The sequence below is a fragment of the Gossypium arboreum genome, chromosome 11, assembly GCF_025698485.1.
Source record: "Gossypium arboreum isolate Shixiya-1 chromosome 11, ASM2569848v2, whole genome shotgun sequence".
Classification (NCBI taxonomy): Eukaryota; Viridiplantae; Streptophyta; class Magnoliopsida; order Malvales; family Malvaceae; genus Gossypium; species Gossypium arboreum.
Genome location: NC_069080.1, coordinates 126,990,605 through 127,062,693, shown reverse-complemented (window position 1 = coordinate 127,062,693; position 72,089 = coordinate 126,990,605). Strand labels below are relative to the sequence as shown.

Here is a 72,089-nt window from a genome sequence, read left to right as displayed (position 1 = left end):
ATAACAGTGTTAAGGTGAAGAAGTGTGGTGTTAGAATAGTGTATGAGAGAGATCTGGAAGAGATGAACAAATAAAAGAGTTGCATAGTAGTCAGTGTTGTGCAAATTTTGAAGATATCCAGCAACACTCTGTTGATGATGGATCAATAGGTAACGGTTCCCTATAAAGCAGAAACGTAAATATATGAGGAGAAGGATGAAGGGCCGCAATCAAAACAAATGCAAAAAAAAAAAAATCAATTCTACAATGAGTAGATTGAGGAAGAAGCACTAGTTGTGGTAAACTACTTCATTAGCCTTGTCCTATTAATTTTTTTTATGACTTTTTTTTATCTATAATATTATTTATAGTTTTTATTTTATTTTAAGTATTTAGTTTTGATATCTTACTCTACAATAAATGAGATATAATCTTTCAAATATATATAATATTTAACCTAAAAATTTTAGCATATACATGTTGAATGAAACTCGTATTCTATGCCTATCCCAAATTTAAATAATAACATTCAAAATATTATTCATTTTTATATAATTAGATTTCATGATCGCAGATTGAAAAAATATAAACGACTAGAGATAAAATGTGGAGGAAGTTTTGATTGCTCCATGAAGAAGCAACTAATAAGTAAGTTGCGAATTCTTTATTAATGTTATAATCATCCTTTTATTTTTGTTATTAGACTATTTTCGTAAAATAAAATTGTCCTTTCATTTTTGTTCGAAATTGTTAGACACCAAGTTATGTATTAAATATGATATGTGTCTAGTTAAACTTTTAAAATTGTTTTAATATATTTAAAATATCAAATAAAAATAATATAGACAAAATATTAATTTAGTTCTTAATGTTTACATTTTTTATCACTTTGCATTTTATTCTTTGTTTGGGTTAAATTTGACACACAACTTTTAAGAAAAAGTTAAATTTGACCATTAACTTTTAATAAAGAAACAAAATGATATTTTTTAAATTGAAAATATTAACTAAAATATTAAAATTTTAAACACAACAACCTACATGACTGACATGTACTCCATGCTAAAATTTTTAATTCTTATGAAAAATTTATATTTTTAAATTTAAATTTAAATTGTGATTTATTTTTATTTTTTATTTTTATAGTTTTTGACTTATTTGTTAATGTGACGTATAAGAATAATATATAACAAATATTAAATACCATCTCATAGAATAAGAATAATATATAAAATTCATTGCCTATTTATGAAGGTTTTCAATTTTGTTTATTGTCTTTAGTTTTTTTAGTAGTTACACATCTTCATATGAATAAATATTCTCATTGCGTGATACAAATTATCATCTCTTTTCTTTCAATTTAGTTGTTTTGTTTATTCATATGTTTTCATTAAGCTTTATTCATTTCATTTTCAACTTCCATTCTCATTTTTTTTCCTTTTCAATTTTATTGAATTGATTACAATGTGATATTTTTGTTAGATGATGATTATATACTCTTTACAATTCTATAATTTAAAGTGTAATTTGACAATTTTTTTTCTTTTAGCAAGTCGGTGGTGTATCACTCAACAATAAACAACGATTGTCTTTAACTTTGATGCCATTCTTTTAAAAATTATTTATGGCTAAGAAGTAATATCTTTTAAAAGCTTTAATATCAATTTTAGTTTCTAAGTTAATATCAATTATTAAACTACTAATGTGCATGAAAATTTTAATGAAATTTTTTAGAGATACGTTAAGTATTACTTTGTTCTGTTCTTTTCTTATGCAGTTATAGTTGTTAGACTCGTAAAAATAAGCTAAACATATATTTTTTTGTTTTAATTCAAAATTAAAAAAAATTGAATTTGAGTGGTATTTTATTTAAGATGATTTTAGAATTATTATAGATAATTTTCTTTTATTAATTTAAATACTACATTATTATTTGAATAGTATATATTGGAGATTACATTTGATTTTAAAACTATTATTGCTATATATTATATATTAGAGTATACCATCAATAAAACTTATCATCATTTTCTTTTCTTGTAATTGACTTGTTAGACTTCCACCACTACTCGCTTTCATAGATTATTGTGGAGATTCGTTCTCATACTTCCTCATGTCGTTTACCATTTTCAAAAACATAGATGAGATTGTGGCTGCTGCAAATGGGTTGGGAGCAGTAGGAGGAGTATTTCGGGATGCTCAAAGCGAATGGATTGCCGAGTACTTTAGAGGGACTCTGCAAGTCGAGTTATGGGCAGTCGTGGATGGACTTGGTGCTGCATGGGAAAAGGGATTTCGGCAACTTCTTGTTGAGTTAGATAGTGATGATGCTATTCATCTCATTAATTCAACTCAAGCAAAGGAAAGTAACCTAAGGTTGGTGCATGTTATAAGCAGACTTAGGGAACGACTGTGGTAAGTTGAGTTCATCATAGATTGCGTGAGTCAACAGTGTAGTTGATAGTTTAGCAAAGAAAGAACTCAACTTCATCGATAATTCGTATACTAGAAAATTTACTAGACGAGCTAAGAGACAGTCTTGAATGAGATCACATTGGACCTACCTTTCATCGATTTAGATTTTGTTTGTTGTTTTTCTCTCTATTCAAAAAAAAAAAAAAAGACTGTTGGCTGGGGTTCAAAGCAGAGGGATGTTTTATTTTTCTTTTACTTTGGGCTGAATACTGTAAAAAGGAAAGGGTTTTTGTATTGTTGGGCCGATGTTTCCAGCTTAACCCGGCTGCAATGAGCCCAAAATTTCCATATGTAATTACTCTGTCATCTTTATGCTGGTTTGATGATTGAGTTTGAAAATTGTTTGGATCCAATTTTCTTTACTTGACACTTTCTACACCGAAAAGCAAAATGCGTTTGAACCAAAAAAATTAAGGAAAAGAAAAAGGTGATTAAGGGGCGTGCTTCTTCACTTTGCTTTTCTAATTAAAGTAGCCTCCACTCTGTGGACGAAGCAACCAATTCTGCCCTCACCGTCAACGATTCTTCCTGGAAAGCACCATCATTTTCATTTGTCACCAAACTTCCACCACTACACCTTTTCATAGCTATTATGATGGAGATTCGTTTTGAAGAAAAAAAAAGGTAGGACATGTATAGAGAAATTGCTTAGAAACCTGTGTCCGCTTTCCCTTTCTTGATGCTCCTATACTTGGTCTGTTTCTAGTTTCTTTCTTCATATTGAGCCACCGTATTTTCTTGTTTTCCCAAACTAGATTGTCATATCTTTTTCCTTCTCAGACTTCCTCATGTCCTCGTTACTGTCAACTTCCTCGTCTATTCCTAGACAAAAAGAATATGACGTATTCTTGAGTTTTAGAGGTGAAGATACTCGTCATAACTTCACAGACCATCTCTATGATGCTTTGAGAAGGACCGGAATCGTCACTTTCAGGGATGATCCAAAGCTGGAGGCCGGCGAAGAGATCGCGCCTGAGCTCTTCAAAGCAATTCAACAATCATGGTGCTCACTAATCGTTTTCTCGGAAAACTATGTCTTTTCAGGTTGGTGCTTGGAGGAACTTGCTGAGATTGTTAAACAAAAAAAGGAGAATGGACATAAAGTATTTCCAATTTTCTATGGTGTGGATCCATCTGATTTAAGAAAACAAAAAGAGAAAGTTGAAGCAGCTTTTGCCAAACATGAAGAAAGATACAAGGAAGATGAAGCAAAGATCCAAAGGTGGAGAAGTGCTTTAACTGAAGTGGCTAATATCAAGGGATGGCACTCAAATAATAGGTTTTTTTTTTCTTCAAATTTGTTTTGAAATAGCTGTTTTTTATATATATTGACAAAATTGGAAAATTGTTATTTTCTAGTGTTATAAGGCAAATAAGGCAATAACACCAGAAAAACTATAAACTCAAGTCCTCCAAGTGTATCCTAAATTTGTTCGATAGAGTACTATGCGTTTCATATCTTAATTTTTTTCCTAGATCATTTAACTTCATTTCCATATCAATAATTTTCTTAATTAAAAATTACATCTTTGTATCTTTGTAGGCATGAATCAGAATTTATTGGAGACATTGTTAAAAAAATATCAGCAAAGTTATGTCAAACATATCCAGTTGTCCATGATGATGAGTTAGTTGGAATTAGTCCAAGCTTGGACAATTTGCATTCGGAAATAGAAATTGGGGAAGATGATATCCGTATCATAGGAATTTGTGGTATGGGTGGCATTGGCAAAACGACCCTCGCAAGAGTTGTTTATAGTCAAATGTCCCCTCATTTTGAAGGTAAAAGCTTTCTTGCAAATGTTCGAGAAGTTTCAGAGAAATATGGACTTGTTTCTTTACAAAAACAACTACTTTCTCAGATCTTGCTTGATAAAAGCTTCAATTTTTTTAATGCTCATGAAGGGAAAGCCATAATTAACCACAGGTTGTCTCACAAAAAAGTTCTTGTTGTTCTTGATGATGTTGATAACCTACAACACTTGAAATGCTTGGTTGGAAGGCGTGATTGGTTCGGTTTAGGGAGTAGAATCATTGTAACAACAAGAGATGAGCATTTGCTTCGATCTTATCGAGTTGATGGTGTTTATAAGCCTACAACATTGAAAAGAAATGATGCACTTCATCTTTTCAATTTGAAAGCTTTCGGTTGTGAGAAAGTGCCAAAAGAGGATTTCATTGAGCTAGCTAAACATGTCGTAGGTTATGCTGGTGGACTCCCCTTAGCTCTTGAAGTTTTGGGTTCTTTTCTATGTGATAGAGATGCAAGGCAATGGAAAAGTGCAATAGAAAGACTTGAAAGAGATTCTAACAAAGAAATTTTTGACAGACTTCAAATAAGTTTTGATGGACTGGAAGAAAGGGAGAAGAATATATTTCTAGATATAGCATGTTTCTTCAATGGGGAGGAGAAAGATTTTGTAATGAAAGTATTGGATGGTTGTGAATTTTTTCCGGATATTGGAATTGATGTTCTTATTAAAAAATCTCTACTAACTATTAACAGACACAACCAGTTGTTGATGCATGACTTGCTACAAGAAATGGGGAGAAAAATTGTTAGGGAAAAATCTATTGATGAACCTGGAAAACGTTGCAGATTGTGGGAGGAAAGAGATGTATATCATGTGCTAACAAAAGCAACTGTAAGTAATTCTACAAAAATTATATATATATATATATACATATTTATATATGTAGCTTAATTGATTCAAACAATTAATTTTAAGATGTGGCATTAATTAGATTTGAGGTTGAATTTGAAACGACGACATCTTTTGTACAAAAACATATTAATCAGAAATGCAGGATATGTATAAACAAAAATGTAATTTCATTGAATTACTTTAGTTGAAAATGTTTTATTTAGCTTGTGTTTTACTATACATACAATGATAATCTTAAATGTAAACTTTATGAGCTTTTGTAATATTTTACTTTTATTTTTTAGGCTACAGAAATGATTGAAGGCTTAATCATCGACAATAAAAGGTAAGATGACATACAAACATATATATCTATGTATACTTTTGATTTTTTTAAAATAATTAAAAGGGAGTGGCAACCCTTTAATGCTTAATATTTAAAATAAAAGAAAAGAAGTGGTATGAATTATTGAAAAAAGAATGTTGCATTTAATTGTATCTATTTTCTTGAATTTTCTCTTTAGTCAAACACCTTTCTTGCGTTTATATCATGGTTTCTAGCCTTATATGTTATTTCAAGATATGTGAGTTGTATTTGACATGTGTATATTCATTTTTCTTAACTTTTTCATATATTCTAAAAGCCCTTGAAGGATTATATCTATATATCCATATCTGAACATGCTTTAGATATAAGTGTTAGATACGAGTATTTCAAAAAAGAAGCAATGAAGTGATTAAAGTTTTAGAGATTATGTTTTATATAGCTTTATTCTTATACTTGTTCGCCCAGGGAATTGGACAAGACTCTCACTTTGAATGGGGATACTTTCTTGAAGATGAAAAGATTAAGATTGCTCAAAGTCCATTGTCTTTCAAATTGTTGTGATCTCACCTACCTTTCTAATGAGCTACGACTTTTAGAATGGTCAGGATGTTCTTTAAGATTTCTGCCTTTAGGCTTCCAACCGGAAAATCTTGTTGTACTTCTCTTGCCTTATAGCAATATTGAACAATTGTGGAAGGAAAATACGGTAAGAATTAACTCATTTTGTCTTTGTTTTCGAATTCGAGAGGAACATATTAACATAGAAGAATAAAAATGAAAATACGCTTCACCATATTTTTTCTCCTTTTATCTCAAATTTATTATTGTTTTCAACAGGCCCTGTATAAGTTGAAAGTGCTCAACCTCAAAGGGTCGGAAAACCTGATCAAGGCACCAGACGTCACAACTGCCCCAAATCTTGAAATTTTGGTTTTGGAAGGTTGTACTAGATTAGTATATGTTCATCCATCTGTTGGAGTTCTTACGAGGCTTAAGCTTTTGAATTTAAGAGGCTGCAAAAGTCTGAGGAGTTTTCCAACCAAAATTGGAATGGAATCTCTTGAAATGTTAATTCTTTCAGGTTGCTCAAAATTTCAAAGCTTTCCAGAGATTGATGGGAAAATGGAATGTTTGCTGGAGCTTTGTTTTGATGGGACAAAAATTAAAGAGCTACCTTCTTCAATCGGAAATCTCAGAAGGCTTGAAGTTTTGAATTTAAAAGACTGTAAAAGTTTTAAGAGTCTTCCAACCAAAATTGGAATGGAATCTCTTGAAAAGTTAATTCTTTCAGGTTGCTCAAATCTTCAAAGCCTGCCAGAGATTGATGGGAAAATGGAATGTTTATTGGAGCTTTATTTAGATGGGACAAACATTAAAGATCTACCTTCTTCAATCGAAAATCTCAGAAGACTTAAAGTTTTGAATCTAAAAGACTGCAAAAGTCTTAGGAGTCTTCCAATCAAAATTGGAATGGAATCTCTTAAAAAGTTAATTCTTTCAGGTTGCTCCAATCTTAAAAGGTTTCCAGAGATTGATGGCAAAATGGAATGCCTGCTAGAGCTTTATTTAGATGGGACGGGCATTAAAGAGCTACCTATTTCAATTGGAAACCTGAGCAGTCTTGTTTTGTTAAATTTGAAAGATTGCAGGAACCTTGTGGATCTCCCAGAGAGCATAGGTGGGTGTAAAAGTTTAAAATCTCTTAATCTTTCTGGTTGTCATAAAGTTGAATATTTGCCAGAGAATTTGCAGCAAATAGAATTCTTGGAGGAGCTTGACTTAAGTGAAACATCCATGACAAAACCACCACCCTTCATTTTTCAATTTAAAAATCTTAAAGTTCTGTCTTTTAATGGGAGCAAGGGATCTTCTTCCAAGTTACAAAAAAAACTTCCTTCTCTGTTAAAGGTAATCCAAAGAGGAAGGACAAATTCTATGGCTCTGATGTTGCCTTCGTTGTCAGGTTTGAGTTCATTAAAAGAGCTGAATCTAAGGGACCGCAATCTTTGTGAAGGAGATATTCCTAGTGATATTTCTCGCCTATCCTGTTTGGAAGTACTTGATCTTGGTGGTAACAACTTCATCAGCATACCTTCATGTGTAACTCGAATTTCCAAGCTTGGATTTCTTGTATTGTCAGATTGCAGAGCGCTTAAATTGTTGCCTGAGCTTCCAACAAGTATTCTTGGTGTAATAATAAATGGTTGTACTTCTCTCGAAATAGTTGCAAATCCATCAAAAGTTTGCAATTCAAGTTTTTGGTCGTATATGATAGGTGTTAATTGCTTCAGATTGGCTGAGAACATCGATGCCTTAACATTGCTGAAAAAACATCTAAAGGTTCGTTAATATCTCTGTTTCTCTGTGTCTTATAATTATTCATGATGTTAGTTACCAAACAAGCGAAGTTTTATTTTGCAGGTATTTGGAAATTCAAAAAAGATTTTTACTATTATTATACCTGAAAGTGAAATGCCAGAATGGTTTAGTCAACAAAGAGGTGAGTCTTCGATTAAGATAGATTTGCCACTCGAAGTTCGGAATGATAGTCAATGGATGGGAGTTGCTTTGTGCTGCATTTTTGTCAGTGATGATGCTTCAAGGGATGAGAGACTCATCTGTAGAGCTGTTATCCACGGTAGATATTCTAGACAAGCCAATTGCACTCAATCTAATTTCCAGGGTAGAGTTCCTCGACAAGTCGATTGGAGTGGCTATGCTGTAAATGATCATTTTGAACAGCACGTAATGAAGGACCACATTTTAATTCGTTATTTCTCGCGTGACAAGTTGTATCCAATTTCCTTGGAAGACAAATGTGGTGTACATGAAACCAATAATTTATGGACAACAGGTTGCTTAGATCAGGAATGCCATCAACTTGAGTTGTCGTTCACAGATTTCATCTGTAACAGTGTTAAGGTGAAGAAGTGTGGTGTTAGAATAGTGTATGAGAGAGACTTGGAAGAAACACAAGTGCTGCATAGTAGTCAGTGTTGTGCAAAATTTGAAGATATCCAGCAACACTCTGCTGATGATGGATCAATAGGTAAGGGTTCCCTAATAAAGCGAAAACGTAATATGTATGAGGAGATGGATGAAGGGCCGCAACCAAAACGAATGCAAAAAATTTTCAGTTCTATAATGGGCAGACTTGGGAAGAAGCACAAATTGTGGTAAACTACTTCATTGGCCTTCTCCTATTAATTGTTTTTATTTTTTGACTTTTTTAATCTAACATGTTATTTACAGTTTTTTTATTATTTCATTTAAAGTATTCACTTTCGTTATATTTACTCTACAATAAATTAGATATAATCTTTCAAATATATATATAATTAACTTAAAAATCTAAGCATATACATGTTAAACACAAACTCGTATTCTATGCCTATTCCAAATTTGGATAACATTGTTTCTTTTTATAACATTCAAAGTATTATTCATTTTATATAATTAGATTTTGTGATAACAGATTGTAAAAATGTAATCAGGTGGAGATAAAATGTGGAGGAAGTTTTGATTGCTCCATGAAGAAGCAACTAATACGTAATTGACAATGTTTAGGTTATAATCATCCTTTTATTTTTGTTATTAAACTATTTTCGTAAAGTAATATTGTTGTTTTTTTTGTTCGAAATTGTTAGGCACCAAGTTATGTGTTAAATATCATGTGTCTAATTTAATCTTTTAAAATTGTTTTATATATTTGAAATATTAAATAAAATGATGTAGGTACAATATCAATTTAGTCCTTAACGTTTACATTTTTATCATTTTACCTCATATTCTTTATTTGAGCTAAATTTGACTCTCAACGTTTAAAAAAGTCAAATTTGAACATCAAATTTTAATAAAGAGGGAAATGATATTTTTTAAGGAGAATACTAACTAAAACATTAAAATTTAAACACAACAACTTGCATGTAATTAATGTGTACTCCATGCTAAAATTTTTAATTCTTATGAAAATTTTATATTCTTTTAATTTTAATTTTAATTTATTTTAATTTTTATTTTTATAATTTTTGACTTATTTGTTAGCGCAACATATAAGATAAAGCAAGTTATGTTAGCATGATATGTACATGCATTTTCATGTGAATTGTCACGCAAACAATATTAGAAAATATAATATTTTAGTCATTATTTCATTAAAATAATAATTTTATTTTTTAAAGTTTAAAGATTAATTTTAACTTAGGAAAAGAATAAAGACTAAATTACCGAAAATGTACGTTATACATAGAATAAGAATAATATATAACAAATATTAAATACCATCCCATTGCGAATTCATCCCGGTTGGGTTGCCCATTTCTAAATGGGAAATTATTTGGGTTTGTTCCTTCCCCAAAGTGTGGGGTAGGTTTATCCTATCCTCCATGTAAAATAAAAATACAATAGCATGTATTACATATTCTCTTTCTCTCATTTAGAGTTTTCCTCCATGCTGTCCCTTAAAACAAATTTTTTCTTCCTTTTTTTTTTGAAAAATTATTTAAAGCTTAATTAAATTAATGAATGTGTAAATTGTTTAGTCATTTCTCAAATAAGTTAATACTTATGATACTAATTTAGTCACATTTTTTTAATACAAATGTTTAGAATTACTTATAGTCTCTCTTCAACCTTTAAATAGGAGGGTAAATAGGTTTCAACGCACTAGAAACCACAACCTCCTACATAAGCAACAATGTTGATACCAATCGAGTTAGAACTCAATCATAATTTTTTTTTAATACAAATGTCTAGAATTATCTGCAGTCTCTTCCCAACCGTTAAATAGGAGGATAAATTTGTTTCAACGCACTCGAACTCACATCCTCCTGTATAGGCAACAATGTCAATACCAACCAAACTAAGACTCAGTCACAAATTTAAATACTAATATAGATGATAACTAAAATATAATTTAAAGTATGTTCGGTTATGATAAAATTATGTGGAAATAATATATATTTATATATGAATATGTCAAATTTTTATAATGTAAACTGTTAATATAGTAAAATTGGAAATTGGTTAAAGATAATTATTATCTTAGAAAATATAGGAAAGGATACATGGTATGCTCAAAATTTAAGTTGCATTTGAAGAAGAATTCTACTAACGGGTTCCTTAATATCACTGCGCATGATTAGCGCTGTTGGAACCGTTAGCTCCCTGCTTTAACTTCACCCCCCATCATTTCCATAGTTCCCACAATGCCACTGTTGAAAACAAAGGCATTTCTATTTTTCCAAAGTTTCTAGTAGGCCATAGCAGAAAGTGTACCTCCAATCAGTTCCTTCCACACAAAAAAGTTCTTTGAGTTCCAGAAAAACTCACTGTTCTTCCAATTCCTAGTGCCCAATTGGCACTATTTGGTACATCTTCCCAGAGATTGGACAAAGCCCTCCAGAGAAACGAGCAATTAGAAGGATGTATAGAAGATGACCATTTACTTATTACCCCATACTTGTTTCGAAGGACTTTTAACCCGTAGCACATCCATGTTAGAAATAATATTAATAGTTACTTTAAGCATGAAGGCTTTATTGTGGTCTCATACGTTCCTCAACCCAAGTCCACCATTCATTAAAGGCATTCAACATTTATCACAACTCACTAAAGTTGGTTTTTGGTAACTAGATGTTGAACCCCAAATGAATCCTTGAACCAGCTTCTCAATTTTGTTGCAATTGCCTTGGTGATCACCTTAAAAAAGACCATCTATACCGATCCTCGAGTTGCTTTGGCAGTTCCCTCTTTGCTTTTTCCATTTCATCCAGATCAAGAACCACAGGATTAGTTGGATTGCCTCCCGGATTGGAGCCTAAGCCTATCGAGTAATCCACTAGTGCCAAGGTACCAGTTTGATATTGTTGGGTTCTGATAAGAGGCTCCTCATTGTCCTTTTCAGCATTGATCATGGAGCTTTTTCCTTTTTCTAGCCCCTTAGTCAGCAATTGGGACAATAGATTCATCATATCCCTTTTAGACTCTAGCACTTGGTCCCTCATATCTTGCTGGATCTTCACCAGTTGCTCTTGCATTTGCAGTTGTAACTGGCCTTGCATCTCTCTTTGAAGTTGTTCAAGTCTTTCCAATCTTTGATCCATATCTTTTATCTTTTTTTGTGTACCGTAAAGATGCCTAGTCGTTTGACTTTTGTCGGTTCCCAAGTTAACTGAAATAATTTTATCTAATTAGAGCACTTTAGGGAAAGTCTAATGCAAATAAAGCAATGCAATGCAAATGCATAGAATGAATGCAAAAGAAAGAGAGGCGTTGATTTTGAATTCAATTTCATTAGAACAACTTTTCTAGAAAACAAATTTCTTTACATAAAATGAATTACATATGCCTTGTCCTAATGCTCAAAGTGAATACATCGATCCCTTTCTTCGTATCCATATGTCAAGATCAAATCTCACGAACTTTTTAAAGGGGTGCTTCCTCTATCTCCTTTTTTCTTGATCCGGGCTGCGACTCATTGCTCACTTATCCCCGCGGTGCTCGTTAGCTTCTTTGAGACATGACGGCTCTCGAATAATCTTTGTTGGCTTGAATCCTTGGGCAATGAAGACAAGTCATGTATTTCCCCACGGACTATCAACCTTCTCTTGTTGTTTGCTCGGACCATATTTAGACAGCCATATTATAATCCACTTTATTAAGAAATCCATTTTCCCATGACAAGCTTTTCTATTTAGCAATCGAATATGAATCAACACCTCATTTCTATGATGATGTAATGCAATGCAATCAAAATAAAAGAAAACATGTTAGCACAAGAGAAATAAACAAAAGAAAGTACCTAGCCGGGTGACCACTAGGGGTTCGGAGTGGCTCTACCTAGGGTGGGCTCTTAAGGCTCACTATATGGGGTTCCGTTCTAGAGTAAAGGTACCTGAACCAGCAGATTCCTCGATCTTCACCCATTATAGGCTTATACAGATCGAGTTCAGTTCAGGGGAATATATTTCCCTATGGCTGCACAAAGATGAAAATCTCACGAAGACATAGGTATAGATGTATCCCGAAAGTGATCTACTATCCTGCATGGAGGTGAAGACCTCATGAAGGAATAGTTTCTCACTCCCACTTAAAAGGGTGTGATCGCGCGGTCATGCAATGCAATGTGCAGGGATATACAAAAAGGCTCGAAGCAATAAAGAAAACAGGATTAAAATAATGAAAAACATAAGAAAAACAGATGAAATGCAATAAAGGGATCATAAGTAGAAGTGATCATGGTAGGTAGGGCAGTTTGGGCCGGCCCATATAATTTTTAGGCCGTCTATTAGGCCGGGCCTGGCCCGCCAAATATGGGCCTAAAATTTTGCCCAAGCCCGCCCAAAATAAAATTACTAAGCCTGAGCCCGCCCGCCCGGCTCATATTAAATTTTTTATTTCATTAAATAAAAAAATTTAAAAATATAATAAATCAAATATATTTAAAACATAAAATAATACTAAAACAATTCTTAAAACAATACACAAATTAATAATATAATAAAAATGGTTATATTAAAATTTAAAATAATTAAAAATAAAATAAAAAATATATATTAATATATAATTGGTAAGTAGGCCAAGAACCCGACCAAAAAACTCTTACTGAGACTGGCCCGTTTTCTAAACAGGCCTCATTTTTTGCCCAAGCCCATTTTTCGGCCTATATTTTTACCCAAACCCTCCCATTTTTGGGCGGGCCTTGGTTGGGCCCACCCAACCCATGATCGGCTCTAATCATAAGTTTAAAACGAATTTTTAATTTTCGACAAAGGACAAAAATCAATCAATTTATGGCTCGACTCTCAAGGTCCCCAGTGGAGTTGCCAAGCTGTCGAAACCATTTTTTTTGAAAAACGGGGTCGACTTGATTTGGACATGAAAACGAGAAAACAGGAGTAGCCACCAATCCTTTTTTAATGAGGTGTGATCGGGTCACCTCGTAAAAGCGGTTGTTTTTAATAAATAATTTGATTTATTTAAACAACAATTTTGGTCCGCGAGATTCAGAAAAATGGGTTCGGGAGTCGGTTACATACGAGGAAGGATTAGCACCCTCGTAACGCCCAAAAATTGGTACCTAGTTGATTAATTGGTGTCTTAGTGTCGAAAGTTAAAAACTTGAAAGACTTCAAAATACGATCCCTTTTTTTGTAGAAGACTCGAACGTTAAAGGCCTTCTCATCTCTAAGTAATAGAACGTCACATCCAGTAAGTTTGGACACAACATCTCGAACTTCTAAGAATGAGTCTGTCTTTTACTTAATATTCTTGTATATTTGTCCCCTCCCCCCCTTTTTTTTAAAGGATATTCAATTATTTAGGGTAAACGAGAAAAATCAAAACCTAGTAAGTTAGGGCACGATCTCTCGAACTTCTAAATATCGAACATTGCCTTTATTTACCAAAATCTTATCTCGAGGTAATAGGATGTCATACCCGGTAAGTTGGGGCACAACACTTCGTATCTCCGAGAGTAAGCATTTTTATTCAAAAACCCGTATTGCAGTTTAAAGGAATATTCTGTATTTAGATTAAATGAGAAAAATCGAAACCCAGTAAATTAGGGCACGATTTTCTCGAATTTTCAAGTACGAAATATTGCCTTTATGAAAGAATTAATATTGGGTTGGATGACGTAAATTCGTAATGAAACGAGATAATAAAGAATGCATAACTAATAAAAATTTCGGTATTGACGGGCATAACGGAATAAACATAAATACGAATGTGAACGATAATGATGATAAGAGCAAAAATAAAATAAATGATCAAAACGAATAAAAAGAAATAATTAATAAGCTAAGAAATATTCAAATTAAAAGGAACTAGTAGTAAATAAACATTATGTAAAACTAAAAAATGATAGTATAGTAATGATAATAATAATATTAATAGTAATAATACAAGTAATAAGTATTTTAAAGTTTGGAATGATATATGAAAATGTATATATGCATGTGTATATATAAATAAATAACGTGTAATGTGAGTGGGGAATAAAATGAATGAGAGTATCTAAAGAATAGTAGGTAAAAATATAATAATGATAATATGTTAGTAATAATATAATATAGTAATAGTAGTAGTAACAGTAATAAAAATAATAGTAATAAAAGTAGTACTAATAATAATAACAATAATAATAATAATAATAATAATAATAATGATAACACAAGAAGTTAAAGTAGAAAATAATAAGGGTAGTAATCATATATATTAATGGTAAAATGAAGATATGTTAATAAGGATAATAATAAATAATAAATAATAATAATACTAAATTAATAATAAAGTAATAAGCAAATAGACACAAAAGGAAAATGCATAATAATAATACGAAATTAGTTTAAGACTAAGATAATAATGATAGTAATAGAGAATAACAATACATTAATAATAATAATATTTGTTAATTACAATAATAATAATATGTAAAAAGGGAATAATGATGGTATAGTAAAAATAGTAATAATGTATTAATAAGAATGATAATAATAAAATGAGATTATAATAATAATATTAATAAAATAGACATAAAAGAAATAGTAATAATAGTAATAATAAGACCGTAATAAAAGAAGAAAGAAATAATAACATGTAAATAGTAGTAATAATAGTATATGTTAATAATGACAATAATAGAAAATAATAAAATAAAACTATGTCAATAAGGATAATAGAAATAACAGTAATAAAAACAATAATAATAAATATAATAATAGAAATAATAATGAAAATAATTAATTTGAGAATAAAACAGCAAAATAATGAAAATGGGACTAAATTGGGCTTTAAAACGAAAGTTTGGGGCAAATTCAAAATAAAAAAGAAAGGGATGGACCTATCCGAACACGCAAATAACATGGAGGGACCAAAAGGGAAATAATCCCTTCCCTCAAAAACGCACAGCTCAAAGGGGGCTAAATTAAAAACGAAATAACTTAAAGTGCCAAAATTAAAATTTTAAAAAAACCTGGTTGCATAGTGATGAAAAAGCGGAAGGGCCAAAAGGGCAAATAGTCCTTCCGCTTAAAAACACGTGGATCCTAGGCCGGACGGGTCATGTCGAATCTGGTCAGGGCAAAACGACGTCGTTTTGAGGGCCTATAAAAGTCAATTTTTTTAACAAAATTTTCATTTTTCCCTTTTTTTAAAACAAAAACTAAAAAAGCTCTCCCCCAACTCTCTCAACACATCCCCCTCCGGCGAGAGTCCCGGTCACCGGACCGGTCATCGTCCGCCATGGGCCACCGTCATCGGCCACCACGCACGGTTGTTGAAAATTAAAAAAGGTAATTTTTTTATTTTTTTTACTATATTTATATATAAATATATATATACTGTTTTTTTGAAAAAAATAGGGAAAAATTGATGCGGTCGTTGAGAGCACCAAAAATATCATTGTTTCTAATTGTTTGAGCTAAATTTGATTTTTAATTTTTTTTTTAAAAAAAATCAAATTTGAACATCAAGTTTTTTTAAAAATAAAAGTCGACATGATATTTTTTTTAACAAGAATACTTATGATAAATGCCAAAAGTAACATGTTCTAATCTCATTCTTAATGCGTTTTTGGATAATTAATCGATACAAAATGGTGAATTTTATACCACTAATCATTCAAGTTCATGTTTTTATATTTAGGAGAGCATTTGAGAGCAAAACGAGCGAAAATCAAACAATTGGAGTAGATTTTAGGAGCCATACGGGCATATGCCAGACTGTGTCGATTTTACGAACTACACCTTGAAAATGCTACAAAACGTAATTTTTAGATTTTTTGAGCATTCTAAGACTTATAAATATCAAATATAAGAAGATGAGAGAAGACTATCATAGAAGATTGAAGAAAGCAACTCGGATTGAAGCCGACTCTGAAGTAGATTTCCATCAAGATTGAAGATCTCCTTTTGATTTCTTTGAAGTTTATTATGAGTTTATTTATTTCTTGTGGTTATACTGTCTTTGAAATGTTTTTATTTGCGATTATGAACTAATTTTCTAAATACATAGGGGACATGAATCCTATGATGAATTTTATTTTTTATTTCTATTTTATGCAATTAATAAATACTTGAAATCTTTTTCTTAATTATGTGTCATTAATTTTTGTTTAATATTTTTAGATTATTTATCCATCTGTGATGTTCTTAAATCAAAGGAGGAATATACTCTATTTAAGAATAAATCTAGCATAATTTAGTGGAGTTGCACGCAATCCTAGAAATAAGATGACATAAATTTATCGGATTAGAGTCAAATCTAATAGGAGATCCATAGATCAAGTTAATGCGATAATAAGAGTTTTAATTAGAAAGAAATTTCAATTAATCAATCTAGAGTCAATTTCTATTATTCTCAAAAGAGATATTAGTATAATTTAGGGATTTCTGTAGATCAAGATACTAAGTGAATAAATTGTTTAATTCAAATTGATAATGACAGATGAAATCTAGGTGGACTCTTTCCTAGGTATTGTTTCACTTCTTGGTGGTTAATCGTTTGTTTTCTTAATTCATTCTTTGTCGTGTTATTTAGTTAATTAATTTAGTTATTTTTAGCTTCAATTAATCACTCCAATTTTTCAATTAAATAATAGAAATACAGTAATTATTAGTACTTTTAGTTCTCGTGAAAATGATATATTTGCTCACCGTAACTATACTATTAATTGATAGCTGCACTTACCTTTATATTTTTAGTTGGTTTTGAGGACATCAACTAACTAAAATATTAAATTTTTCAACATGATAAGATGCATGTAATTCACATATACCCTTGCTAAAAATTTTAATTCTTATGAAATTTTTATATTTTTTAATTTTAATTTTAATTTTGATTTCTTATTTTTATAATTTCTAATTTATTTATTGATGTGACATATAAGACAAATCATGTTATGTTAGCATGATATGCTCATGAATTGACATGCAAATTGTTTAAAAATAATATTTTAATCATTATTCCATTAAAAAACAATTTCCTTTTTTTCAAAAGTTAGAAGGTTAAATTTAGAGGAAAATACTAAAATCAAATTACCAGAAAATATAAATGTAAAAGTTACGTTTATCATTATGCTAAGGCGTTGTAGATAGAATAAGAATAATATATAACAAATATTCAATACCATCCCATTGCTCAAAAACTTAAAACTTCCCAGAGATTGATGGCAAAATGGAATGCCTGCTAGAGCTTTATTTAGATGGGACGGGCATTCAACAACTTCCCTCTTCAATTGAAAATCTGAGCAGTCTTGTTTTGTTAAATTTGAAAGATTGCAGGAACCTTGTGAGTCTCCCAGGAAGTGTAGGTGGGTGTAAAAGTTTAAAATCTCTTAATCTTTCTGATTTTTATAAAGTTGGATATTTGCAGCAACTAGAGTTTTTGGAAGAGCTTGACTTAAGTGAAACAGTCATACGAAAACTACCATCCTTCATTTCTCTGTTAAAAAATCTTGAAGTTTTGTCATTCAATGGGCGCAAGGGATCTTCATCTAAGTTACTACAAAATTTGCCTTCCCTTTCCAAGGTAATTCAAAGAGGAAGGATAAATTCCAAGGCTCTAATGTTGCCTTCGTTGTTTGGTTTGAGTTAATTAACGATGCTGAAACTAAGGTGTCGAAACCATCTGTTTTTTTTTTTAAATTTTAATTAATTTAATGAAAAACGGGGGAATCGACTTTTTGAAAAATGAAAATGTGGAGTCGCCATCAATCTTTTTGTTTAGGTGTGATTGGATCACCGAGAATTTTGGTCAGTTTAGTAAAACATTTTGGTTTACTAAAACAATAATTTTGGTCTACGAAATTTTGAAAAAAAGGGTTCGGAAGTCGGTTACATATGAGGAAGGATTAGCACCCTCATTACGCCCAAAATTGGTACCAAATCGATTAAATACTGTCCTTATATCTAAGATTTAAAAATGTTTTTTTGAAATGTAATTCCTTTTATAAACGTTTGAATAACCCGAGTTGGTCGTCAAAATTCTCTTGTTTCAGAGGAATATAGCATTACATCCAGCATGATAGGACACGATCTTTTATACCCTTGAAAACACGATAAATTTCGAGTTCCAAAGTTTTATATGTTGAAAACCAGAGAAGGATGCCCGATTGTTTTGTCCAACGAGAAAACCGAAACCCAGCACAGTAGGGCATGGTTCCTCGAATTTCTAAACATCGAGCATTGCCTCATTTTTAGAATTTTAAAAACATGAGTGAAATTCTAAAGGGATATTTGATTATTTTGAATAAACGAGAAATTGCAACCCAGCACGGTAGGGCACTATTCCCCGAGTTGCCAAACATCTAACATTACCTTTGTTTTGAGGAGTTTTTAGAAAACATGACCGAAATTTCAAAGGAATATTCGATTGTTTTGAACAAATGAGAAATCGCAACCCAGCACGATAGGGCACGATTCCCAAATTGCCAAACATCGAGTATTGCCTTCATTTTAAAGAATTTTTAAAGACATGAGTGAAATTTCAAAGGAATATTCGATTGTTTTGAACGAACGAGAAATCGCAACCCAGCACGGTAGGGCACGATTCCTCGAATTGTTAAACATTGAACATTGCTTTCGTTTTAAAAAAAAATTAAATGACTAATTATAAAACTAGCTTAAAACGCCTTAATTTTACTTGAAATAAGATGGAATAATTAATTAAAAGGTTGGGCCTTATGAAACAACATTTTGTGAACCAAAAAGAACATGGGAATGAAGATAATATAACTCGATGTTCAAGCATGCATGGAGAATAATTGACATAATACACATGAAATAATATATAAAAAAAAACAAATTACCCATGAGATATCAAACAACATAAAATTAATATGATACAAAAAAAACTTCTAAGGAATGTTGCATTGATGAGCAAACAACAAATGTTAGAATTCAAGATAATTTGTAAAAACTAAGAATATATAAATAATTTTAAAATAGATGCTACAAAATGAAGGCACTTGAATCAAATAATGTGCAAAATGATTTGGGAAAAATACATTTATTTACAATCGACAATATGTACGAATAAAGATAAGTTCATATAACGAATGGAATATATAAAAGGCATGCAAAGGTATACGACAACGTATAATTTTAGAAGATAAGTTATATACACAATAGGTTTAAAACCATATATGTAAGTAATAAAAAAACAACTAAATGAAAAAGAAATTGATATGCATATGGGATCAAGCTAATTTCACTATGAATAATATATATATTCATATAGATGTAAAACATTTGAATGAAATATCATATAGAATGTTGAATTGATATGCTAAAGAATTTAAAGATGATTTTACAAAACAAAATAGACTTATTATAATAGCTTAACACGTATACACATATATAAAAATGTTAGAAACCTTAAAATAATAAACATTACTAGTCCAAAAACTCACTTAAAATAAGACATGTACAAAAAAAATATTTTAACAAAATATTATATTAGTTGTTAAAATAACATAATATAGAACTTTAAAATAAATAAAAAGGGGGTAAAATTATTAAAGTAATTTCAACAACAAAAAAAATATTTAATGAATTCTTTTAAAAACAATGCGTTATAAGAATAGAGGACTCAATTAAAAATAAATCTAAAATAATGGGGTCAATTTATGAATAAAATAAATTATTGAAATTGAAGCAAGGACCGATGCGCAACACGTGTGAACGCTCAGGGTCCAAAACTGGAAATACCCTAGGTCTCAAAACGCAACACTTGAGCGTGGACCAAAATGCAAATATATCCAAACTTTAGGAAGAATCTAAAAACAAATAAAACGAAATCAGAAGCCAATCAAGAGTGGGGGCAAAGGGGAGGGACTTATGTTGAAAATATCCCCTCACCGCGAAAACGTGCGGATCCCAGGGGCAACAAACCGGATCAGGTCGGGGCTCTTACCAAACGACATCGTTTTTGAGCCACTGAAACAGGCTCAAAATGGTGTCGTATTTGGCCCTTTATAAGGGCAAAAACCGAATCACCCAGCCAAACCTTAGCCCCTATTTTGCTTCCCTCAATCGAACCCTAGCCCCTCCTCTACAATGTCAATCCGCCGTAATGAACGGACATCGACCTATTCGAGTCTCAAGGCGGTTTTCTTTCTGCCTTCAGCTCCCCTCGGACCCCGATTTCAACGAAGCAGAGGCGATCTCACGACATACTTACCAAGTAAGGTTTCGTTTTCTTTTCCTTTTATACACTCAAAACGCGAAAGAACAAGAGAGAATCCAGGAAGAAAGAAACTGAGCAAAGAAGAAAAAGAAAAATCTCAGAAATTTGAATCAGAATCACCTTCAAATACTCGTTGCTTTTTTTGTATTCTATGTATAAATGTGCGTGTCTGTATTGCATGTTTCATAACCGATTACAGAGATTAAAATCATGGCTTTATAGCCGAAAAGAAAGAAAGAAAAATCCAATAAAAAAATACAATATTTTCTTTGTTTGTATTTGCTGTTGTGTTTGTCTCATTTGTTTGCAGGTACGAAGCATGCGTTCGCGTATGTACAGGAGCTGGGCTGGCGTACGGAGGAGCGGGCGTGGCTCCTGGAGGGTACGGAGGCTGTTGGGGCCGTTGCGGCTCAAGCAGAAGCTGCTAGGGTTTTTGCCTTGGTTCTTGTTTTAGGCATTGGGCCTATTAGGCCGTCTAGGTCTTGGGTTAGGGTTTTATACTTAGGCTGGTTAGTTTGTATTGGGTCTGGGGCTAGGCTATTGAATTTGGGCTATATAATTGGACATATAATGGACTATTGATATTTGACTTTTTATATTATTTATTTTGTATTTTATCTTGGGTTTCTAATGAGCCCGGACAAATTGACCCATTTACATAAGGGACTGCAATCTTTGTGAATGAGATATTCGTAGTGATATTTCTCGCCTCTCCTCTTTGATACACCTTGATCTTGGTGGTAAAAATTTCATCAGCATACCTTCGTGTCTTGCTCAAATTTCCAAGCTTGAATTTCTTAGATTGTCATATTGCAGGGCTCTTAAATCATTGCCTGAGCTTCCACCAAGTATAGAAGATGAAAGAATAAATGGTTGTGCTTCTCTGGAAACTAATTGTGGTAAACTACTTCATTAGCTTTGTCCTATTAATTCTTTTTAAGACCTTTTTTTTATCTATGGTATTATTTTCAGTTTTTTATTTTATTTAAATTTTTCATTTCAATAAATTTACTCTACAACAAATGAGATATAATCTTTCAAATATATGTAATTGACTTAAAAATTTTGGGTATATACATGTTTAACACAAACTCGTATTCTATGCATATCCCAAATTCGGATAACATTGTTTTTTATAACATTCAAAATATTATTCCTTTAATTTATTATTTTTGTATAATTTGATTTTATGATCATGAATTGAAGAAATATAAGTGGTTGGGGATAAAATATAGAGGAAGTTTGATTATTTCATGAATAAGCAACTAACAAGTAAGGTGCAAACCCTCTGACGATGTTTAGGTTATAATCATCCTTTTATCTTTGTTATTGGACTATTTTCATCAAGTAAAATTTCCGTTTCATTTTTGTTTGAAATTATTAAAAATCAAGTTATGTGTTAAATGTATTATGTGTATGGTTTAATCTTTTAAGATTACTTTTATATATTTCAAAGATTAATCATATTCATATGTTTATATATAACAAATTTAAATAAATATAATATAGATTTAATGTCAAATATTAAACGAAAAATCTGCTTGATTAAATCTTACTATTAATCCTGTAAAATATGTAAAGTCGTAGATGTTCATCCTTCTATTGGAGTGCTTGAGAGGCTAAAAGTTTTGAATTTAAGAGGCTGCAAAAGTCTTGACACTCTTCCAATAAAAATTAGAATGGAATCTCTTCATTTTGTCAGGCTGCTCAAAACTTCTAAGGTTTCTAAAGATTGATGGCAAAATGGAAGGTTTGTTGGAGTTCTATTTAGAGGAGACAGGCATTCAAGAACTTCCTTCTTCAATTGGAAACCTCGAGAAACTTGTTATGTTAAATCTGAAAGTTTAAAAACTCTTATTCTTTCTGGTTGTTATAAAGTTGAAAATTTGGCAGAGAATTTGCAGCAAATAGAATTCTTGGAGGAGCTTGACTTAAGTGAAACAACCATGACAAAGCCACCACCTTTCTTTTGTAAATTTAAAAATCTTAAGGTTTTGTCTTTTAATGGGAGCAAGGGACCTTCATCTAAGTTGCGACAACATTTGCCTTCCACTTTCAAAGTAATCCAAAGATGAAGGACAAATTCTATGGCTTTGATGTTGCCTTTGTTTTTGGGTTTGAGTTCATTAGCAAGGCTAAGTTTAAGGGACTGTAATCTTTATGAGGAGATATTCCTAGTGATATTTCTTGTCTATCCTTTTTGAAACAACTTGACCTTGATGGTAACAGTTTTATCTGCATACTGTCGTGTCTTACACATATTTCCAATCTTGAATTTTTTGGATTGGCAACTTGCAAGACGCTTAAATCGTTGCCTGAGCTTCCAACAAGTCTAGGAAGAGTGAGCATAATTGATTGTGCTTCTCTGGAAATTGTTGCAATTTGTCGGGTTTTTTAACAACAGTAAAAGAAGAAAACAGGAGTAGAGGAAGAAATATAGGACAGAACAAGAAAATGAAGCAAGATGCAAGAAAAAATTACTTGCTCACAAAGGTGCAGCAAGGAAGCAATCTGATATGTTATTCATTCATTATAAAAACAATACATTTATAGCCAACTGCATCACCAAATATTACCTACTACCACTAATGATACATTAGGACAAGTAAAACTTAACTCACACACAAGCTGATTATGTCAATCAGCACCTAAAAATATTAAAACAATACCAACTTAGTTCATTTTGAACTAAGTAACTTAACAAAGTAACTAAACAAAAACCTTGTTGTTATGTGCTGCAACATGGACAATTGCTAGCACGTACTTCATTCGAAAATATTACAACTAAACATCCTTGTAACATTTATGCACTGTTATTCCAATAGGGTCGGAAGCGTGTAAATTATTGTACTAAAAAATCACACAAAGTTCAATTCCCAGGGAAGAGAGGTGGATCACAAGGATCTCTTAAATACCAAGTCTTTCCTTAGTCAGAATATTCCTTCTAACGTAATTTAATAGCACAATTAAATACTACTATTATATCCTCAAATATTGAAAGAAAAATAGGACAAAAGAACACAAGAGTTTTAACGAGGTTCGTAAATTATACCTACGCCCTCGGCACTAACACCGATGATAACTTTACTATCTTCAAAATATTACAAACAAATAGAATTCCTTAAGAATTCTCAAATGGGAGAAGAGAGAAAACTAAGAGAGAAAGATTGGTTGGGATGGTTGAAATGAGAAATGGTTAGGCCTATTTATAGTTGAGGTTCAGGGACTAACTTGCAAATGGCCTAAAAAATTAGGGACCAAAATTGCAATTATCCCATTCAACTTTAAACAACTTGCCTATCATTTTTTTCTTTCGGTGCCACTTGCACCTCCCAATTTTGACTTTTCAACACCCATTTTTTTTTTAATTTGACTTTTCAACAATCTCCACCTTGAAGATTTGATTAGGATAATCACATCTTCACATACTTCCTTCAACTCCCCAAATTCGATAAAGCTATCTTTTGTAGTGCCTCTAAATGCGCTCTCGAGCGCCATACACCTGAAGGTGCTCAAATTTTTAGGATGTTAATCAAGTTCAAACAATGATTAAACTTGATTGTTGTTACCACCTTAGTCATCATATCTGCGGGATTATCTGCTGTCGGAATCTTCTGAAGTAGAATTTTTCCTTTTTCAAAGACTTCCCGCACAAAGTGATATCTTACGTCGATATGCTTGGTTCTTGAATGATAGACTTGATTTTTCGCTAAATGGATAGCGCTCTGACTGTCACAATATAGACTAATGTGACTTTGAACAACTCCCAAGTCTTTCAACAATCCATTAAGCCAAATAGCCTCCTTAACAGCTTCTGTAACTGCCATATATTCCGCTTCTGTAGTAGACACAGCTACTGTAGACTGTAAGGTAGACTTCCAACTCACTGGGCCTTTCGCAAGAGTAAACAAATACCCCGTAGTTGAACGACGTTTATCTAAATCACCAGCAAAGTCGGAATCAACATATCCGACTACAAACTGACCAAGTGCTTCATCCTGTTCAAAAATTAAACCAACATCTACGGTTTTTCGAAGATACCGTAGAATCCATTTCACAGCTTGCCAATGTCCTTTTCCAGGATCATGCATATACCTGCTCACAACTCCAACAGCTTGTGAAATGTCAGGCCTCGTACACACCATCGCATACATCAAACTCCCAACTGCATTAGCATATGGGACTTTCGCCATATATTCTCTTTCATCTTCAGTCTTCGGAGATAATTGAGCACTAAGTTTCAAATGAGAAGCAAGTGGGGTACTTACATGTTTTGTGTTTTCATTTACACCAAAACATTGTAATACCTTTTTCAGATATTGCTTCTGATTTAAACAAAGCTTGCCTCTCGGTCTATCTCTACTTATCTCCATGCCGAGAATCTTCTTGGCCTCACCTAGATCTTTCATCTCGAACTCTTGATTCAACTGAGCCTTCAGCTTATCTATCTCTTTTTGGCTCTTCGAAGCGATTAACATATCATCAACATACAAGAGTAGATAAATGAAAGATCCGTCATGCAGCTTCTGCAAATACACACAATTGTCATATTTGCTTCTTGTGTACTTCGCTTTTCATAAAGCTATCAAATCGCTTGTACCATCGCCTCGGGATTGCTTCAATCCATATAGCGATTTGTTCACTTACAAACCCAATTTCTACCACCAAAGATCTGTATCCTTCGGGCTGAGTCATATAGATCTCCTCTTCTAACTCACCATGCAAGAAAGCCGTCTTAACATCAAGTTGAGCTAGCTCCAAATTCAACTGTGCTACCAAGGCCAACAAAATTCTAATGGAGGAATGCTTCACAACAGGGGAAAATACATCATTGTAGTCAATTCCCTCCTTCTCCTGAGCGTAGCCTTTAGCTACCAATCTTGCCTTGTAGCGAACATCTTTCTTGCTAGGAGATCCATCTTTCTTTGCGAATACCCACTTGCATCCGATTGCCCTTTTACCTTTCGGTAATTGCGCCAACTCCCAAGTATTGTTCTTCCGGAGAGACTGCATTTCTTCATCCATGGCGCATTTCCATTTGTCACTTTCTAAGCTTTGCATTGCTTCTTGATAAGTGACAGGAATATCATCATCAACAACGGAAGGCGTGAGGCCACCATATCGAGAATCGAGCGGTTTACGAATTTCTCTCCGTGGCCTTGCAACTGCAACTGGTTCTGGTGTACTTAATGGTTCTTGGGTCAGAACCTCTTCAACCTCTAATTCCTCCATTGTGGCTGGAGAATTAGACTTATTAACTGGGCAAATCCCCATCTGCTCAAACTCCACCTGTTTTGGAGTACACTCCACCTGCTGTGGAGTATCGCTTGTCTGAATATTTTCATCTGCTACCTTTTTCAATGTGGCAAATTCATCAAATGTAACATCTCTCTCATGATCATTTTCTTTGTGTCTAAGCACCAAAGACGAAATCCTTCACTCGTAAGTGATTCCCATAAAGAGAGCTTTCTTTGCCCTCGGATCTAATTTTGACTCCTTCACATGGTAATATGCAAGTGGATCCAAACACATGTAAGGAATCATAATCAGAGCCGGTTTTCAGACCATACCTCCATAGGAGTTTTTCTTTCTAATGCAAATGATGGCAAACGATTAACAAGATGGCCAACAGATGTCACACCTCACCCAAAATTGCTTGCCCAACCCAAAGATTGGACAACATACATCGAACTTTCTCCAAGAATGTTCGATTCATACGCTCTGCCACTCCATTCTGCATGGTGTATCCCTAATCGTGAAGTGTCGAACAATACCATACTCTTGGCACACATCAAGAACGGATCACTTTTATATTCCCTCCATTATCCGTCCTAAGCCGCTTGATTTTCTTGCCGGTCGGTTTTCGATCATAGTTTTCCATTTAAGAAAAACTCTAAGCACTTCATCCTTAGTTCTCATGGTATACACCCAAACTCTTCGGAAAAGTCATCAACAAAAGTAACAAAGTAGTGTTTTCCTCCCAATGAAGGTGTCTTGAAGGCCCCACATATCTGAGTGAACATATTCCAAAATACCTTTTGTATTATGGATAGCAAGGTTAATTTCACTCTCTTTGCTTTCCCGAACACAATGCTCGCAAAATTTTAATTTGCAAGCCTTTGCACCTTTCAACAATCCTTGCTTTACCGAATTTGCAAGGATTTTTCACCGCATGTCCCAACTTCATATGCCACAACCGCATTGAGTCCAATTCTTTGTTGCTTGGGAAGTGCAGCTGATCGCTCCAATAACTGTACTACCTTGGTAGTAATACAAGTTATTTTTCCCGATGCCCTTCAATATCACAAGTGCGCCAGATGTCACTTTCAAAACCCCATCTCTCATAGTAATAACTGAACCATTGGATTCCAAGGCTCCCAATGAGATGAGATTTTCTTCAAACGGGCACGCATCAACATCGCTTAGAACTCGTTGATCCATCTTGATTCTTTAATTGGATTGAACCTATCCCAACAGCTTTACGTGCATTGTCATTGCCCATATAAACAACTCCTCCATTTAGCTCAACTAAATCGAGAACCACTCCGGTTAGGGGACATATGATAGGTACAACCCGAATCCAATATCCACTCATCCGAATGGAACGACGATGATGATGCAACCAATGATAGTTCGAGTCACCGGTATCATGCTTTACAACACAAGCATCTACAGCACTTTTCCCTTATTCTTCACTTTGGACAATTTTTCTTCCAAAGGCCTTTCTCATGACAGAAGGCACATTCATCTTTCCCGAGCCCGGACTTTGACTTTGATCTCCCTTTTGAGTTTTCTTCCGAGTGTATGAACGACCTCGGACTACTAAAGCTTCAGATCTCGATTGAGTTTTTCTGTTTGTCCTTCTTTCTCTGTTCATAATCGTATAAGGCCGCATGACTTCGCTCGAGATATATCACTCTGCCATGAAGTAGAGTAGTTTCTAAGAACTCAAACTCCTCGTGAAGTGACCCCAACAAAGATCAAAGCCAAATCTTCATCTTTGAATGTCTCATCCATATTCAAGAAATCGTGACTAACTGATTAAATTTGGTGATGTGATCATTCATTGTGGTACTTGGGACGTAAGTGAAGCGAAACATCTTTTCTTCAAGTGGAGCTTATTTTGACTGTTTTTCTTCAAAATTTTTCTTCAAGTGCCACCCACAACTTATTTGCGAAGTCTCCTTTGAAAAAGCATACCTCTGCTCTCGAGAAAGGCATGATCGAATTGTGCCACATGCCAACCGATTGATCGCCTTCCAATCTTTCTCCGTACATCATCTGGTTTGTCTTCATCAATGGCAATGTCTAGACCTTGCTGAAAAGGGCATCTAGAACCTCACTTTGCCACATACCAAAATGGCCCGTGCCATCAAAGATCTCCACGGCTAATCTTGCATTTGCAATTGTCGGTCTTGTCCACATGGACGATGTTGAAGCTCCTACACCGACCGTTTTCTCCATAATCTTTCAATATACCTAAGGAAATCTTTTCTGATGTGGAAGATCAGTTTAAACTGCAACCACAGAGCATACTACGATTAACCTTCGGCTCTTGATACCACTTGTTATTCCAATAGGGTCTGAAGCGTGTAAATTATTGTACTAAAAATCACACAAAGTTCAATTCCGTGGAAGAGAGGTGGATCACAAGGATCTCTTAAATACCAAGTCTTTCCTTAGTCAGAATATTCCTTCTAACGTAATTTAATAGCACAATTAAATACTACTATTATACCCTCAAATATTGAAAGAAAAATAGGACAAAAAGAACACAAGAGTTTTAACGAGGTTCGTAAATTATACCTACGCCCTCGGCACTAACACCGATGATAACTTTACTATCTTCAAAATATTACAAACAAATAGAATTCCTTAAGAATTCTCAAATGGGAGAAGAGAGAAAACTAAGAGAGAAAGATTGGTTGGGATGGTTGAAATGAGAAATGGTTAGGCCTATTTATAGTTGAGGTTCAGGGACTAACTTGCAAATGGCCTAAAAAATTAGGGACCAAAATTGCAATTATCCCATTCAACTTTAAACAACTTGCCTATCATTTTTTTCTTTCGGTGCCACTTGCACCTCCCAATTTTGACTTTTCAACACCCATTTTTTTTTTTAATTTGACTTTTCAACATGCACTTCATTCGGAGATATTACAACAGCATGGTAGGCCAATTTTCAATACAAATCTGCCAAAAGTTTGCAATTCAGTGGATAACATTTGGATTTTTGCTGCTAACTACTACAAATTGGCTAAAAACATCAAAGCATTAACATTTCTTAAAAGAACACCTTAAGGTAGAACAAACATTTTACCTCCTTTTCACTTAACAGAATCTAATTCTTAAAATTTCTTTATTTTAGCAGGTTTTTAATTTTGCAGGTATTTGAAACTTGAAGAAAAACATCTGAGAGTTGCCTCTTCATTAATTAAGGTATCACTACCTCCAAATATTTGGAATGACAGTCAATGGGTGGGAGTTGCTTTGTGCTACATTCTTGTCAATGATGATGCTTCGAGAGATGGGTTTATTTCGTGTAAAGCTGTTATCCATCGTAGAAATTCTCGACGTATTGAGGACTATGGCTATTTTATAGGCAAACAATAGGACAATCCAATAGTGAAGGATCACATTTTTCTTCATTATTGGTCGCGTGACAAATTATATCCATTTACTTTGGAGGATAAATGCTGGGAACCTGAAACCAACAATTTATCGACAACATATTACTCAGACCAGGAACACGATGAACTTGAGTTGTCTTTCACATGTTATTGCAGTGTTAAGGTGAAGTGTGGTTTTAGAATAGTGTATAAGAAAGATTTGGAAGAGATGGAAAAATGAAAGAGCTGCATAAAAATCAATGTCTTGCTAATTTTGAAGATGTCCATCGGATGGTTATGGATCAATAGGTAGCAGTTCTCTTGTAAAATGCAAATGCAATATCTATGAAGAGTTAGAGGAAGGGCTGCAACTAAAAGGGATGAATTCTTTTTTCAATTCATGGGCCAATCGGGGAAGAAGCACCTATTAATTTTATAGACTTATTTTTTTATCTACGTTATTTACCCTTTTATTATACACATGGTGAATATTTACTCGTATTTTACACATCCCAAACTTGGATAACATAGTTTTGTTATATCAAGCACAGTCAGGTTTTGGCCCCCTATTTCCTTGATAAGGCTATGGTCCCTCAAACTCCAATATGTCTTTCAATTATTGGAAAAACTTTTTATTAAAGTAAGTATATTCCGCATTCAGTCCAAAATCCATACAACATAAAGGTACCCAACCTACCAGAAATGTTTAAGCTTCTATACAATGTAGCTATGCAACAAAAGAAAACAAAAGGAGCAAAAGTCCCATAGAAGTCCTTGTACATATATCTTAGATTGCATTTTCAGTTCCCTATCCAAAAAAAAATGGGCATATTGGACTTTATTCCTTAGATAAAGTAGCAAATTGTCCATTGATTAAATTTTTACGGTTAAATGCATATTTTGATATTCTATATATACGACATAATAATAAATTTAACTTTTAATTTTTACACATTTATTCAATTTGACACAATTTCATTTGAAGCAAATTAACCCCCAACTTTTCATTAAAGATGTGATACTATTGTGTCTTATTTTTTATATTTTAAAATATTCTTTTGTACTTATATAATTGTTAAAAAATTTAGATTATTTTAGGTATAATCATATGTGTTGTTGTCTGTTTTACGGTCTAAGACTAATCTTATTCAGGTCGAGGATGAGAATCACATAAAGCCCTCACAACAATGACAACTCCAGGATCCAAATGCCTAAGGCAAAAGTGTAGTAGCCCAAATTTGACCGGGCTAAAAACAAAATTGGATAAATAAATATTTATTTATTTAAAAAGTCCATTACAGTCCAATTTACAAAGGCCCAAATACCAAAACCCAGCACCCGCTTACAACCCAATTAGCCTAAACCTTTGGCCCAAAATTTATTAACCAGTTACACCCAGACCCAAACAAGACCCAACCAAAATGAGGCCCAATGCCTAAACAGAATCTGGAAACCCTAGGGTTTCCAGAAGCTTCGCGCCGTAATCACCCCATCAGTCACGCCTCTTCAACCTCGGTCGTTCCATCTACCCCCATCGGCGCCGTGATTCCAGGCCTCAAATCTAGCCGTAGTTGAAGACGAATGAATGCAAATCAGCGCCAACACCTTCGTCATCAGGGCCTAATCATCCTGGCCCACTGATTTCCTCGCTAGATACCTGCAAAAGGAAAGAAAGAAAGAGCAACAAACAAGAAAAAACAGTTATAGAAAGAAATGAAAAGATTTCTTCCTAAATATGAAACAGTGGCTATAAAAGCCTCCTTTATAACCTGTTTAAAGGGGGATTTTTTCTTTTGGACAGATACAAAAAAGAGATATACGCATATATTTACAGAAATAAAAAATATAGGCAGTTTTCATACCAAGCAACAGAAGTGATTTGTTTACTTTATTTCTTTCTTTATTTTGCATGTAAATAGTGTTAACAATAAGTAAAAGTTACCTGCTGTGTTGCGAGAGAAAGGGGAGTTTTTTCTGAACCATAACCGCCGAGCACGGTGGCTCAGGCAGTGGCGCGTGAAGCACGTGACGCTAAAGGTGGTGGCACTCTGGGATGAGCCAGGACGGCCACTAGCCAGAGCTCTGAGAGAATTTTAGAGCTTTAACCTTTTTTTTTTCTGTTGAATGTCTAAAATGACAGTTTAAAGGTTTTTTTTTTTTACTTTTATAACATCTGTAAAACGACGCCGTTTTAGTTTAAAACAATAAGCTTTAAAACGACGTTGTTCTAAGGAGGATTTGCGCGTTGACCCGATAACCCGGGGAGGATCCGCGCGTTTTTGATAAATGGAAAAATTTCCCATTCGGCCCTTCTGTGTTTTCAAATTTTCAAATTTCATTTTAGTTTTTATCCTAATTTAGCCCCAGTATTTTATATTGATTTCAATTTAATCCTAGCGCTTTTTTAAATCCATTCCAAAGAAACGTCATCGTTTTCGAGGATTAGGTCTAATTCCCAAATAGTCCCTTGGTTTTAATTCGTTTTCCAGATAAGCTTAAAGTTTTTAAAATTTAGCCCAAAATTTTCAATTACTTTCAATTTTAGTTCTCTTTTACTTATAAATTTATTTATTTAAAATTTTATTATTTATTATATATTATTATTTTTATTAAAATTGTATGTTATATTATTATCAAATAAGGAAAATACATTTATTTTATTATATCATATATTATTATATTATTTTATATGGCATATATATATTATTTACATTGTATTAATATTTTAAAAAAGAATATATGCATTTTTTATGTTAATTATGTATAAAAATATTTTTATTTATGTATATTATATCATATATGTTTTTTTCTATATACATTTTATATATTTCACTATATTTATACATATTATTTTATTTTTATTATTTGTTTTCATATTATTTTATTATATATTATACTTTACTCCTTATGATATTTTTATATATTATATTATACATTTTATCATATTTTTTACATTATCTTTGTTTTATTATAAAATATATACTATTTTATTATTTATTAAGTATGCACATTCTTAAATTTTTAAAGTGTAATACCAATATTTAGTATATTATAAGTTATTATACCCCATGGTATAGTTCATATATATATGTATCCTTTTTTTTAAAGGGGGTTTACTTTTATCATTTTCATGTTTTTTAATGATATATTTCTAAATAGCTTATTTTTATTTTATACATTTAATTTGCTTATTTATTTTAGATTCTTTCTTTTTTGATATTGTCTAATAGGTTAAATTTTACATCTTATTTTATTCTTGCTCTTATATATTCACATAGATTTAGTTATTTATGATAAATTAGATATATATATATACATTGACATAAAATGTTGTTATGTATGTGTTATACAATTTACACTATTGAATTCGCTATATTCCAAGTTATACTTTGTACGTAATAATGTCATTTATGACCATGCATAAAATTATAGCATATCGATAATTTAGATCCTTATTCGTCACCTTTACTATATTTGCATGAAATGATAAAACATATATATATTGAAATTAGGTTATTTTAATTTCTTATAATATGTAAAACATATCATTTTTTTTAAAAAAACCCAAAAGTCATATCTTATTTAATTAAAAAGGAACTTTTAAAAAAAGAGCAAGGCAATGTTTTGAATGCTTAGAAATTCGAGAGATAGTGTCATAACATGCTGGGTTGCAATTTCTCGTTTGTCTGAATATTTAAAAATATCCTTTTAAACGAGTTTTATAAATCACGAGATGATTTTAGTTACAAAAGATTAAAGATATCATGTCCAATCATGCTGGATGTGATGTTTGTACTCTTTTAAAAACGAATGAATCTTGATTCTTCTCTCAAAACATCACAATTTAAAGGAAATATTATTTTTTTTAAATTCTTTCAAATTTCTAACACTAAGACAAAAATTACTCAATTTGGTACCAATTATGGGCGTTACGAGAGTGCTAATCCTTCCTCGTAAGTAACCGACTCCCGAACATATTTTATCATAAATTCGTAGGCCAAAACATTTTGTATAGTGATCCAATCGCACTTTAAAAGATTGGTGGCGACTCTTGTTTTCATTTTTCAAAAAGTCGATCCCCGTTTTTTCAAAAAAAAATCTTCTTTAAAAAATGGTTTCGACAAAAAGTGCTTCATCCAATCACTCGTTGGTATTTTAGAGTTTTTTTTAATCCTATCCAATTAACCATGATGAGTTAGTCAGAATCAGTCCAAGCTTGGACGAGTTCCATTCGGAAATAGAAATGGGGGAAGATGATGATATTCGTATCATAGAAGTTTGTGGTACGAGTGGCATTGGCAAAACGACCCTTGCAAAAGTTGTTCACAATCAAATGTCACCTCATTTTGAAGGTAAAAGCTTTCTTGTTGATGTTCGAGAAATTTCAGAGAAATGTGGACTTGTTTCTTTGCAAAAACAATTACTTTCCCAAATCTTGTTTGATGAAAGCTTCAATTTTTTCAATGTTCATGAAGGGAAAGCCATAATTAGCCACAGGTTGTCTCACAAAATAGTTCTTGTTGTTCTTGATGATGTTGAGAACCTACTACACTTGAAATGCTTGGTTGGAATGCGTAATTGGTTCAATGTAGGGAGCAGAATCATTGTAACAAAAAGAGATGAACATTTGCTCCGATCTTATCGAGTTGATGGTGTGTATAAGCCTACAACACTGAAAGCCAATGATGCACATCATCTTTTCAATTTGAAAGCTTTCGGTTGCGAGACTGTGCCAAAAGAGGATTTCATTGAGCTAGCTAAACATGTTGTAGGTTATGCTGGTGGACTCCCCTTAGCATTTAAAGTTTTGGGTTCTTTGCTGTGTGACAGAGATGCAAGGCAATGGACAAGCGCAATAGAAGGACTTGAAAGAGATTCTAACAAAGAAATTCTTGATAGACTTCAAATAAGTTTTGATGGATTGGAAGAAAGGGAGAAGAATATATTTCTAGATATAGCTTGCTTTTTTAATGGGGAGGAGAAAGATTTTGTAATGAAAGTACTGGATGGTTGTGAGTTTTTTCCAGATATTGGAATCGATGTTCTCATTAAAAAATCTATACTAACCGTTAATAAATACAACCAATTGCGGATGCATGACTTGCTACAAGAAATGGGAAGAAAAATTGTTAGAGAAAAATCTGTTGATGAACCTGGAAAACGTTGCAAATTGTGGGTGGAAAAAGATGTGTATCATGCGCTAACAACACAAATTGTAAGTCATTCCATACAAATTATATATATTCTTACTTTAGCTTAAATGATTCAAACAATTAGTATTAAGAGGTGACATTAATTAAATTTGAGATTCAATGCAAAATTAGAATTTAAAATATATATATATATATATATATAAAATCTATTATATCTATAAAGTGTTTATTTTTTAAAAATAATAAAGTGTTTATTTTAAAAAATAATAAAATGTTTAATTTAAATATTGATAGAGTAAAAAGAGTACATTTATCCTGTATATTTCTAAAGGGTAAACTACAAAATAGTCATTTTTGTTTGCCTTAGGTTACATTTTAGTCACTTATGTTTGAAATGTTACATTTTTAGTCACTTATGTTATTATTTTGTTACGAAATGATCACTTTTCTGTTAAATTCCATTATCTCCTTAATGGTAATCCTACGTGGCAGTCCAACCAGATTTTAAATGCCAACTAGATTTTAAGTATATCTGTTAATACATACTTCATCTGGCTAAATTATGCATTTGAGTGAAAATTGTATTATTTGTAAAGTTCTTTCTCTCCTTTTTACAATGCCAATTGAGTGAAAATAATTGTTAACTACAAGATAAAAGATTCTGATTTTTCTAGCATGAAATTGCTCATATTATTTAGTAATTAATTTTAAATTTCGGTTGCAGCTTTTATCTAGAAAAATTATTTAGCTAGAAAAGTCATTTGGCATTGTAAAAAAGAGAGAAAGAAATAAATAAGCACTGCATTACTTTGATCCTATATTTATACATTTTCTTTTACTTCAATTGGTTGCTGATTTGGTCTGCAAAATGAAAGTAATCAATTTTAATTTCACATGTGGTTGTTTTTACTATGAATACCTTGCGCATAATTTATAAAAATTTTACTCTATAAGTTTGCTCCACAAGATATATATTTTAGTTTATCTATATATATTAGTGCGAGGATCAACATTCCATATGTCTTGTTATAAATCCGAGTATTAATAACAACTGTACGATATTAAAAAGTTTTATTGACGTATATTACAAAGGATAGTCATCCTTCCCCTAGTTGAAGAACATAATTATAATAGTAAATCAAATCCATAATTTAGCCGGATGAAGTATGTATTAACAGATATACTCTTACATTCTCCGGGTTACGAATGTAAATTGTATAACGAATTACATGCAAAAATGTGCAAATGTTGAGGGTGAATTTTGGACTTTCTTGTTCCGAGTGTTTGCTTGTTATAAAATCGATTATTAAAAACAACTTTGCAATATTACCAACTTTCATTGACTATATAATCCACGAGTTTGCCTTAAATATTAATGTCGACATTGTTCATGTGTTATTAAAATAAAACAGAACTGAACATTCCATATGGCTTGTTATAAATCCGAGTATTAATAACAACTGTATGATATTAAAAAGTTTCATTGACATATATTACAAAGGACGGTCATCTTTCCCCCGGTTGAAGAACGTAATTATAATAGTAAATCAAATGCATAATTTAGCCAGATGAAGTATGTATTAACAGATATACTTCAAATCTAGTTGGCACTTAAAATCTAGTTGGACTGCCACGTAGGATTACCGTTAGGGAGATAACGAAACGTAACGGAAGAGTGATCACTTCGTAACAAAATAATAACATAAGTGACTAAAACGTAACATTTCAAACGTAAGTGACTAAAATGTAACCTGAGGCAAACAAAAGTGACTATTTTTGTAGTTTACCCTTTTTAAAATGTATAATTTAATTTTTTTTAATTATAAATATTTAAAAACACCTCCACGATATGTATAAAAAAAATGTTATTTCATTGAACTACTTTAGTTGGAAAAATGTTTTATTTAGTTCGTTTTTGTTTATTAATTTCAACCAATAATAATAATGCTAAATCATCATAATATAAATTTCACGAATTTTTGTTTTGTGTTTTATTTTTTATTTTTAGCCTACAAAAATAATTGAAGGTATAATCATCGACAATAAAAGGTACGTGGGAAAACATGCATGTATGTATCTATGCAAAATGTTGATGTTGTTGTTGTTGTTTTTTTTTTTGTAAAAATATAAAAAAAGAGGTGGCAAAAATCTTCAATGCTTAACATTTCAAAAAAAAAAAAGGAAAAAAAGTGGCATGTGTTACGAAAAGTAATATAATAGTTAAAGAGTATGTTTATTGTAATTGTGAAACTTCGTTGTATATTTTGGTGTAATCGTAATGTCATTGCATTCGCATGTATCTATTTTCTTGCATTTTCTCTTTAGTCAAACACTTCTTTTGTGTGTATATCATGGTTTCTAGTGGTGTGAGTTTGTGAATATCAACTCCAATTTTTTCAACCTACGTTATTCAAATTTGGATGTAGGTGTTATATATACACGTGTTTGGTATGAGCATATTCATTTTCTTTTACATTTTCATTGTTTTTTAGATTCCTTGAAGGATCATATATTTATATTTGTGTTCAAATATTCGTCCTAACTTTAAGATACTAAATGTTTTGTATATGTATAATCATATTCTTATTCTACCTAGGGAAATGAGTGAGATTCAAAATTTGAGCGCGGATGTCTTCGTGAAGATGAGAAGATTAAGACTACTCAAAATCTTTTGCCGGACAAATTGTTGTGATCTGACATATCTTTCTAATTAGTTACAACTTTTAGATTGGATGGGATGTCCTTTAAGATCATTACCTTCAAGTTTCAAACCAGAAAACATTGTTATACTTCTCCTCCTTTATAGCAATATTGAACAAATATGGAAGGAAAACGTAGTAAGAATTAACTCATTTGGTCATTGTTTTCTATCTTATTTTGAGAATAAAGATGAATTTTTTATTAACATTGAAGAATAACAATAAAAATGAGCTTTCATATGTTAATCTCTTTTTATCTCTAATTTATTATTATTTTCAACAGCCCCTGTATAAGTTGAAAGTGCTCAATCTAAAAGGGTTTAAAAACCTAATCAAGGCACCAGACTTCACAACTGCCCCAAATCTTGAAATTTTGGTTTTGGAAGGATGTACTAGATTAGTATATGTTCATCCATCTGTTGGAGTTCTTACGAGGCTTAAGCTTTTGAATTTAAGAGGCTGCAAAAGTCTGAGGAGTTTTCCAACAAAAATTAGAATGGAATATCTTGAAATGTTAATTCTTTTAGGTTGCTCAAAACTTCAAAGCTTTCTAGAGATTGATGGAAAAATAGAATATTTGTTGGAGCTTTGGTTTGATGGGATAAACATTAAAGAGCTACCTTCTTCAATCGAAAATCTGAATAGTCTTGTTTTGTTAAATTTGAAAGATTGCAGGGACCTTGTGGATTTCCCTGGGAGCATAGATGGGTGGGTGTAAAAGTTTTAAATCACTTAATCTTTCTGGTTGTTATAAAGTTGAATATTTACCAGAGAACTTGCAGCAAATAGAATTCTTGGAGGAGCTTGACTTAAGTGAACCATCCGTGACAAACCCACCACCCTTTGTTTTTCAATTTAAAAATCTTAAAGTTATGTCTTTTAATGGGATCAATAGACCTTCTTATAAGTTAAATGTAATCCAAACATGAAGGACAAATTCTATGGCTCTGATGTTGCCTTCGTTGTTAGGTTTGAGTTCATTAACAAGCTGAATCTAAGGGACTGTAATCTTTGTGAAGGAGATATTCTTGGTGATATTTCTCACATATCCTCTTTGAAACAACTTGATCTTGGTAGTAACAACTTCATCAGCATACCTTCATCTCTTACTCGAATTTCCAAGCTTGATTTTCTTAGATTGTCAGATTGCAGGGCGCTTAAATCGTTGCCTGAGCTTCCAACAAGTATAACAAATGTAAGAATAAATGGTTGTACTTCTCTCGAAATAGTGGCAAATCCTGCAAATTCATCAAAAGTTTGCAATTTGAAGGATTGGACAACTATATTAGGTGTTAATTGCTTCATATTGGCTGAGAACATCGATGCCTTAACATTGCTGAAAAAATATCTAAAGGTTCATTAAGGCTTCATTCCCTTATTAAAAAAATAAGGCCCCAGTCGTAATGGAAGGAATGGATCTATCTCCTATCTATTTCTATGTGTCTTATAGTTATTCATGTTGTCTCTTACCAAACAACAAGAGGTTTATTTTGTAGGTATTTGGAAATTCAAGAAAAAAAGTTTGTTATTATTATACCTGGAAGTGAAATGCCAGAATGGTTTAGTCAACAAAGAGGTGGCTCTTGGATTAAGATAGATTTGCCTCTGGAAGTTCGGAATGATAGTTGTTTGTGTTAGACACACTTTAACCAGATGAAGTAAAAACTTCAATCTGGACTTTAACAGCAGTGCATTATACCCGGATAAAGAATGAAGGAAAAAATACTTGGAATTCAAGCTTTGAGCTACTACCAGGAATGGAGAACAGAATTTAGAAGGCAAAGAAAGATAGAGCATATGGAAAGAAAATATGATGATTTCATTCAAAAGAAACATAGGCTTAAAGCCATTACATATACCAGACATTGGCTGGTCAAAAAATAATAAATTCATCACCTAAACATTACCTAACTCCACTAGTTACATAGGGACTAGGTGATTTTGCTTGCAAACATAAACAAAACTGGTGATCAGCTCTATCACTATCAAATTACATCAAACATAAACTAAACTAAGTTCAAAATGAACTAGAACACAAAATATTGACTAAACAAACTAAACCATGAAAACTGAAACAGTAGCATGGTTCTTCATCTGGTTAACTCATATTTTAACCAGATAACTTATGCTTTGTGATCAACTCCTTATCTGCATGAGTTGCATATCCACCTTTGTTAGTGCATGTGTTGCATGGGAACTAACTTCAACACTCCTACTTAATTTCCATGCTTGTAACACCTAGCTGCTTTTTCAGTTTTATAAACTTTGACACACTAAGGGCCTTTGTGAAGATATCAGCAACTTGTTCCTCTGAACTGCAATGAATCAACTCCACCTCTCGAGCTTGTTCCATCTCCCTTATCACATGTAACTTGATGCTGAAGTGCTTTGTTCTACCATGGAAGACAGGATTCTTTGCAATTGCAACATCAGACTTGTTATCACAAAAGATCTTTGTTGCCTCCCTTTGATGTAGGTTAAGACCAGCTAGAATTTTTCTCAGCCAAATGGCTTGATTTACAGCATTGGCAAGTGCAATATATTCATCTTCTGCTGTTGATTGGGCCACCATCGATTGTTTCCTTGAGCTCCAACAAAACATGGTTGAGCCAAAGGTAAAAGCATACCAGAGGTGCTTTTCATATCACCACTTGAACCAGCCCAGTCACTATCAGTATAGCCTCTCAACTTCAAACTTTCAACTTTGTTAAATAACACACCATAGTCAAGAGTGCCTTTGATGTACCTTAGTACTCTCTTTGCTGCTTGAAAATGCTAGACATTACAGCAATACATAAACCTTGATATCATACTCACAGCAAACAAGATATCTGGCCTAGTTGCTGTCAAATATAACAAGCAGCCAACTATGCTCTTGTAGGTAGACTCATTGACTGGTTCATGATCTCTTTGGCTTGACAGCTTCATTCCAACAGCAATAGGAGTGCTTGTTGGCTTACAATTCTCTATTGAGAACTTGAACAAAACCTTCAAGGCAAATGTTCTCTGTCCCAAGAAGATTTTTCCTTCTGTTTGGCGCACCTCCATTCCCAAAAAGTATGTCATTAGCCCCAAGTTAGACATTTCAAACATGTCCTTTATTTTGGCTTTGAATTCAGCCAACATGTCTTGATCTCCTCCAGTCACCAAAAGGTCATCGACATAGAGGGATACAATAAGCTGTATTTCAGCTTCATTCTTCTTGACATATAGTGTTGGCTCACTAACACTTCTGTTAAATCCCAAACTGAACAAGTAACTGTCAATTCGAGCATACCAGGCTCTAGGAGCCTGTTTCAGGCCATACAATGCCTTCTTAAGCCTGTACACCATTTGTTCTTTGCCAGACACAACGAAACCTTGAGGCTGATCAATTTAGATCTCTTCTTCAAGGAAACCATTTAGGAATAAAGACTTCACATCTAACTGATGAATGGCCCATTGCTTTTGTGCTGCTAAAGCAACTAGTAATCTGATGGTATCAAGTCTGGCTACTGGTGCAAAAGTCTCCAAGTAGTCTAGGTCATATCTTTGACTGAAGCCTTTGACAACAAGTCTGGCTTTCAGCTTGTTTAAACTGTCATCAGCATTTTGTTTGGCTTGATAGACCCATTTAACTCCAATGATCTTTCTGTTGGTAGGCCTTTCAACTAGCTCTCATGTTTGATTCTTTTGAATCATCTTGATTTCTTCAACCATGGCCTGTTTCCATCCTTCATCAGCTTCAGCTTCTTCAAAACTGCATGTATCCAATATGGCAACTTGTGTTCTTTCATAAATTTCAGCCAAAGGTCTAGTGCATCTGACTGGCATGTCATCAATGTCCATTTCAGAACTAACTTGATTAGGTTCAGCATGATCAGCCATCAGCTCTTCAGAAACAGCCTCTGGCTCATTCTTTTCCCAATTCCAGCATTCTTTTTCATCAAAGATCACATCTCTTCTTACTTGAATTTTGTTTGTTAAAGGGTCCAAAATCCTATAGCCCTTCTTGACCATACTATACCGGCTAAAATACCAGGAATAGCTCTTTTGGATAACTTATCCCCCTTTACAGCTGGTATTTGGCTGTAACATAGGCAACCAAAGACTTTCATATGAGCCAATGATGGCTTGAACCCGAACCAGGCCTCAAAAGGTGTCTTGTGAGCAAGTGCTTTGGTTGGAAGCCTATTCTGAATGTAGACAGCAGTATTGGCAGCTTCAGCCCACATGGTCTTGGGCAAATTCTTCTCAAACAATAAACATCTGGCCATATCCATCAAGCTCTTATTCTTTCTTTCACTTACACCATTTTGTTGAGGTATATAAGTGTTAATGAGCTGGTGTCTAATGACAGCTTCATCACAAAAGGTATTAAACCCGGATGAAGTATACTCTGTTCCATTATCAGACCTAAAGGTCTTGAGTTTACAGCCTGTTTCAATTTCTGCTGCAGCTTTAAATTTCTAAAATATTGAAAGTACTTCATACTTATTCCGATGAAAGTATACCCAACAATACCTGGAGTAATCATCAATAAATAAAATGAAGTATCTACTTCCATTCAATGATTCAGTCTTCATGGGGCCACATACATCTGTGTGTACAAGCTGCAGCTTCTCAGAGGCTCTCCATGCTTGATTGGTAGGAAATGGCAATCTTGCTTGTTTTCCCAATTGACAGACTTCACATACCTCTTCTTCCTCAACAGAGTTGGTGAAGTTTTCAACCAAGTCTTCACTGATCATCTGAGTCATTGATCTAAAATTGGCATGCCCAAGCCTTTGGTGCCAAAGCTTGGAATCTTCTGTAGAGGCAATGCAGGCTAAGTGTAAGTCACTTGGCCAGCTAACTTCAAGTATTTATCAGTCATAGTGACTGTCATGAACTTGGATCCACTTGAATCACTTATCTAGCATTCTTCACCTTTGAACACAACAGAATAACCTTTCTCAAGTAATTGAGCAATGCTGAGAAGGTTTCTGTCAATCTCAAGCACTAGCAGCACATTTGAAATGACTTTATTGCCTGTAGGAGTGCATATCAGCACATCTCTCTTTCCTTCAGCTTTTATGAACTGTCCATTACCAACTTTCACTTTGGTCTTGCAGCTTCTATCCAAAGTCTTAAAAATGGTTGCATGAGGTGACATGTGGTTAGTGCAGCCACTGTCCAACAACTAGCCTTTTGTACCTTTCTTCTGGCCAGCTGAGCATGAAACAGCAAAAACCCATTCTTCATGGTCACTACTGTCTTCAGCCACTTGAGCTTCAGCCTTTTTGTATTGTGCTTGATTCTGGCCAGGTCTGCCATTTTGTTTGCAGGCCCTTTCAACATGCCCTTCTTCTTGCAGTGTTGATACACAACATCTGGCCTGAACCAACATCTGGCCTCTGGATGACCAAGTTTTTTACAAAACGTACAGAGTCGATCTTCTCCTCTTGCAGCATCAGGCTTAGGCCTGTTTTTCCAGTTCTTCTTGCCTTTATAGGCTTAGGAACTTGAAGCAGACTTGGTTTTAGCTTGGAAAGCACCCTTTTGGTGCTCCTCTATCCTGCTAGCTCTCCTTTGCTCCTGAGCATAGAGGGCATTAATGAGCTCAGTTAAGGAGATGATTACTAGGTCTCTTGAATCCTCTAAGGAGGATATTTTTGCTTCATACCTTTCTGGTAAGGTAGAGAACACTTTCTCCACAATCCTTGCCTCATCAAATTGCTCACCAATGAGCCTTATGCTGTTAACTACAGCCATGATTCTGTCAGAATACTTCTTGACAGTTTCTTCTTCCTTCATCTTCAAATTCTCGAAATCCCTTCTTAGGTTCAAGAGCTGTTGCTGCCTTATCCTCTCTGTGCCTTGGAACTCCTCCTTGAGTTTGTACCAGGCTTGTTTTGGTGTTTCACAAGCCATGATTCTAGTAAAAATTACGTCAGAAACACAGTTCTGAATGTATGATATGGCCTTGTATTTTTTACTTTTTTCTTCAAAGTACTGCTTCATTTGAGCCACTGTTGGATTTGCTCTCAATGGTTCTGGTTCAACATCTGAGTTAACCACCTCCCATAGATCAAATGCCTGGAGGTAGGTTCTCATCTTGACTACCCAAATGTGATATCCTTATCCATTGAAAACTAGAGGTGCAGCTAGTGAGAAGCTTGATGAAGCCATCAGTATGTGATCCAACTATAACAGGTCCACTAAGATAAGGGCTCTAGATACCAATTGTTGGTGTTAGACACACTTTAACCGGATAAAGTAAGAACTTTAATCTGGGCTTAACAGCAGTGTATTATACCCGGATAAAGAATGAAGGAAAAAAATGCTTGAAATTCAAGCTTTGAACTACTGCCAGGAATGGAGAACAGAATTTAGAAGGCAAAGAAAGATAGAGCATATGGAAAGAAAATCTGATGATTTCATTCAAAAGAAACATAGGCTTAAAGCCATTACATATACCAGACATTGGCTGGTCAAAAAAATAATAAATTCATCACCTAAACATTACCTAACTCCACTAGTTACATAGGGACTAGGTGATTTTGCTTGCAAACATAAACAAAGCTAGTGATCAGCTTTATCACCATCAAATTACATCAAACATAAACTAAACTAAGTTCAAAATGAACTAGAACACAAAATATAGACTAAACAAACTAAACCATGAAAACTGAAACAGTATGGTTCTTCATCTGGTTAACTCATATTTTAATCGGATAACTTATGCTTTGTGATCAACTCCTTATCTGCATGAGCTGCATATCCACCTTTGTTGCTACATGTGTTGCATGGGAACTAACTCAATGGACGGGAGTTGCTTTGTGCTGCATTTTTGTGAGTGATGATGCTTCAAGGGATGAGAATCTCATGTGTAGAACTGTTATCCAAGGTAGATATTCTAGACAGGCCAATTGCACTCGATCTAATTTCCAGGGTAGAAATCCTCCAATAGTCGATTGGAGTGGCTGCTCTCTAAATTATGGTTTAGAACAGCCCGTAACGAAGGACCACATATTAATTTGTTATTTCTCGCGTGACAAGTTTTATCCAATTTCTTTGGAAGACAAATGTGGTAAACGTGAAACCAATAATTTATGGACAATAGATTGCTTAGATCAGGAATGCCATTAACTTGACTTGTCGTTCACAGATCCCTTCCATAACAGTGTTAAGATGAAGAAGTGTGGTGTTAGAATAGTGTATGAAAGAGATCTGGAAGAGATGAACAAATAAAAGAGCTGCATAGTAGTCAGTGTTGTGCAAATTTTGAAGATATCCAGCAACACTCTGTTGATGATGGATCAATAGGTAACGGTTCCCTAAAAAGCAGAAACGTAAATATATGAGGAGAGGGATGAAGGACCGCAATCAAAACAGATGCAAAAAAAAAAAAATCAATTCTACAATGAGTAGATTGAGGAAGAAGCACTAGTTGTGGTAAACTACTTCATTAGCCTTGTCCTATTAATTTTTTTATGACCTTTTTTTATCTATAATAGTATTTATAGTTTTTATTTTATTTTAAGTATTTAGTTTTGATATCTTACTCTACAATAAATGAGATATAATCTTTCAAATATATATAATTAACCTAAAAATTCTAGCATATACATGTTGAATGCGAAACTCGTATTCTATGCCTATCCCAAATTTGAATAATAACATTCAAAATGTTATTCATTTTATATAATTAGATTTTATGATCGCAGATTGAAGAAATATAATTGACTAGAGATAAAATGTAGAGGAAGTTTTGATTGCTCCATGAAGAAGCAACTAATAAGTAAGTTGCGAATTCTTTATTAATGTTATAATCATCCTTTTATTTTTAAATTTAGACTATTTTCGTAAAAAAATTCACTTTTTTTTTAATTTAAAGGTTAAACTTAGATCGAAAAAGAATAAATATCAAATTACCGAAAATGTAAACTTAAAAATTAAATTTATCATCATGTGAAGACGTTATACATAAAATAAGAATAATATATAACAAATATTAAATACCATCTCGTAGAATAAGAATAATATATAAAATTCATTGCCTATTTATGAAGGTTTTCAATTTTGTTTATTGTATTTAGTTTTTTAGTAGTTACACATCTTCATATGAATAAATATTTTCATTGTGTGATACAAATTATCATCTCTTTTGTTTCATTTGAGTTGTTTTGTTTATTCATATGTTTTCATTAAGCTTTATTCATTTCATTTTCAACTTCCATTCTCATTTTTTTTTTCCTTTTTTCAATTTTATTGAATTGATTACAATGTGATATTTTTGCTAGATGGTGATTATATACTCTTTACAATGTGTAATTTGACAAAAAAAAATTCCCTTTTGGCAAGTCGGTGGTGTACCACTCAACAATAAACAACAATTGTCTTTAGCTTTGATGTCATTCTTTTAAAAATTATTTATGGCTAAGAAGTAATATCTTTTAAAAGCTTTGATATCAATTTTAGTTTCTAAGTTAATATCAATTATCAAACTATAATGTGCATGAAAATTTCAATGAAATTTTTTTTTAGAGATAATTCAAATCCCATATACGTTAAGTATTACTTTGTTCTGTTCTTTTCTTACGTAGTTATAGTTGTTAGACTCGTAAAAATAAGCTAAACATATATTTTTTTGTTTTAATTCAAAATTAAAAAAATTGAATTTGAGTGGTATTTTATTTAAGATGATTTTAGAATTATAATAGATAATATTCTTTTATTAATTTAAATACTACATTATTATTTGAATAGCATATAATGGAGATTACATTTGATTTTAAAATTATTATTGGATAAAATCCTGAAATTCAAGATAAGAGCAAGGATGTGGCATAAAACTATTGGAAAGGGATACAGATGACGTGGCGTCACTGTTTATACAATCATTTCCTATATAATATATAGCAATAATAGTTTTAAAATCAAATGTAATCTCCAATATATGCTATTCAAATAATAATGTAGTATTTAAATTAATAAAAAATATTATCTATAATAATTCTAAAATCATCTTAAATAAATACCACTCAAATTCAATTTTTTCATACAATCCTTTCCCATATTATATATTAGAGAATACCATCAATAAAATTTATCATCATTTTCTTTTGTTGTAATTGACTTGTTACACTTCTACCACTACTCGCTTTCATAGATTATTGTGGAGATTCGTTTCGAAGAAATAAATGTAGGAAATGTATAGAGAAATTGCCTAGAAACCTGTGTCTGCTTTGCCTTTCTTGACTGTTTCTAGTTTCTTTCTGCATACTGAGCCACCTTATTTTCTGGTTTTCAAAAACTAGATTGTGATATCTTTTTCCTTCTCATACTTCCTCATGTCGTTGTTACCATTTTCAAAAACATAGACGAGATTGTGGCTGCTGCAAATGGGTTGGGAGCAGTAGGAGGAGTATTTCGGGATGCTCAAGGCGAATGGGGGTACTTTAGAGGCACTCTGCAAGTCGAGTTTTGGGCAGTCGTGGATGGACTTGATGTTGCATGGGAAAAGGGATTTCGGCAACTTCTTGTTGAGTTAGATAGTGATGATGCTATTCATCTCATTAATTCAACTCAAGCAAAGGAAAGCAAGCTAAGGTTGGTGCGTGTTGTAAGTAGACTTAGGGAATGACTGTGGCAAGTTGAGTTCATCATGGATTGCGTGAAGTCAATAGTGTAGTTGATAGTTTAGCAAAGAAAAGACTCGATTTCGTCGATAATTCGTATACTAGAAGATTTACTAGACGAGCTAAGAGACAGTCTTGAATGGGATCAGAATAGACCAACCTTCCATCGATTTAGATTTTATTTGTTGTTTTCCTGTCTATTTAAAAAAAAAAAAAAGGGACTGTTGGCTGGGGTTTAAAGCAGAGGGATTTTCTTTTTCTTTTACTTTGGGCTGAATACTGTAAAAAGGAAAGGGTTTTTGTATTGTTGGGCCGATGTTTCCAGCTTAACCCGGCTGTAATGAGCCCAAAATTTCCAGATGTAATTACTCTGTCATCTTTATGTTGGTTTGATGATTGAGTTTGAAAATTGTTTGGATCCAATTGTCTTTACTTGACACTTTCCACACCGAAAAGCAAAAATGTGTTTGAACCAAAAAAATTAAGGAAAGGAAAAAGAAAAAGGTGATTAAGGGGCGGGCTTCTTCACTTTGCTTTTCTAATTAAAGTAGCCTCCACTCTGTGGACGAAGCAACCAATTCTGCCCTCACCGTCAACGATTCTTCCTGGAAAGCACCATCATTTTCATTTGTCACCAAACTTCCATCACTACACCTTTTCATAGCTATTATGATGGAGATTCGTTTTGAAGAAAAAAAAGGTAGGACATGTATAGAGAAATTGCTTAGAAACCTGTGTCCGCTTTCCCTTTCTTGATGCTCCTATACTTGATCTGTTTGTAGTTTCTTTCTGCATATTGAGCCACCTTATTTTCTGGTTTTCCCAAACTAGATTGTCTTATCTTTTTCCTTCTCAGACTTCCTCATGTCCTCGTTGCTGTCAACTTCCTCGTCTATTCCTAGACAAAAAGAATATGACGTATTCTTGAGTTTTAGAGGTGAAGATACTCGTCATAACTTCACAGACCATCTCTGTGATGCTTTGAGAAGGAGCGGAATAGTCACTTTCAGGGATGATCCAAAGCTGGAGGCCGGCGAAGAGATCGCTCCTGAGCTCTTCAAAGCAATTCAACAATCATGGTGCTCACTAATCGTTTTCTCGGAAAACTATGCCTTTTCAGGTTGGTGCTTGGAGGAACTTGCAGAGATTGTTAAACAAAAAAGGGAGAATGGACATAAAGTATTTCCAATTTTCCATGGTGTGGATCCATCTGATTTAAGAAAACAAAAAGAGAAAGTTGAAGCAGCTTTTGCCAAACATGAAGAGAGATACAAGGAAGATGAAGCAAAGATCCAAAGGTGGAGAAATGCTTTAACTGAAGTGGCTAATATCAAGGGATAGCACTCAAATAATAGGTTTTTTTTTTTCTTCAATTTACTTGTAAATTTAATGATTACAGTTTTGTTTTGAAATAGCTGTTTTTTATATATATATTGACAAAATTGGAAAGTTGTTATTTTCTAGTGTTATAAGGCAAATAAGGCAATAACACCAGAAAAACTACCAGCTCAAGTCCTCCAAGTGTATCCTAAATTTGTTCGATATTACTATGCGTTTCACATCTTAATTTTTTTTCTTAGTTCATTTAACTTCATTTCCATATCAATAATTTTCTTAATTAAAAATTACATCTTTATATCTTTGTAGGCATGAATCAGAATTTATTGGAGACATTGTTAAAAAAATATCAGCAAAGTTATGTCAAACATATCCAATTGTCCATGATGATAAGTTAGTTGGAATTAGTCCAAGCTTGGACGATTTGCATTTGGAAATAGAAATTGGGGAAGATGATATCCGTATCATAGGAATTTGTGGTATGGGTGGCATTGGCAAAACGACTCTTGCGAGAGTTGTTTATTATCAAATGTCACATCATTTCGAAGGTAAAAGCTTTCTTGCTGACGTTCGAGAAGTTTCAGAGAAATGTGGACTTGTTTCTTTACAGAAACAACTACTTTCCCAAATATTGTTTGATGAAAGCTTCAATTTTTTCAATGTTCATGAAGGGAAAGTCATAATTAGCCGCAGGTTCTCTCACAAAAGAGTTCTTGTTGTTCTTGATGATGTTGATAACCTACAGCACTTGAAATGCTCGGTTGGAAGGCGTGATTGGTTCGGTGTAGGGAGTAGAATCATTGTAACAACAAGAGATGAACATTTGCTCCGATCTTATCGAGTTGATGGTGTGTATAAGCCTACAGCATTGAAAGCCAATGATGCACTTCATCTTTTCAATTTGAAAGCTTTCGGTTGCAAGACAGCGCCAAAAGAGGATTTCATTGAGCTTGCTAAACATATCGTAGGTTATGCTGGTGGACTCCCATTAGCTCTTGAAGTTTTGGGTTCTTTTCTGTGTGATAGAGATGCAAGGCAATGGAAAAGTACAATAGAAAGACTTGAAAGAGATTCTAACAAAGAAATTCTTGACAGACTCCAAATAAGTTTTGATGGACTGGAAGAAAGGGAGAAGAATATATTTCTAGATATAGCATGCTTCTTTAATGGGGAGGAGAAAGATTTTGTAATGAAAGTACTGGATGGTTGTGAGTTTTGTCCAGATATTGGAATCGATGTTCTCATAAAAAAATCTCTACTAACTGTTAATAAATGCAATCGATTGCAAATGCATGACTTGCTACAAGAAATGGGAAGAAAAATTGTTAGAGAAAAATCTGTTGATGAACCTGGAAAACGTTGCAGATTGTGGGCGGAAAGAGATGTCTATCATGTGCTAACAACAAAAACTGTAAGTCATTCATACACGTTATATATATTCTTACTTTAGCTAAATTAATTCAAACAATCAATATTAAGAGGTCACATTAATTAAATTTAGATTCAACCCAAAATTATGATTTTTTTTGTTAAAAAACATATATAATCTATTATATCTATAAAGTGTTTTTTTAATATTGATAAAATAAAAAGAGTACATTAATCCTGTATATTTCTAAAATGTATTATTTAATTTTTTAATTATAAATATTTAAAACACCTCCGCAATATGTATAAACAAAATGTTATTTCATTGAACTACTTTTGTTGAAAAAATGTTTTATTTAGTTTGATTTTGTTGATTAATTTCAACCGATAATAATAATGCTAAATCATTGTAATGTAAATTTCACGAATTTTTGTTTTGTGTTTTATTTTTTATTTTTAGGCTACAAAAACGATTGAAGGCATAATCATCGACAATAAAAGGTACATGAGAAAACATACACATATGTATCTATGTAAAATGTTGATGTTGTTGTTGTTGTTTTTTCTTGTGAAAATAATAAAATCTTCAATGCTTAACATTTCAAAAAAAAAAAAATAGTGGCATGTGTTATGAAAAATAATATAGTAGTTAAAGAGTATGTTTAATGTAATTGTGAAAGTTCGTTATATATATTTTGGTGTAATCGCAATGTCATTGCATTAGCATGTATTTATTTTCTTGCATTTTCTCTTTAGTCAAACACTTTATTTGTCTGTATATCATGGTTTCTAGCAGTGTGAGTTTGTGAATATCAACTCCAATATTTCAACTACGTTATTCAAATTTGGATGTAGGTGTCATATATACATGTGTTTGGTATGAGAATATTCATTTTCTTTTACATTTTCATTGTTTTTGAGATTCCTTGAAGGCTCTCTCATGTATATGTATAATCATATTCTTATTCTACCTTGGGAAATCAGTGAGACTCTCACTTTGAGTGCTGATGTCTTCTTGAAGATGAAAAGATTAAGACTACTCAAAATCCTTTGCCGGACAAATTGTTATGATCTGACGTATCTTTCTAACGAGTTACGACTTTTAGTTTGGACGGGATGTCCTTTAAGGTCATTACTTTCAAGTTTGAAACCAGAAAACCTTGTTATACTTCTCCTACCTTATAGCAACATTGAACAACTATGGAATGTAAACATGGTAAGAATTAACTTTCTATCTTATTTTGAGAATAAAGATGAATTTTTTATTAACATTGAATAATAACAATAAAAATGAGCTTTCCTATGTTGATCTCTTTTTATCTCTATTATTGTTTTCAACAGCCCCTGTATAAGTTGAAAGTGCTCAACCTAAAAGGGTCTGAAAAACTGATCAAGGCACCAGACTTCACAACTGCCCCAAATCTTGAAATTTTGGTTTTGGAAGGATGTACTAGATTAGTATATGTTCATCCATCTGTTGGAGTTCTTACGAGGCTTAAGCTTTTGAATTTAAGAGGCTGCAAAAGTCTGAGGAGTTTTCCAACCAAAATTAGAATGGAATCTCTTGAAATGTTAAGTCTTTCAGGTTGCTCAAAACTTCAAAGCTTTCCAGAGATTGATGGGAAAATGGAATGTTTGTTGGAGCTTTGTTTTGATGGGACAAACATTAAAGAGCTACCTTCTTCAATCAGAAATCTCAGAAGACTTGAAGTTTTGAATTTAAAAGACTGTAAAAGTCTTAGGAGTCTTCCAACCAAATTTGGAATGGAATCTCTTGAAAAGTTAATTCTTTCAGGTTGCTCAAATCTTCAAAGCTTGCCAGAGATTGATGGGAAAATGGAATGTTTATTGGAGCTTTGTTTTGATGGGACAAACATTAAAGAGCTACCTTCTTCAATCGGAAATCTTAGAAGACTTAAAGTTTTGAATCTAAAAGACTGCAAAAGTCTTAGGAGTCTTCCAATCAAAATTGGAATGGAATCTCTTAAAAAGTTAATTCTTTCAGGTTGCTCCAATCTTAAAAGGTTTCCAGAGATTGATGGCAAAATGGAATGCCTGCTAGAGCTCTATTTAGATGGGTCGGGCATTAAAGAGCTACCTATTTCAATTGGAAATCTGAGCAGTCTTGTTTTGTTAAATTTGAAAGATTGCAGGAACCTTGTGGATCTCCCAGGGAGCATAGGTGGGTGTAAAAGTTTAAAATCTCTTAATCTTTCTGGCTGTTATAAAGTCGAATATTTGCCAGAGAATTTGCAGCAAATAGAATTCTTGGAGGAGCTTGACTTAAGTGAAACATCCATGACAAAACCACCATCCTTGATTTTTCAATTTAAAAATCTTAAAGTTCTGTCTTTTAATGGGAGCAAGGGATCTTCTTCCAAGTTACAAAAATATCTGCCTTCTCTGTTAAAGGTAATCCAAAGAGAAAGGACAAATTCCATGGCTCTGATGTTGCCTTCGTTGTTAGGTTTGAGTTCATTAACAAGGCTGAATCTAAGGTACTGCAATCTTTGTGAAGGAGATATTCCTGGTGATATTTCTCGCTTATCCTCTTTGAAAAAACTTGATCTTGGTGGTAACAATTTCGTCAGCATACCTTCGTGTCTTACTCAATTTTCCAAGCTTCAATTTCTTTTTTTGTCAAATTGCAAGGCGCTTAAATCGTTGCCTGAGCTCCAACATGTATAGAGGATGTAAGCGTAAGTGGTTGTACTTCTCTGGAAATAATTGCAAATCCATCAAAAGTTTGCAATTCAAAGGACTGGGTAGATATAGTAGGTGCTAATTGCTTCAGATTGGCTGAGAACATCGATGCCTTAACATTGCTGAAAAAGCATCTAAAGGTTCGTTAATATCTCTGTTTCTCTGTCTTATAATTATTCATCTTGTCTCTTACCAAACAACCAGAGGTTTATTTTGCAGGTAGTTGGAAATTCAAGAAAGAAGTTTGATATTATTATACCTGGAAGTGAAATGCCAGAATGGTTTAGTCAACAAAGAGGTGAGTCTTCGATTAAGATAGATCTGCCTCTGGAAGTTCGGAATGATAGTCAATGGATGGGAGTTGCTTTGTGCCGCATTTTTGTCAGTGATGATGCTTCAAGGAAGGCGCATGTCTCGTGTAGAGCTGTTATCCATGGTAGATATTCGAGACAAGCCAATTGCACTCAATCTAATTTCCAGGGTAGATATCCTCGAGTAGTCGATTGTAGTGGCTTGATTGCAAATTTTGGTCTAGAGCAGCCCATAATGAAGGACCAGATTTTCATTCGTTATTTCTCTCGTGACAAGTTGTATCCAATTTCCTTGGAAGACAAATGTGGTGAACGTGAAACCAATAATTTATGGAAAACAGATTGCTTAGATCAGGAATGCCATCAACTTGAGCTGTCCTTCGAAAGAGATGACAGTGTTAAGGTGAAGAAGTGTGGTGTTAGAATAGTGTATGAGAGAGACTTGGAAGAAACACAAGTGCTGCATAGTAGTCAGTGTTGTGCAAATTTTGAAGATATCCAGCAACACTTTGTTGATGATGGATCAATAGGTAACGGTTCCCTAATAAAGCGAAAACGTAATATGTATGAGGAGATGGATGAAGGGCCGCAACCGAAACGAATGCAAAAAAATTTCAATTCTATAATGGGCAGACTTGGGAAGAAGCACTAATTGTGGTGAACTACTTCATTGGCCTTCTCCTATTAAATTTTTTTTCTATGACTTTTTTTAATCTATCATTATTTCATTTAAAGTATTCACTTTCCATATATTTACTCTACAATAAATGAGATACAATCTTTTAAATATATATAATTAATTTAAAAAATCTAAGCATATACATGTTGAACACAAACTTGTATTCTATGCCTATCCTAAATTCAGATAACATTATTTTTTTTTTAAACTTTTAATATATTATTCATTTTTATATAATTACATTTTATGATTGCGGATTGAACAAAAGTAATGGGTTGGAGATAAAATGTGGAGGAAGTTTTGATTGCTCCACGAAGAAGCAACTAATAAGGTGCGAAGACCTTATACATAAAATGAGAATAATATATAACAAATATTAAATACCGTCTCATTGCAAAATCATCACGATTGGGCAGCCGATTTCTCAATGGGAAATTATTTGGATTTGTTCCTTCTCCAAGCTAACCAGTAGGTCTATCCTATGGAAAAATAAAAAATACAATAGCATGTATTACATATACTCTTTCTCACATTTAGAGTCTTCCTCCATGCTATCCCTTAAACAATTTTGCTCTTCCCTTTTTTTTATTAAAAATTTATTTAAAGCTTAATTAAATTAATGAATATGTAAACTTTTTAGTCATTTCTCAAGTAAGTTAGTATCTAATTAACTTATGATATTAATTCAGTTACAATTTTTTTTTTGAATACAAAATCAACCCTTAAATAGGAGGATAAATGTGTTTCAACGCACTCAAACCCATACCCTCCTGTATAGGTAACAATGTCGATACCAACTAAGCTAGAATTCAGTCACAAATTATTATTTTTAATACAAATGCTTAGAACTACCTATAGTCTCTTTTCACCCCTTAAATAGGAGGATAAATGTATTTCAATGCATTCGAACCCACATTCTACTACATAGGTAAACTAATGTCACGGGCCAAAGTGCAAAGCCCCTGACCAACACACCAAATGCATCCAATGGAGGCCTATTGTTTAGATAGGGATCATTTGGCCTACAAGAACTGGCTCGGTTCAATAAGCTGTTAGAGAAGCATGTCAGATTGAAGCCTAAGTGGCGCCATGATGAAGATATGGCAGCATAGGCTATCTTGGTAACTAATCTTAGATGATTGAAAGGAATCATATTGTCGAAACCATTTTCATATCGTGGTGTTAGAAAATGGGAATCGATTTTAAAAATGAAAACGGGAGTCGCCACCAATCTTTTTAGGTGTGATTGGATCACCTTTAAAACATTTTGTTTTAAAATCATTAGTTTTGGTCCACGAAGTAAAAGAACGGGTTCGGAGTCGATTACGTCTTTAGGAAGGATTAGCACCTCGTAACGCCCAAAAATTGGTACCTAATTGATTATCAAATGTCTTAAATGTCGAAAGAAAAAAAAATTTAAGATGTAGTCCTCTTTAAAATATTTTAACTTTGAAAATTGGGATTCACTAGAGTTAAAGTATTAAGTTATCTCTTTTTTTGAAATTCCTATCTCAAGCAAAGAAACGCTATATCCAATAAGTTAGGACATATTGCTTTGAAATTCCAAGATACTAGCTTGCATTTAGAAAACCTTTAAAAAACTTAGAAGGGTGCTTAATTATTCGAATTCAACGAGAAAAGTGACAACCTAATAAGTTAGGGCACTACTTTCTCGAAATTTCCAAACACCAAGCATTGCCTTATTTGCAAAAAATCTTATTTTGAGGTAACAAATAAATGAATAAAACGAATAAAAAGATAATAACAAATAAGCTAGGAAATATTCGAGATTAATAAAAACTAGTAATAAATAAACAATCGTTATATAAGACTAAAGAATGCTAGTATAGTGAAGATAATAATAATATTAATAGTAATAATACAAATAAAAATTTTGGAATGATGTGTGAAATTATATATATGTATGTGAATATATAGATAAGTAAACAATATATATAGTGAGTGAAGAGTAAAAGGTAAAGCAAGTGTATTTAAAGAGTAATGGGTAAAAATATAATAATAGTAATAAATATAATAGTAATAAATAGAAAATAATAGTACATTAATAATAATAGTATATGTTGATATCAATAATGATATATATATAAAAAAGAAATAATAATATGGTAAAAATATGTTAATAAAAATAACAGTAGTAGTAATAAAAATAAAATAAAAATAAAAATAATAGTAATAATGATATTAATAATAGTAATAAAACAGAGAAAAGAAAATATATATATATATAATGATGAAAAGTAATGATAATAATTATTATAATAGTAATGATATAAAATTAATGATGTAATAAGCAAATGAGTATAAAAAGAAAATATAATCATAGTAATAATAGTTGTAGTAATAATAATAGTAAGAAAATAGTGATAATATAACAATAATATAACAAAATAATAATAATAGTCACGGAGATAATAATAATAATAATAATAATAATAATAATAATAATAATAATAATAATAATACTAATAATAATATAAATAAAAATATAAACAACAAAAAAAATAGCAATAGTAATAATAATAATGAAATGAAGGTAATAATAATAATAATAGTAACTAATATGCAAGAAAATAAAATACAATTATAATACCATAATGTTAAATAATAAGATAAAATATAAAAGAAAAGGGCGAGAAAGGGGCTAATTTGAACTCTAGATAGAAATTTGGGGCAAAAATAATAAAGTAAAAAGAAATGGGATCGAAATGCTAATATACATAAGTATCAAAGCCAAATTAAAAAGAAAAGGAATAAATGAGGCATGATTGAGTGTTTGCGCAAATGGGAAGGACCTAATGCACAATTTCCCCATTTTCAATTAAAAGACACATATTAGGCCTGTTAAACGGGTTAAAGTGCAGGCCTTCACAATCCCCCCTCCCTTTTCTTTTCTTCTTCTTTTTATTTCTTGTTCTTGAAGCTTAAAAGCAAAATCAAAAATGAAAAAAAAAAAAAAAAAAAATCAAAATTAAAAAAAGTAACCTTTTCTCTTTTTTTTTTTGCTCTTTTATTTCTGAAATATATCTGTAATACAATGCTCTTTTTTTGTTCCCAAAAAAAAACCCTCTTGAATTTCAAAAAAAAAATCTCTTCTTGAATCTCAAAAAAATTTCTTCTCTCCAAAATACAATCAATTCCTCTCCAATCCCCCCTGCTTTTTTTTTTTTTACATTGAGATTATGGCTTTTTATAAGCTTTTACCACTTGTTCTTCTTTTTTTTTTTAAATTTATTTGCCTTTTCTTTTGTAGGCAAATGGAGCAAAATGGGGGTGGGTGGCTAATTATGGTGTGGAGTAGGTGAGATTAGGTTTTTTTCTTTTTTTGATTTTTTTTTGATTTTTTTTTTTTTGGGTTGGGTTAGTGTTTTGGGCTAAGTTTTGGGTTTGGTATTGGGTTTTAATTGGGTAGTTGAGTTATGTTTATTTGGGTTTGGTTTTATTGGGCCCCGGGCAAAATTTGGGCTATACAGCTGCCCCTCTTTGCTTGTTGTTGTGTAACAAGAACAGAGCAAAGACTATAAAAGGACCAATTTTGCCCGGGTTCACCGAGTCTTGAGTTCTTGATCTGCTTCTTCGATCTGTTCCCCATAAACACAGGGATGCCAAATCTGCTGTCTTCAACTTGCTCCTTATAAACACAGGGATACCATGCTGAAATCTTCGATCTGCTTCACTGTAAGCACGGGAATGTCAGATTTATTTCTTCGATTTGATCCCTGACAATACAGAGATGCCAAATCATCTTAGATTTGCTTTAACGTAAGCACGCGAAAGCCAAATCAACTATGATTCGATTTGTTCCTTGTAAGTATAAGGATGCCAATCCATCTTGGATCCGTTTCAAAGATAAACATCCGAAGGTGAGATCTGCTATGTGTCCGCTCTCCATCAAAGTGAAGATGCCAAACTTTGATTCATTCTCGACGATCTGAGACGACAAATCATCTTAGATTTGCTTCATCATAATCACATGAAAGCCAAATCAGCTATGTCTTCGATTTGTTCCTTGTAAACACAAGGATGCCAAACCATCTTGGATCCGCTTCAAAGATAAACATCCAAGGTGAGATCTGCTATGTGTCTGCTCTCCATCAAAGTGAAGATGCCAAACTTCGATTCGTTCTCTGACGATACAGAGACGACAAATCATCTTAGATTTGCTTCATCGTAATCACATGAAAGCCAAATCAGCTATGTCTTCGATTTGTTCCTTGTAAACACAAGGATGCCAAACCATCTTGGATCTGCTTCAGCGAAATCATCTGAAGGTGAGATCTGCTATGTGTCTGCTCTCCATCAAAGTGAAGATGCCAAATTTCGATTCGTTCTCTGACGATACAGAGATGACAAATCATCTTAGATTTGCTTCATCGTAATCACATGAAAGCCAAATCAGCTATGTCTTCGATTTGTTCCTTGTAAACACAAGGATGCCAAACCATCTTGGATCCGCTTCAGCATAAACATCTGAAGGTAAGATCTGCTATGTGTCTGCTCTCCATCAAAGTGAAGATGCCAAACTTTGATTCGTTCTCTGACGATACAGAGACTACAAATCATCTTAGATTTGCTTCATCGTAATCACATGAAAGCCAAATCAGCTATGTCTTCGATTTGTTCCTTGTAAACACAAGGATGCCAAACCATCTTGGATCTGCTTCAGTGAAATCGTCTGAAGGTGAGATCTACTATGTGTCTGCTCTCCATCAAAGTGAAGATGCCAAACTTCGATTCGTTCTCTGACGATACAGAGACGACAAATCATCTTAGATTTGCTTCATCGTAATCACATGAAAGCCAAATCAGCTATGTCTTCGATTTGTTCCTTATAAACACAAGGATGCCAAACCATCTTGGATCCGCTTCAGCATAAACATCTGAAGGTGAGATCTGCTATGTGTCTGCTCTCCATCAAAGTGAAGATGCCAAACTTCGATTCGTTCTCTGACGATACAGAGACGACAAATCATCTTAGATTTGCTTCATCGTAATCACATGAAAGCCAAATCAACTATGTCTTCGATTTGTTCCTTGTAAACACAAGGATGCCAAACCATCTTGGATCTGCTTCAGTGAAATCGTCTGAAGGCGAGATCTGCTATGTGTGGCCTATTACCCTACTGCTTAAGGGATTAAGGCGCGTCATCCTGTAGAATGATTATGCTTGATAAGTAGGATGCCATGCTCGAAGTGAGTAAAATGTTCCTAATTAAACATGTTATGATGTAAAATGTCATGAATATGACCCCTATCCTAGACGTCATCATTCATTCTTTCATTTGCCTTTCTTTTCTCAAAGCTTCATTCACGCCACCCGTAGGAGCTGTACCCTTCCTCCAATGCTACGACCACCGAGGATGTTTGTAAAACAATCTTTTCTTAAAATTGAATCATTGATTTTGTTCATTTTCCTTTAGACTGGATGAAAGAAATTCTCGAGTTCCTTCATCCTTTACTTACGTGAATTTCTCGAACAATTGTCCTGTTTTAGTTTCTTGTATTGTCTAGAAATTTCAGAGTAATGCGCAAAACTTTGTTTGTAAACATATTTAGTTCATCTATCATTATTTAAATGCAACATGGAAGATGAATAAATCATAAGAATAATTGGATTTGAATGAATTAAGAAGAAAGAATACAAAGGAAATTAATCTGAAGGTCTATCTTTAGGAAGGAATAGAATCTAAAGATGGAAAACAAGATAGAAGTTAGATCCTCCAGATATCACTGCTTGAGTGCCTATACACCAGCTCCATGAAGTCTTTCTTGAGTTCAAAATGTGTTTAAAAGATCCCAAGTACTCTGTTGATGCCCCCGTTTGTAGCATTCTTCGCTCTTTGTAACAAGATTACTGTGTACTCTTCAAAATTTGAGCTGCCCTTACAGGTTTTAAACTTAAAACCCTTTTGATCACAAGGTGCCTTTTGTGGGTTTTCACCTTGGCCTCTCCGTCTTTTATTTTTTATTTTTTTTTTCAAGGCGCCCTTTGCGGGTTTTCACCTTAGATTCTCTTCTTCTTTAGACAAAGTATTTTTTAACTGAGTCCGAGTTCACTGGATTAGGTAAACTTTTCCCATCCATTTCTGCTAAGATCAATGCACCACCGGAGAAAGCTTTCTTTACGACATACGGCCCTTCCCAATTCGGCATCCATTTTCCTCTAAAATCCTTTTGAATAGGAAGGATCTTTTTCAGTACAAGGTCTCCCTCATAGAATTCTCTTGGTCGAACTTTCTTGTCATAAGCTCGCATCATTCGCTTCTGATACATCTGACCATGTCGAATGGCTTTTAGCCTCTTTTCTTCAATCAAGTTCAACTGGTCATACCGGGATTGAACCCACTCAGCTTCATCTAACTTTACTTCTGTCAAAATTCGAAGAGAAGGTATTTCTACTTCAATAGGTAATACTGCTTCCATCCCGTAAACTAACGAGAATGGAGTTGCCCCGGTAGAAGTTCTGACAGATGTTCGATAGGCCAGGAGTGCAAACGGTAACTTCTCATGCCAATCTCTATAGGTCTTAGTCATCTTCCCCACTATTTTCTTAATGTTCTTGTTGGCAGCTTCTACCACCCCATTCATTTTTGGACGATAGGGGGAAGAATTGTGATGCTTAATCTTGAACTGGTCGCAAACTTCTGCTATCGTTTTGTTGTTTAGGTTCAATGCATTGTCGGATATGATCTTTTCAGGCATTCCATACCGACAAATGATCTCCTTCTTCAAGAATCGACTCACAGCTGACTTAGTAACATTCGCATAAGAAGCAGCCTCTACCCATTTTGTGAAGTAGTCAATTACTACAAAGATAAACCGATGACCATTCGAAGCTCTCGGTGATATTGGTCCAATAACATCCATGCCCCACATGGAAAAGGGCCATGGAGAAGTCATAACATGCAAAGGTGAAGGTGGTACATGAATTTTATCCCCATAAATCTGGCACTTATGGCATTTCTTGGTGTAACTGATGCAATCCCCTTCCATAGTGGCCCAATAATAGCCAAACCTCATGATTTGCCTTGCCATCGTGAACCCATTTGCATGCGTCCCGCATACACCTTCGTGAACTTCTTCTATAATTAACTTAGCTTCTACAGCATCGACACATCTCAAAAGTACTTGGTCTTTTCGTCTTTTGTATAGGATATCTCCGTCTAAAACATAGTCGCAAGCTAACCTCCTCAAGGTTCGTTTGTCATTTTCACTGGCCTGTTCAGGGTATTTACGATCTTTCACGTATCGCAATATATCTCGATACTAAGGGTTAATGTCATTTCCCTCCCTCTCAATGTTACAACAATGAGCTGGAGCCTCGTAAATACTCATTTGAATTGGCTTCATTTCTTCTTTTTTATTTGCCTTGATCATTGAGGCCAAGGTTGCTAAAGCATCTGTCATCTGATTTTTGTCTCGTGGGAGATAATTGAAGGTGATGCTATCAAATTCCTCAAGTAACCCCAAAACTACCTTTCGATAACTAATCAATTTAGGGTCCCTTGTCTCCCATTCACCTCTAAGCTGATAAACAACCAACGCCGAATCCCCGTATACTTCTAGAGTTTTATACCTCGCTCTATAGTGCTTGAAGTCCCATGATGCATGCTTCATATTCAGCCATATTGTTTGTGCAATCAAAGTCTAACTTGCACATAAAAGGATAATGATCGCCATTCGGAGATACCAAGACTGCCCCAATTCCATTTCCGACTACATTAGAAGCCCCATCAAAATTGAGCCTCCAAGAAGAATTTTCAGTCATTGCTATACACATCAACTCCTCATTTGGAAAATCGAAGTTTAGTGGCTCATAATCCTCTAGAGCCCTACTAGCCAAGAAGTCCGCTACCGCACTTCCTTTTATAGCCTTCTGACTTATATAGACTATATCAAACTCCGAAAGTAAAATTTGCCATCTCGCCATTCTCCCATTTAGAGCTGTTGACTCCATCATGTATTTCAACGGATCAAGTTTTGAGATGAGCCAAGTGGTATGGTATAGCATGTACTGTCTTAATCTCCGAGTTGTCCAAATCAGCGCACAACACAACTTTTCAATTGGTGAATATCTCATCTCATAGTCAGTGAACTTCTTACTGAGATAATAAATTGCCTTCTCCTTTTTCCCTGACTCATCATGCTGGCCAAGCACACATCCCATAGAATTACTGAACACTGATAAGTACAGTATTAATGGTTTATCTGGGCTGGGCGGAGACAATACCGGAGTATTCAACAAATACTGCTTGACCTTTTCAAAAGCACTCTGGCATTCCCCATCCCAAATACCTTGATTGTGCTTTCTGAGGAGGCGAAAGATAGGATCACATTTCTCGGTTAGTTGTGAAATGAACCGAGCAATGTAATTCAACCTTCCTAGGAATCCTCGAACTTCTTTCTGAGTACGTGGTGGGGGTAATTCTCGTATGGCTTTGACCTTGTCTGAGTCGACTTCAATTCCTTTTTCACTGACTACGAAGCCTAACAACTTTTGGGATCGGCTCCAAAGGTACACTTTCTTTGGATTGAGCTTCAGCTGAAATTTTCTCAACCTTACAAACAATCTTCTCAAGACCTCAATATACTCTTTTTCCGTACGCGACTTGGCAATCATATCATCAACGTATACCTCGATATCCTTATGCATCATGTCGTGGAACAAGTTCACCATGGCCCTTTGGTACGTTGCCCCTGCGTTTTTTAGTCCAAATGGCATTACTTTGTAGCAAAAGGTGCCCCACAAGGTTATAAAGGTGGTTTTATTCATGTCCTCTGGATGCATCTTTATCTGGTTGTATCCTGAGAAACCATCCATAAAGGAGAACAATGAATATCCCGCTGTGTTATCTACTAAAGTGTCAATGTGGGGTAAAGGAAAATTATCTTTTGGGATTGCTTTGTTCAAGTCTCTGTAATCAACACACATTCGTACTTTCCCATCCTTCTTGGGGACAGGCACAATGTTAGCTACCCATTCAGAGTACTTCACTTCTTGCAAGAATCCTGCATCAAACTGCTTCTTGACTTCATCCTTTATCTTCAAGACGATATCTGGCCTCATTCTTCACAACTTCTGTTGGACTGGCTTACAATCTTGTCTTATCGGAAGACGATGTACCACAATGTCAGTACTCAATCCAGGCATATCCTGATATGACCAGGTGAAGATATCCTTGAACTCTCGAAGCAACTCAATCAGACCATGCCTTGTGTCCACGCCAATTAGGGTTCCAATTTTCAACTCCTTCCCTTCCTCTAGGGCTATATTCTCTATTGCCTCTTTCTCATGTGGCATGATTTGTTTCTCCTTCTGCTTAACCATTCTTAACAGATCGAGAGATACGTCACAATCCTGAACATCTTCAAAATCCTGAGGTTCCTCGAAACACATGTCTTGCTCGCCAGAAAAATTAAGAGCTGTAGTATCAGCACTCATATCATTGATATATAGGGACCTGTGGAGGTATGAAAGAATATACAAAGAATGAATGAATCAAAGAATGATTGTTTATGTGTTATGAATAAAAGAATAAGAATTGCTAGAATTTGGAGGAATATTGGTCGATAAAAATAGAACGATACTCGTTTAAATTCTATTTAAATAATTATAGATGAACATAAGCCTATTTCACGAATATAATCTTATTACTCCTAGGCCCTAGAGTAACAGACATGTTTTGAGAATTACTCTGAAAAATTCCTAAAGACTACAGGAAGGTCTTCCGCAGTCCAATTATTCAGAGAGCTCCCCGGTTCGTAAGGGCGAATGCCCTCGAGGCTTCCTTGCTCTGATCCTTCATTATGTACAGCATTAACTTGATGACTTTCCTTTCTCAGCAATCCTCCTGATTTGAAGGATTTGGATATAGGTGGGAATGTCATCGGTCCCCACTCCACTTCTCTTCCATTCAAACGCTCCTTTCTTCTTGCTTGGCACTTCTCTATTTCCTGCCTCTTGTGCTTGTAGTCTGGCGTGAAGCCCAAGCCAAAGCGGTCCTTCTTCTCAATCAGTTTTGGGATTTGAACCTCTCCTTGCAACCGTCTTCCTAGCCCCTTTCCCAGCAATGCTCCTTTCCCCATCATTATTTGTAAGGCGATCCTCGTGGCTCCAGACATTTTGGGTACCGGCACTTTGCTTCCTTCCAAAATAAAGGTGGCATTGATGACCTCTAAAGAGCGGAAAGAACATTCAATAGCCTCCTCATTTGCCTCAACATAAGGGGCCTTCTTTAATCGCCGCTATGATGTCCTCTTCCGCATTGATGGTTATTAAACGACCATCCATTACTAACTTTAATTTTTGGTGCAATGAAGAGGGCACTGCTCTTGCCGAGTGTATCCATGGTCTCCCCAATAAACAATTGTAGGAGGGCTTGATATCCATCACTAGGAAATCAACTTCATACGTATTTGGCCCAATCTCCAAAGGGATGTCGATTCGCCCCATTACTTTTCTTTCAGTTCCATCAAAGGCTCTTACCACATTATGACACGTTTTCATATGCGAACTGTCAATGGGCAATCTGTTCAAGGTGGATAGTGGCAAGACGTTCAAAGCGGACCCATTATCCACGAGTACACTTGGAAATGTGTATCCTTTGCACCGAGTAGTGATGTGTAGGGCTTTGGTTGACCCTATGCCCCCAGGTGGAATTTCATCATCGTTAAAATAAATGAAATTGTCAGCACTGATGTTGTTTACTAACCGGTCTAGCTTGTTAACGGATATGTCATGGGTAACATATGTTTCGTTAAGCACCTTTAACAACGCATCTCGATGCACCTCAGAGCTCAAGAGTAGGGCTAACACTGATATACGCGCCGGCTGCTTACGCAATTGCTCGACCACGCTATACTCGCTATGTTTCAGGAATTTTAGAAATTCCTTAGCCTCTTCCTCCTTTACCGGCTCATTGATGAGTACATCAGTTTCCCTTTCCTTTTCAGCCTTGGCATCTTTCGTCTCTGCGGGCTCTATTCTGATATTCCCCCCGTCATAACGTTTCCCACTTCGTGTATGAGAACCTTCATTTTGCGTGCCCCTGGACGCGCTAGCTATACTCTCCCCCTCAGGTATTGTTATATTGCAGTCATAGCTCCATGGCACCCTCCTGTCATCCTTATAAGGGAAAGGATTGGGTTTGTGGATGACTATTTTGGGCCTAGTTTGTGACCCCTCTTCATTATTCCCTGGCAAGGAGATAATAATTCTCGGTTGGCTGGTTCTTTGTCGTTCATTCTCCAGTACACATATTTGTCCTTCATAAGAACTACCCTCAGAAACCTGCAACTCTTTGTTAACTATAAGGCCTTGTACCATAACCTTGAACTCTTCACAATTTTGAATCACATGACCTACTTCCCCATGGAACTCACAATGGTTCTCTATTCCTTCTCCTCCTTTTCTAGAGGTCAGTATACCTCTCTTTACCATCTCCTCCCATATTACCTTCATAGGTATCTTTACCTCAGCAATGTCTTCCTTGATTTTTCTTATCTTTGTTTCATCAATGGCATTCACTCCTTGATTGCCATGATCCGGTAACGGATTTTCAGCATCAGGGGTACTGTCGAATTTCACAACCCCCATCTTGATAAGCCTCTCCACGGCCTTCTTGAATCCTGTGCAGTTTTCGATCGAATGCCCTGGTATTCCCGCATGATATTCACACTTAGCATTTGCATCATACCATCTGGGGTATGGTGGCTGTAGTGGTTTCAAGTGAAATGGAGCAATGGCATGTGCATCATACAAGCTTTGATAAAGCTCACGATATGTCACAGGGATAGGCGTAAATTGCATTCTTTCCGAATTCTGCCTTATGCTTCATTCCTATCTTTGGGTATTTTGTTGTTCAACCATAGCTGCTTTGGTTTGACCAACTGTGATTGCCCTCGAGTTGAGACTATTCACCTCATTATCCTTTCTCCTTGGGGCTGATCTTTTAGCCACTTCCCCCTCAATTTTACCGCCTCTCACGGCATTCTCAATCATCTCACCCGCCATAACTATATCCGCGAAACTTTTTGTGGTACTTCCAATCATATGTGTGATGAATGGCGCCTTTAAAGTATTAATAAATAACATGGTGGTTTCCTTTTCTAACAATGGTGGTTGTACTTGCATTGCCACCTCCCTCCATCGTTGTGCATATTGCCTAAAACTTTCATTAGGTTTTTTCTCCATGTTTTGAAGTGTGATCCTATCTGGCGTCATATCAGTCACATGGTTATATTGTTGCATGAAAGCCTGTGCAAGATCTCTCCATGAACTGATTCTTGCACGGCTCAACTGATTGTACCACCTAGCCGCCACTCCCACCAGGCTGTCTTGAAAACAATGGATTAATAGTTGATCGTTGTTCACATAACCAGTCATTCTTCTACAAAACATTGTTATGTGTGCCTCTGGGCAAGTAGTCCCATTGTATTTTTCAAACTCTGGCATTTTAAATTTATGAGGAAGCACCAAATCTGGAACCAAACTTAAGTCTTTGGCATCAATCCCATGATGATTGCCAGCGCCTTCTAAAACCCTAAACTTCTCCTCTAACCACCTGTAACGATCTTCTAATTGTTTTGAGGATTCAGTGGTCATTCTTTCCTTCTCCATTAAATCCGGATCGGGAGTAATAGGGTTGATCGAGCTATCACCCAAATTATTTCCCAACCCGGATGGGAAATTTATGGGATTCTAGTATCCATTGGCTCATATTGAGGCCTTCTTGTGACAGATGGCCTTTTAGGAGGTGCCTCGGTTTGTAGGGGCACATGAGGCGGAGTAAAACCCGGAGGACCTTCATTATCCTCTTCATGATCGCCATGGGAGCTTTTCCTTTATCGGTGGCTCTCAAAGAATCGAGCCATTTCAACCATCATGTTTCTCCGAGCCTCTAGCATCTGCTCCCTTATTTCATTCTCGTATTTTGGCCAACTGCTCTTGCATTTGATCTTGCATATCTTTTGTAATTGCTCAAACCTTTGATCCATGTTCTTAGTTTTAGTACGAGTCTTAAGTAAGGATGTGTGATTTCAGTTTTCTTTTCTACCTCTCTTTTTCTACCTATGCAAAGTAAACTTTAACTAATCGAGGTCTTTCTATAACTTTGAATGCAAATGATGTGATGAAATGTTATGAGATGCAAATGCATGAATGCAAAAGAATATCGATTCGGTTCAACTTCATTTAGAAAATTTTATTTAGAAAAGAATATCTTTACATATAAGAGGATTACAAATACGATTTAGCCCTAAAGCCCAAAGCTTTAACTCTATCTAATAAAAGGGCTAACTTTCGTCCTACATCCGACGATGATGAATACATCAGACTCAATACGTCAGCTCGAATTGCCAAGTCTTGCACATACTCAGCAACCTCTCGAATCTGAGCTATGGCTTCACTAATGACATGATCCCTTTTTCTGACCTGTTCTTTAGCTTGATATAGCTCTCCCCTCAGATAATCCTCTTGCGCCTTGAGCTGCTCAACTCGGAGTTCACCGTCATGCAATGCCACCTCCAAATCTTCAACCTTGCTTCTTAGCTCTTTTAACTCGACCGTAGAATTATGGTTTTGGTGCCAACGCAGGGATTTTCCAAGTTCTATTACCTTGGTCTTCAATCCTTTATTCTTTTCCTCTAATGCCAAATTTTGCCCCCGCATTTCTTGAGATTTCCTCTCCCAGTACTCGGCTCTATCCTTTTCTTCTTGAACCTCCTTCTGCTATTGATTGGAAGATCCTCCTACTCTCGCCCTCCTCAAGGCTACTTGTGCCCTTTTGTAATGCTCCCTTAGATCATCTCGATCTTCCTCAATATTCCTCTTTTCTTTCCTTTGTTTCTCGACTTCCATCTTTTGAACATCAATGTCCAAACTCAAGTACATCTTTTCTTCTTCGAGCTTTGCTATCCTCCTCTCGAACTCCAAGCTTTGTCTCTCGAACTCTTGTTTCATAATTTCTAACTTTGAGGGCCTTACTTGAAAATATTCCTCCATTGGTCGAGCTCCTTCCATACTTGGCTTAGGGATATTATCATTAACTCTTCTACCTCTCCATTCTATGTATTCCGGTGTCGTAGCGGGGCTAATAGCTTTTCCTCTCAATCGACAAGTCTTCTTCCAAGCACTAGAAACTTCACTAACCCTCCTCTTGTAATCGGCTCCTCTATATACAAACTCACTTTGAGCCAACCCCTGAGTTGCTGGTATGAACTGTCTCAATCCATGCTGCCTCAGTATGAGCAAAGGGGCATAGCCAATGGCACCCCAAATCCCCAATAAGGGTACCCAATCAAAACTACCGCATCGGTAAAGAACCTCACCAGGCATCATCCACGGAGCTCTCCACTCGACATCTTTCGACTGAAGGTTCTGAAGTAACGCTATCCAATTCTCTTTTGGAACATCAACTCTCCTGGTTGAAGCTACTATATCTTTCAACGGTGAATAATCCTCAAAGTAAACCCGACAAACCACCCTATCTATCAACCGAAAATGATTGTAAAACCAAGCCAAAAGCAACTGAGCACACCCTATAAACCTGCCAGCACCAGCCCTCCTACATGCACCTAAAGATCTAAATGTTTCCGCCAAAATTGCAGGGACAGAAGTGACCCTTTTACTGAGTCAATGAAAAAGATCCGTGGTTGCCTCATCCACATATCCCAAAGCCTTAGGGAAGACCATCAATCCATATAAACTTAGGGCAAAAACATCTATCTTCTTTGTCTCATCAGGGTGTGTCAGAATCAAATCTTTCAAAGCATCCCACGAAATGCACTTGCACTCACCCTTTTCTTTAATTAGGATCATAGCCCACTGCTCGCTCATCCCCGTAATAATCATCAATTTCTTCCAAAAGGTAGGGACACAAGGAGCTCGGGAATAGATCCTATCATTCTGAAACCGGGGACAACGAAGTAAAGCAGTGTACTCTTCCACAGTAGGTACCATGTCTACTTCCCCAAAAGTGAAGCAACTGTACGCTGGGTTCCAAAACTGAGCAAGGGCTCTGAATAAGTGCTCGTCTATCTGAACATCAAGCAAGTAAGATAAGTCTCCATAGTTACCGTAGAATAATTGCTTAGTCTCTTTGCCCCACTGATCTCAAATTTCCTTAAGCTCTTGGAGATTATTCTGTGTGACACTTATACGAGTATAATCTGGCAGCTCCGACATATATCCTATAGCTATACTGTCTCCTTTTTCTAGTTGAGTTTGCTCGGACCATTTGTGGACGTTAATGTTGCCTTCCACTTTATCAAGAAGTCCGTTCTCCATAATAAAACTTCCTAACTTAGAAACTGACCACGAATCGATATCTTTGTAAATGCAAAATGACATGCAAGCAAAAGAAAAGAGATAGTCAGTATCACATGATATCAATAAATTTCAACGATAACTTATAAGGGTGATGTCTAAGTTTGGCTTATACGGTCCTTCGACATGGGGTTGGTTCTAAAGTTTGAGGTACCGAACCAGCAGATTCCTCGATCCTCACCCATTATAGGCTCATTTGAATCGAGTTCGATTCGAGGAATACATTTCCCTATGGCTACACGGAGATGAAAATCTCACGAAACCATAGGTACGGATGTATCCCGAAAGTGATCCACTATCCCTGCGGAGGCGAAAACCTCACGAAGTGTAGCTTCTCACTCCCACTTAAGGGTGTGACCACAGCGGTCATGCGAAATGCAATGCGATCAAAATATAGCATGTAATAATACAAACACATGTAATGCAAAGAGGATTAAATTTTAAAATTTTTAATTTCCGACATTAAGACAAAAGATAATCAATTACATGGCCTGACTCTCTTATTACGTCCCCAGTGGAGTCGCCAAGCTGTCGAAACCATTTTCATATCGTGGTGTTAGAAAATGGGAATCGATTTTAAAAATGAAAACGGGAGTCGCCACCAATCTTTTTAGGTGTGATTGGATCACCTTTAAAACATTTTGTTTTAAAATCATTAGTTTTGGTCCACGAAGTAAAAGAACGGGTTCGAGTCGATTCACGTCTGAGGAAGGATTAGCACCCTAAACGCCCAAAAATTGGTACCTAATTGATTATCAAATGTCTTAAATGTCGAAAGAAAAAAATTTAAGATGTAGTCCTCTTTAAAATATTTTAACTTTGAAAATTGGGATTCACTAGAGTTAAAGTATTAAGTTATCTCTTTTTTGAAATTCTATCTCAAGCGAAGAAAACGCTATATCCAATAAGTTAGGACATATTGCTTTGAAATTCCAAGATACTAGCTTGCATTTAGAAAACCTTTAAAAACTTAGAAGGGTGCTTAATTATTCAATTCAACGAGAAAAGTGGCAACCCAATAAGTTAGAGCACTACTTTCTAAATTTCCAAACACCAAGCATTGCCTTATTTGCAAAAAATCTTATTTTGAGGTAACAAATAAATGAATAAAACGAATAAAAAGATAATAACAAATAAGCTAGGAAATATTCGAGATTAATAAAAACTAGTAATAAATAAACAATCGTTATATAAGACTAAAGAATGCTAGTATAGTGAAGATAATAATAATATTAATAGTAATAATACAAATAAAAATTTTGGAATGATGTGTGAAATTATATATATGTATGTGAATATATAGATAAGTAAACAATATATATAGTGAGTGAAGAGTAAAAGGTGAAGCAAGTGTATTTAAAGAGTAATGGGTAAAAATATAATAATAGTAATAAATATAATAGTAATAAATAGAAAATAATAGTACATTAATAATAATAGTATATGTTGATATCAATAATGATATATATATAAAAAAGAAATAATAATATGGTAAAAATATGTTAATAAAAATAACAGTAGTAGTAATAAAATAAAAATAAAAATAAAAATAATAGTAATAATGATATTAATAATAGTAATAAAACAGAGAAAAGAAAATATATATATATATAATGATGAAAAGTAATGATAATAATTATTATAATAGTAATGATATAAAAATTAATGATGTAATAAGCAAATGAGTATAAAAAGAAAATATAATCATAGTAATAATAGTTGTAGTAATAATAATAGTAAGAAAAATAGTGATAATATAACAATAATATAACAAAATAATAATAATAGTCACGGAGATAATAATAATAATAATAATAATAATAATAATAATAATAATAATAATAATATAAATAAAAATATAAACAACAAAAAAAATAGCAATAGTAATAATAATAATGAAATGAAGGTAATAATAATAATAATAGTAACTAATATGCAAGAAAATAAAATACAATTATAATACCATAATGTTAAATAATAAGATAAAATATAAAAGAAAAGGGCGAGAAAGGGGCTAATTTGAACTCTAGATAGAAATTTGGGGCGAAAATAATAAAGTAAAAAGAAATGGGATCGAAATGCTAATATACATAAGTATCAAAGCCAAATTAAAAAGAAAAGGAATAAATGAGGCATGATTGAGTGTTTGCGCAAATGGGAAGGACCTAATGCACAATTTCCCCATTTTAAATTAAAAGACACATATTAGGCCTGTTAAACGGGTTACAGTGCAGGCCTTCACAATCCCCCCTCCCTTTTCTTTTCTTCTTCTTTTTATTTCTTGTTCTTGAAGCTTAAAAGCAAAATCAAAAATGAAAAAAAAAAGAAAAAAAGAAATCAAAAATTAAAAAAAAACGTAACATTTTCTCTTTTTTTTTTTTGCTCTTTTATTTCTGAAATATATCTGTAATACAATGCTCTTTTTTTGTTCCCAAAAAAAAAAACCCTCTTGAATTTCAAAAAAAAAATCTCTTCTTGAATCTCAAAAAAATTTCTTCTCTCCAAAATACAATCAATTCCTCTCCAATCCCCCCTCCTTTTTTTTTTTTACATTGAGATTATGGCTTTTTATAAGCTTTTACCACTTGTTCTTCTTTTTTTTTTTAAATTTATTTGCCTTTTCTTTTGTAGGCAAATGGAGCAAAATGGGGGTGGGTGGCTAATTATGGTGTGGAGTAGGTGAGATTAAGTTTTTTCTTTTTTTGATTTTTTTTTTTGATTTTTTTTTTTTAGGTTGGGTTAGTGTTTTGGGCTAAGTTTTGGGTTTGGTATTGGGTTTTAATTGGGTAGTTGAGTTATGTTTATTTGGGTTTGGTTTTATTGGGCCCCGGGCAAAATTTGGGCCATACACATATCTTGTAAAGATTAGATTAGATTTGATAAGGTATATCTTGTAAATCTCATAATTTAAGGTATAGGATTAATCTCATCTGTCGATGTAACTTGATCTTAACCGTCAGTTTTGAGGGAGCTCAGCTTTAAATAGAGAGCCTACCCCTCACTTGTAAATCACTCCATTCTTTATTGTTTCACTATTCTTTGTGAATAATAGAATATTGAGAGCATTTACTCAAACTTAAGCGAGTTTGAAACAAACGGATCGCCTAAGGCCGTACGGATTGTGAGACGAAAGATCTAACCTCATGGCACTAAGACTCAGTTACAAATTTAAATAATAGTATAGATGATAACTAAAATATAATATAAAGTATGTTTGGTTATGATAAAATCATGTGAAAATAATATATATTTATATATGAATATATAAAATTTTGTATAATGTAAATTATTAATATAGTAAAATTGGAAATTCGTTAAAGATAATTATTATCTTAGAAAATATAGGAAAGGACATATGGTATGCTCAAAAGTAAAGTTGTAGGCATTTTAAGAAGAATTCTACAAACGTGTTCCTTAATATCATTGCGCATGATTAGCACTGCTGGAACAGTTAGTCCCCGCTTTAACTTCACCCCACCCCCCTCCCCCCCAAAATCATTTCCATAGTTCCCACAATGCCACTGTTGAAAACAAAGGCATTTCTATTTTTCCAAAGTTTCCAGTAGGCCATAGTAGAAAGAGTACCTTCAATCAGTTCCTTCCACACAAAAGTTCTTTGAGTTCCAGAGAAACTCATTGTTCTTCCAATTCCTAGTGCCCAATTGACA

At 33.9% G+C, this 72,089-nt stretch overlaps 4 protein-coding genes and 1 long non-coding RNA gene across 10 annotated transcripts; 3 read left to right on the top strand and 2 right to left on the bottom strand.

Moving 5' to 3' along the window:
• The first annotated feature begins 2,776 nt into the window (after nucleotides 1-2,776).
• Nucleotides 2,777-9,174, top strand: LOC108474116 (disease resistance protein RPV1-like). Of its 2 annotated transcripts, none has more exons than XM_053020965.1 (8): nucleotides 2,777-3,078; nucleotides 3,499-3,733; nucleotides 3,998-5,099; nucleotides 5,405-5,445; nucleotides 5,893-6,133; nucleotides 6,265-7,767; nucleotides 7,849-8,603; nucleotides 8,922-9,174. In XM_053020965.1, the coding sequence occupies exons 3-8, from the start codon at nucleotides 4,170-4,172 to the stop codon at nucleotides 8,929-8,931; spliced, it is 3,480 nt and encodes a 1,159-aa protein (XP_052876925.1). In that variant the 5' UTR covers nucleotides 2,777-3,078; nucleotides 3,499-3,733; nucleotides 3,998-4,169; the 3' UTR covers nucleotides 8,932-9,174. The 2 variants fall into 2 exon arrangements, with proteins under 2 accessions (XP_052876925.1, XP_052876924.1); XM_053020964.1 differs by having other exon boundaries at nucleotides 3,235-3,733.
• A 21,310-nt stretch (nucleotides 9,175-30,484) lies between these two features.
• LOC128283558 (uncharacterized) lies at nucleotides 30,485-31,358 on the bottom strand. Its single transcript, XR_008273929.1, has 2 exons — nucleotides 31,168-31,358; nucleotides 30,485-30,882 (listed from the first exon to the last, which is right to left on the bottom strand). It is a non-coding gene; the product is annotated as an uncharacterized LOC128283558 (long non-coding RNA).
• Nucleotides 31,359-33,468: 2,110 nt separating this feature from the next.
• On the top strand, nucleotides 33,469-34,485 carry LOC108472358 (disease resistance protein RUN1-like). The gene has a single exon (XM_017773841.2). The coding sequence runs from the start codon at nucleotides 33,469-33,471 to the stop codon at nucleotides 34,483-34,485; it is 1,017 nt and encodes a 338-aa protein (XP_017629330.2).
• A 7,753-nt stretch (nucleotides 34,486-42,238) lies between these two features.
• LOC108472359 (uncharacterized) lies at nucleotides 42,239-43,152 on the bottom strand. Its single transcript, XM_017773842.1, has 2 exons — nucleotides 42,572-43,152; nucleotides 42,239-42,452 (listed from the first exon to the last, which is right to left on the bottom strand). Exons 1-2 carry the CDS (start codon nucleotides 43,150-43,152, stop codon nucleotides 42,239-42,241), a joined length of 795 nt encoding a protein of 264 aa, XP_017629331.1.
• Nucleotides 43,153-47,076: 3,924 nt separating this feature from the next.
• On the top strand, nucleotides 47,077-53,195 carry LOC108472360 (disease resistance protein RPV1-like). Of its 5 annotated transcripts, XR_008273928.1 has the most exons (4): nucleotides 47,077-48,034; nucleotides 48,327-49,428; nucleotides 49,846-50,601; nucleotides 50,727-53,195. XR_008273928.1 is itself a non-coding variant. In XM_053020968.1 (3 exons), exons 1-2 carry the CDS (start codon nucleotides 47,349-47,351, stop codon nucleotides 48,018-48,020), a joined length of 516 nt encoding a protein of 171 aa, XP_052876928.1. In that variant the 5' UTR covers nucleotides 47,095-47,348; the 3' UTR covers nucleotides 48,021-48,034; nucleotides 48,327-48,471. The 5 variants fall into 5 exon arrangements, 3 of the variants coding, with proteins under 3 accessions (XP_052876928.1, XP_052876926.1, XP_052876927.1); XM_053020968.1 differs by lacking the exons at nucleotides 49,846-50,601; nucleotides 50,727-53,195 and having other exon boundaries at nucleotides 47,095-47,379; nucleotides 47,536-48,034; nucleotides 48,327-48,471; XR_008273927.1 differs by lacking the exons at nucleotides 47,077-48,034; nucleotides 48,327-49,428 and having other exon boundaries at nucleotides 50,010-50,601; nucleotides 50,727-52,228; nucleotides 52,308-53,195.
• The last annotated feature ends 18,894 nt before the right edge of the window (nucleotides 53,196-72,089 follow it).

Bases quoted from the DNA above. Each gene is read 5' to 3' on its own strand.
- LOC108474116 (XM_053020964.1), top strand. From the start codon at position 3,243: ATGTCCTCGTTACTGTCAACTTCCTCGTCTATTCCTAGACAAAAAGAA. The intron at 3,734-3,997 runs GTTTTTTTTTTC...GTATCTTTGTAG, and splicing joins GGATGGCACTCAAATAATAG to GCATGAATCAGAATTTATTG. The intron at 6,134-6,264 runs GTAAGAATTAAC...TGTTTTCAACAG, and splicing joins AATTGTGGAAGGAAAATACG to GCCCTGTATAAGTTGAAAGT.
- LOC108472358 (XM_017773841.2), top strand. From the start codon at position 33,469: ATGGGGGAAGATGATGATATTCGTATCATAGAAGTTTGTGGTACGAGT.
- LOC108472359 (XM_017773842.1), bottom strand. From the start codon at position 43,152: ATGAGAACCTACCTCCAGGCATTTGATCTATGGGAGGTGGTTAACTCA. The intron at 42,453-42,571 runs GTCTGCTTCAAG...TTGGTCATCCAG, and splicing joins GCTTTCCAAGCTAAAACCAA to AGGCCAGATGTTGGTTCAGG.
- LOC108472360 (XM_053020966.1), top strand. From the start codon at position 50,326: ATGTATATGTATAATCATATTCTTATTCTACCTTGGGAAATCAGTGAG. The intron at 50,602-50,726 runs GTAAGAATTAAC...TGTTTTCAACAG, and splicing joins AACTATGGAATGTAAACATG to CCCCTGTATAAGTTGAAAGT.